The sequence below is a fragment of the Molothrus ater genome, chromosome 2 (genome assembly GCF_012460135.2).
Source record: "Molothrus ater isolate BHLD 08-10-18 breed brown headed cowbird chromosome 2, BPBGC_Mater_1.1, whole genome shotgun sequence".
Lineage (NCBI taxonomy): Eukaryota > Metazoa > Chordata > Aves > Passeriformes > Icteridae > Molothrus > Molothrus ater.
This window is the reverse complement of record NC_050479.2, coordinates 111,062,333-111,132,565: the sequence shown is the minus strand read 5'-3', so window position 1 is coordinate 111,132,565 and position 70,233 is coordinate 111,062,333. Positions and strand designations below refer to the sequence as shown.

The following is a 70,233-nucleotide window of genomic DNA, read 5'->3' as shown; positions in this document are numbered from 1 at the left end:
AGCCAGCTTGTTCTCTTTTGTGATGGTCTGAAAGAATCTCAAGGCATGACCTCCTGGGTAAAATTAAGAACTTGATTAATTGAAAAAATTCATGAATTGTGATTTTTCCCACCAATTTTGTGATGTGTGTTGGCTGGATTCTGAAGCCTTCTGCAAAGTAAATCACAGCAAATGGGGGGGAAGGGGGAAGGGGCAGGAGGACACTGCTGGCCCAAGCAGATTAGAAAGGTGCATTTTGTACTAGAATACCAAATATCTCTGTGTGTACAAGAGCTCACAAGCCCAGCAGTGATGTGGGGCAGGGAAAAATGCCTTTTAAGGGGCTTTCCTTTCCCAAGTGTGCCATGAGCCCTGTGAGAGAAGCAGGCAGCCCTGCTCCTTCATGCTGCACTTCTGTGTGGCTGCATAAAGGCAAATCCTCTCACAGGCATGCATCAGGCACGTGGTGTCCTGAGGATTTATCACAGGAAAGCTTGGAAAAGATTTGTACCCAGTTTTGCTTTCTGGAAGGGTGAAGGATTTGGTCAATTCAAATCTCCTGAATTGTTTTTCTGGACACCTGGGTTTCCTGGTGGAACCCTGTCTGTCTGTCTGCCAGCCCCCTGCCCAGAGAGGTGAGGGGCTGCAGAGGAAACAGGTGTGTGCATGAGTCACCTGCAGCACAAAGCCAGGGAAGTGGTGTCCTGCCTTCTCCCCACAGCCACACAGGGAGCCCTGCTGGCTCTCCAGGTGCCCACAAGCTCATGTTTAAAGCTACAAGGAGTGGGGAGCAGGCTAGGGAGTTCCCTGAGGACTGAAGTCCTGCCAGTGACCCAACACAGGGCTTTCCCCACTTAGCTTCCCATTTAATTTAATTTGAACTCCCTCTTGGTGCTCATACATAGTGTGATGCCTTGCTCCATATAAATCCAGGCACTGCATTTTCACTGGGCCCTTTGCATGCTGGAGCTTCTTATTTTTAATGCTAAATGGAGGCAAAGATGAAGTATGACCACAGGATACCTAAGAGAAAACTATCCCCAAAAATGCTACCTGTACAGAAATGTTTCATTTGTGGGTTAATGTCTTTTATCTCTCTGACTTAGTCATTGGCAGATGTTGTTCAAATGGGCTTGCACAGTGGAAAAACCCCTGTATGAGCTCATGCAGAAACCTGGGGATAAAATCTGACCAGTAAGTGATGCCAGAGAGGATTGTGTTTGCTTGCTGATGTTTATTGCTTTCCTTGAAATGGTGGAAAAGGAAGAAATATTTAAACTTGATTGAAACAAGCTGAAGTACCTATAAATTCATTTGTTTTGTTCTGAATCTTGCAGTTCTGTTTGGCTTCTTGGTGAGAAGTGTGAAATTTATTTTCCTTAAAAACTACCCCTCAGGTTCAATTGGGATGTGAAAAAAGAGCTATCAAAATAATAAGTAATTTTTTTTCCTGGTTGGGGGTGTTCAGTTTCATCTTTCTGTGTGTGAGAAACAGAGGTGCCTAAGCAGTGCACATTAGTAGGATATATGGGTTTTACATGTGATACCCATGTGATGTGGCATAGGGACTTCCTATAATTACCCTATGCCTGTTGAAGGAGAGGAGTAAATTGGTTCTTTCAGCCCAAGAGGAACCCAAGACTGATTTTTCTGACAATGCTCTCAGTATTTAGGAGTGCTGTCACCAAACCAGAGGCAGCACAGGATGTGGCCACTGAAAGAGCACTTCAGAAAATGAGTGGCAGTGGTTAAAGGCAAGAGTGCTCACAAGAAGCAAAGAACAGGGAAATGGGAATCCTTGATGTTGTCTGCTATTCCCACACTCTTCCCCCACTTTCCTCTCAGGCCAGATTTGTGAAGAGCCATGTTTCTCCCTCAGGGAAAGTAACAATTTAACACAGCAGGGAAGAAAGAGGTTTCATGATGTGCTGCATGAAATGATGCAGTATCGCTCAACCGGCATCTGGCAAAACGTTCCTAAATAGCCTCATCTTCCTGTATCAGCATTTCCAACATCAATAACTTTATTGGTAATAATCAGTAAGGTCTGGGATTTCATGGAGGAGGATGGATGGCTGCATTTGGGGAGAGAATCTAAAGGGCTTTGAAGAATCTTGATAGAAAAATGCTGAGGCAACACCACAATTACTGAGCTGAGAAATCTGCACCGATTCACAGTTCCCAAATTGTTTGGAAAACGTGAGAAATGCTGTCTTGAGAGTAGAGGCTGATGCCTTAATGCCATCAGATTCCTCAGAGCTGGAGAACTCTCAGAGTAGCACAGTCTAGGGCAAATCTAAACCTGACTTCAGTGTTTCTCCTGAAGCTCCTGTGGCTGTCCATGCTGGCCCCATGAGCTCCAGAACTCCCCACAACCCTCTCCCAAATACTTCTGAGAGAAGCTCTTCTTCCATTTCTGTCTGGTAGGTCTGGAGAAATCCAAGCCAGTCTTCCAGTCAAATTTCTTCTAATCCAGGTCACACAACTTTTCCTTCCACCTGAGCAATCCTTTCAGTTTCTCCTCCTCCTCCTCTCAGAACTCTGATCATTCTTGCATTAGAAAAGATGCTTTGATAAACTTCTTCATATACTTAAAAAGAACCATCCTCCACCCTGAAAAGTGGGCCCATGTGAAAACTCCAGCACAGGAGCAATGCAAAATTATCTTTCAGCTGCCCAAGTGATGTGAGCTAGGAGCCTGCAGCTGTGTAAGCAAATAGACCAGCCTGAGAGGAATCCATGCAGAGGTCAGTGGTGATCTGTGCACTGGTGTCTGGCCTGCTTTGTGCAGGCAATCTGCTCTGTGCTGGCCTGCATGGGAACTCACATTTGGTTTCCAAGCACAACAAAGCTGTGGGATGGTTCAGCTATGAGAAAAAAAATGATGGAGATGAAGAAACTTCATGTGATGCCAACATTAATATTATCTGGCCTTGGTAATGGTCAGAGTTCTCCAAAGATGGAAATTTCTGGGCCTTCTGCTTCCTTTAGTCTGCTGTTATCTCCTGTCCAAGTGTCTGAACCTAGCTGGTGATGGTCAGAAATGCCCTACAGCATATCCAGGTGCTGGAGCAGAACTGTGGTGACATGGTCAGTGTGGGTAACATGGAGAAATTCATTCTGGACTGGGTTGTGAGGTGCAGTGAAGGAGAATGGAGACACCGCAGAGAAGATCCATCATTTTTGTACCTTAAACCATCTTAAAGCCCTCAGAGTTCTGGACCTGTTTGAGGCTTCTTGTATTGCCCAGAGCAGCCTCCAAGCAGCTCTATCTGATAACAGTTTGTGCTCTGAGCTATACCCCTCCTGAGCTCTGCCACCATCAGGCTAGACTCCTAGGCTGTCTGGAAATAAAGGTGGGCTGCTGGAAGAACTGCTGTCAAAAAGGGAGGCTGGTCTCAGCTGATAAAATTAAAGAATGAGAAGTTCAAGTCTCTGGATGTGCCTTCCCACCTGAATGATGCCATGATTGTGAATTGTTGGGAGCAGATGGTCTGCAGCAGGTCAAGGTCAATGCAGCATCTTTTATACTGGTAAATCATATAAATGTACAGAATTTCTTCAGCTTTTCAAGAAAACTAGTAAAAGGAGAAATTATTTGTGTTATTTAAAAAAAAAAAAATCCTCAGATCAGGCTGTTAAGGGGGCCAAGTGGCCTTGGTTTGAGAAGGAAGCTTTGCTACAGATCATGAATAAGTAAAAAGAAGGAAACTAATGAAGTAGTTTGCCAGTGTAACAGAGAAAAAAAATAAGAAAGGGACATATCCCTAAGCACAGATACTGTTTAAAATATATGGTAGCAACCTGAAAAGGAACAAGAACATGACCAAAATTGTAACTAGTGCAAATGCATCTACCTACCCATGTACGTATCTGGTAAGTAGTGTTATACATAGGCACATATGTCCCATGGCATTAATAACATTTTTTATTTGAGGGGTTAAATTGCTCATTGAGGAGGTCTCTTCCACATTTTAACACATATTTATTTACTTTTCTAGGTGCATATCTGTCAGAGTGGCCTTTTTTGTTTTGGTTGCTTGGGTTTTCCTGGTTAGAAATGAATATATCCACTTTTATTCATGGCTGGCTTTTCTCAGTAAGAAGGAGTCCTGAAAAACGGATACAGACATTCTGGATTTGTTTGCTTTCCCTGGAGCATTGTTCTGTGGCTGAGACTCCTCTGGCAGAGGATGCTTTGTCCCCAGGTTCCACAGGGACTATTCCTGCCTCCGAGTTCCCATTCCATTTAGGGAACAATTGCTCAAGTGCCTCATAGATTGACATCTTTCTTTTCATGTGCCAGGGGGTTTCTGAGGCTGTCCCAAAGAGCCATCTCTCCTGCTCTGAGACACCGTGGCACGAGTCCTGTAGCCTGGACTCCTGTGATGGAGTAACCTGAAATGGCCAGGAGACAAAGCAGTGAGGCAGCAGTGGAAACCCCTGGCAGGAATATGAGCTGCTGCTCTGGCAGAGAAGTGTAGTGATCTTTAAGTATTCCAGGCTCCAGGATAACCTTAACTCCTCACAGAAAAGGTTGTAGGAAGCATTCTTGTGAGCAGTTCCATGACAAGAGAGGCACAATTGCCCAAACCTGATGGAGGTGAAAACACAATGTCTTAATACTGATGAGAGACTGCTCTGCTCATCTTGAGAGCAGATGATGTGGCACAGCTCATGTCCATTTGGCTTTCCTCTGCCTCCCTTCCTCCCTCAGACCCCACGCTGGGTGTTTCTGTCCAGGCTGTCTTGTGGGGGCTGTTTTCATCAAGCCAAGCTCCTAAATCATCCTGGGAGAGCATCACTGGCCTGAGAATAAATGGTCAGGGAACACACTGACTGTTCAACAGTACTGGTGACAGTGGGATCAGACTGCAACCTCTGCCTTGGTCCCTTCAGTGTGTGAGTTTTAGCTGGACCTTCACTGAGAGCACACTGGCTTTCGAAGAGGAGGAAGGTCACAAAGTAAACAATGAAAGTATGACCGTGCCACTGAGCTCAGGGAGAGAGGAGAAATTAAATCCCTTAAACTGTAACCTGCTGCATTTATTGGACTGCTTTTTGGTAGTGGATAAGGTGATGGATTCCTCAACTTCTGGCTGCCCAAATAAGTGGATAAGGACAAAATCAACACCTTTGCTAAACTGGTAAGCTGATGCAGTGGCTACTTTGTGTAGCTCTGGACTGATGTGCTGGTCAGTGCTGGAGCACGGTTGGCTTTCGCAGAGCCAAATGGTTCCAGCTTTTTGTGTCTGTGGTGTCTCCATGAGCAGAGTGAGCCAAGCTCTGGGCCCCAGAATTCCCAAGCTTGCTCTGTGCTGGGCACTGAGTACAAGCTGGCGGGGAGGCAGTCAGTCCTGAGACAAAACGTACACCAGCTTTGAAAAACAGAACTTGTGCACTAACTCTGCTTTTTGTAGAAGGGAAACCATCAGCTATTAAACATCTAAGTTTAGCTTGGTTGTCCACTTGTCACAGATTGGAGGAGGAGAATCTTGGCTGATTCCTGACTGCTTTTCAACTTTGGGAAGGTGAAAAATTCGTGGAAAGAATGAAACTGGAGCATGAAAGCCTGCAGAAAAAGTTGGTGCAGTCACACTATTACCAAACTGGGCATTCTTACACAGACAATGTTGCAGATCATTTCTAGATGCTGGAATAAATATCTTGTGTCTGCAGAGAGCACGTGCTGTGTCTGGAGATCCACTCCCTGGTGCACTGTGCTCTTTCAGCTGGGGTGTCTTTGAAGTGAATTTGTACATTGATGTTTGTCCAGGCAGCACCTGAAGGACTTCCATTTTTAAATTTTATCTTAAGGGTGAAAATAAGGACCACCATGTGTATATATAAGGTGGTTACAGATGAAATTTTTTTGCAAATGAAGAACAAACCTACAAAGAATATAAAATCAGGAGCCAGCTGTAGGGCTCTAAAGACAGCCAGAAATATTTTTTGCTGGCTGAAAACCTGGCTCTAGGTCACTGCTTGTCCTCTGCTCGGCCAAATCAGAAGGGTTCAAGTACTGAACTGTGTTGCTTTTTAATGCACTGAGAATTACCAAGAAACCAAAGATTTTCTTTTTTCCTGCCTGGAGCTCCCAGGAAGCTGTGTAAGTGTCTGTCAGCTCACTAGGTGAGGACTTGTGTTGGCTTGTTGGTTGGCTGCAGGCAGCTGGGAAATTGAAGTGGCAGTGCTGTGTAACACCCCACAGTTGTTTGGTCTGCTGAACAAGGAGGAGATGCCCTCACCTACTGACATCATTGTGGTAGCTACTGCAGGCTGGAGCCCATCCTGAAAAGAAATCCCTGCAAAAACTGGCAAGAAACCTGCTCAGGAGGAGGGATAAGGACATTGGTGGTGGGCCTGTTGTCTGTGCTGTGCCACACAAGTTACAGAACTCAACATGGCTTGGTTAAAAACAAGGTCTGGTAGGAACAGCCATCACAGCAGCTACTGCAGCTCAAGGAGAAATCCAAGAATTTTTAGCAGGCACAGGTGCTTTCTTCCTGCAGCTCTCTGAACTCACCAGAACCTGAGCACAGCTCAGTAGAAATGGGGAATGGGGGATATGCTGCACGGTGTTGGAGTGCCCCAGGACCTCAGAGATCCCAGAATAAGGTTCTCGGTGTGAATGCATTCCCTTGACTATCACACACAACCATCTCTGGTTCCCAGAGATCCCTGTCCTCAGCTCAGTGATAAAAGCACTTTTTAGCACCAAAGCTGCTGTGTTCCCACGCTTGTTGCTGTCATGGGGGAGGCTGGTCTGGAACAATAGCAGAGGAATAAAGAATGGCCTTGCTAATCAATATCCTGCCCAGACGCTGAGTCAGGTGGCAGCTCGGGCCTCTTTAAAATTCCTACATTGTTCCTGATTTCTCATTTGACTGGGGTAAAGTTTTATCTTTAAGGAAAGAAAACACACAGGACCAAGTGTCTCTGCCTGCTCCACCATTCCCTTCCCACACCACCCCCACTCAGTTTTGCTGCCTTTGTCCTGTGGAGCCTCCAGCAGCGAGGGATAGATATGGGTATGATTTGATCAGTTTGGACTTGGAGCTGAGTGTGATGTGCTGTGGTCAGGACAAGGTGACTGTGGTCTGAGCAGGGCACCCTGAGTCACACACACCTGCAAGGCTTTACATAATGCACTCTTTCACAGCCACATTTCCGTGTGGGCTCATATTTATGTGTTTGGTTTTTAAATGGTCGGAAGGCAAGACGGGATGCAGACACAGGTTTCCAGAAAATTTCTCCACAGATGAATGTTTAGAGCCCTGGCAGGATGCTAAGACAGTCTGTGTGTGAACAGACATTTGGAAAATTGACAGAAGTGATATTTGCTTAAACAAACTGCAAGATCCAGTAGCTCAAGCTCTTGAATCCACCTCAGATGCACTAAAAACATTTTCCAGAAGGAGAAGAGGGCAAGCAAGGCTTTTTGAAATCTCTGGATCTCACAGGACCTTGCAGGATCCTTTTTGGGGGTTTCACCCAGCTCCTGTCATCCCTGAGCATCACCCCAGAGTTCCTCTCACCAGCCTGGAATGGAGCAGGGGAAACTGTGGCTCTGCTCCTTCACCTGCACCAAAGGCTGCGGAGGAGGAAGCTCAGAGACCTTCAGGATTTTCCTCAGGGCTGGGGGGTCCCTAGGACATCTTTGTGGCTCTTTGGCCCTGCTTGCCTCCCACTGAAAGGCCTCAGCAGAGGGGGAGAGCGTGGTCCTGGCTGTGCTGCCGGGCAGGAACTGCTGGAGCTGCAAAGGGAACCGGCAAGGGTTACACTCGCGCGTGTAGATAGGAGATAAGAGCTGACCTACCCTTCACCCCAAACTGAACTCTCTGAAGCTCAGACAAGGTAAGCAAGTGCTTGTGAAAATGCTGGGGGGAAGCCTGCCAGACTGGCAAACTTGCTGCTCCTGTCTGGGGCTGGGAGCAGACCTCCAGCTGCTGTCCATGGAGTCCATGAGGAGCTTGCTGGGCTCTTGACTAGAACGCTCAAGGACTGACAGCACGGAGGGGTCAGGAGCTGAGGATGCCTGGCAAGAACCAGAGACAGGGGCAGAAGTGGAGAGAGAAACAGAAATTACAGACAATGGTGAAATTATTTCAAGTTAAGCTGAAACAGCATCTCCAAGATGTTTGAGCAGGGCCTTTCCTGCACGTAGTCTCTGTTGCTCAAAGATATCCCTACACCAATATTATAGACATTGCCACAGCCTCTTCCCCCTGTGCAAATATAAACAGGTCAGCTTCCACATCTCAGTGTGTGACAGAGTTCCCACATGGGAAATCTGTTTCTTCTGGGAAAGAAACATCTCCCTGCAGTGATATCCCTGCGTGTTTGAGTCTCCTGGGAGTCTAGGATGTGTTTCCCACAGCACGGGAAGGAGCCTGCCAACACAAGCATGGTATGGCACGGGGAGGGCTGGCCTGGCCCAACAGCAAGCTCTCACCCCAAACCCTATGTGCCTGCCTGTCAGGGGAGTGAGCAGGAGGATCTGCCTGTCCTGCTACTGCCTGTGAGGTGCATTGGTGAGATGTGTTTTGTTTTGGATCTCAGGGAGCAGGGAGAGACTCTTTTTGCCCACGGTGTCTTTTTGAAAACTAGGAAACAGAAGGCATGGATATCTCAGGAGGTGTTTTCCTAAAAGGACACACCTACCACCACCTTAACCTGAGAAAGTGACTCTCTCTTCTCTCTATGAATGTCAATTCAGGTGTCAGAGGATCTCACAGCTGGGCTGGTTAAGTGCTCAGTGCAGCTCAGCCTTGCACAGGTGGGGACTCCCTGGAGGTGAACTGAGCATTTCTTTTCAGACCTGGTTGTCTGTGCTGAGGCTGCTCATAAGGGCTTCATTGGCACCAGCTGGGAAAGGCAGCTGCTGAGCCAACCACACCCACCCTGTGGGAATAAAAAGGAGTCCCTGAGCCTCTTGCAGAGGTTGTGGGGGTTTGCTGTGTCTCTCTGCCTGGTAGTAGTGCTGTGGTGAGTTGTTTGCTCTCCAAAGTAGTGTTGCATGAGCCACTGTGGTTGCCTCAGGTAGAGGGGGCATGTTGGGTACATGTCTGGGTCCAGATTCCTGAGTTTTAGGCTGTTTTGAAACACTCCAGTCAGTCTGTGGCCGTTGGGCTGTCTCTGCTCTTGCCGTGTGGAGTTAATGGTCACTGTGGCAGGGATGGATCCAGGATGTTTTTGCTCTAACAGCATATATTGCCCTGTGAGCTGGTTAAGCCTCCTGCTCTTTTGTGGCACAGAGGCTAAGGGCCTCTGTGGGGGCAAGCACACAAATGATGGGTCCCCAAGCCCTGCTGCTCTCTCAATGAGAGTAGAATTTATCACCTATATAATGATCCTGAATTCACCTGGGGGGAGGTGCTGTGGCTCTAGCATGGTCTGGCTCCTCTGTATCAGATTTCTGAGTAAGCCTGTATTCCCCAAAGTAATGTGAAGGCTGATATGAGCAAGGGAATGCATTTGGTATTTTATTTTGTGGATCAGGGACTGTGGGTGCACAGCAGAAGCAAATTTCTCATGAGCTTGTTCATCTTCTCCTGAAAATCTGGTGGAAAAAGACTTAAGTTCTAATCAAGCTGCTAGTCACAGCAGGTTTGCCAGGCCTTGGGGCTTGCCTGAGCAGGGGACTAATCTCTGTGGGGTGTATGCCAGGGATGCTGCTGGGGCCTCTGCTCCAGGCATTCGGGAGTGCTTGCCTGGGAAAGAAGTCACTTCGGGCAGCAAATCTTTCCTCCCTGGGAGGGAATGGTGGGCAGGCACGAAGCAACCAGGAGACACATCCATCAGTGTGTTTGAGCAAGGAAAAATCTCTTAAATGCTCACTGAGGAACCCCTGGGCGTTTCATAAGAAAAAAATTTGTTCACTGCAGGGCTGGAGTTGTGATGGCTTCCAGTGGAGATGGGCTGGATGGACGGATGGACGAGAGGACAGGGTGAAAGGTGCCTCCTCCCAAGGCAGCAGCTGGTGAGAAGGAGCCTGGGCTGCTCAGTGTCAGCACACACGTGGGCCTGGGGAAGCGTGAGCCCAGCTCCAGGCCTTGTCAGTGGCACCTCGTTGACTTTTAGCGCTTCCTTATCGTGTCCGTGCTCACCTCGTGGTGCTGATAAAATGCCACGGCCGGGGGATCTGTGAGCAGAAAACCCTGCAGAGCATGGGAGAAAACCTCAGCGCACGGGAGCCTGAGCTGCCAGAGACCAGCCTGGGGCTCCAGGGCACAGCCAGGTAACCAAGGAACACTCCCAGGCCAGGGTGAGGGTGGGATGATCTCCAAGGTGAACACCACGGCACAGGCACGGCAGCAAGTGAATGTTGGGGCAGAATAGGGGTTTGCAAAAGTTGGGCTCGCTGGGACTTTCCCATACCTGGCAGAGCTGGAAGTGTGAGCCATGTGAAGTGATTGCAGGGTGTTAGTTCTGAGCTATAAACAATAGAGTTGAGAAGGAATGCCCAGGTTTTTTTTGGGTTTGATGTGTTTTTTTTTTTTTTTGGTATTTTCTTTTTTTCCCTTTCTTCTCCAGTAATAACATTTCTTTCTCTTGGGGTATTAAGCACCTAAGTAGTTCTGGCACTTTTTTAGTTATCACTAAAACAGGGTATAATTTTCCCACATGTTACTGCTCTCTTACCTCTAGGCCTATCTGTGGGCCCAGAGCAATTGAAAGGTAGCTTAAATTAATTAATTAATTATTTTTACAGGTGAGCAGCTTGCAGTGATACCCTTGGGAGAGTCCTCTTGATGGCTTGAACTGAGGCTCCCTGAATATAAACCCCTGAACATCTACTGAGCAGGTATGTAATTTTTGAAACCTGTAACTGCTGCCAAACTGGTGAATACTATCTTGCCACTACAGGAGAACAATGAAGTCTGACTGGCTGGAAAGAAGAATTTTCCTTCTGAGTGTGAAATTTAGATTTTCTTTTCCTTTATTTTAATTTTATTTTGTTAAAAAAAAAAAGGGTCTTAACTTAGTGTCCTTCTTCCTGAACTGGAGAGAAAAATCTATGATGCCAGAGTTCCTTGCTGAGTAAAAACTCTGAAGTTTTTACCACAGAACATGGAGTCGAAGTCTTTACTTTTTTCATGGTTAAAGTTTTGACTTCATCTTTACTGGTCCAAATATTCTAAGTGATTAAAGGTAAAACAAGGGACTACTTTAGAGAAAGGAATTATAGTTAACAACAGAAACTTGCAGTGTGATCAATGAAAGGTTTCAATTTGACTTGCTGTTCTTCTTTTATGTCTTATTCAGAAAATAGACTTATGTAGCTCTTGGCATATTTTTTTTCCTTTGGCTACAGCTCTACTCTACAATGTTATCCATTGAATGTTATTAACCCAGATCTCTTATATAGCATTGCTCTTGGAATCATCCCTGTAATCACTTCCACATGCTGCAAACTTGCAGAGTGGAGCAAACTCCTTCCATATTCCCTGTATTGACATGAGCTTTGTCAAGTTCTTATTCCCCAATACTTGCTGAGATACCTCAAAGTTTATTTTCAAAATCATAGTCCCAAAGCTCTTCTCACAGGAATATCTAGTGTTGCCCCAGTCACCTTTAGGAGTCTCTCACTTTTTCCCCACCAACTTTGATCTTCTCTGTACTTTTGAAGTGTTCTCCTCTTCTGCTTTCTTTTGTTTCTGCCCAACATCTTGTGCTAGCATCTCTTTATTTTGGAGCCTCACCATTTCTCCGGTCTTCTGTCATCCCCCACCAGCATCTGGAACTGTGTGTGGGAAACCTGGGCCTTTTCCCAAGAGCAGCAATCTTCATCACCCCCAGCCCTTCTCCCTGACAGTGACACTGAGATCCCCACACTGTTGCTGCATCTAAGCCCTGTGAAATCTCATTTTCTCCTCTGAAACCTGACTTTCTGTCTATACTGTCTGATTGAAAAGCTCCTCTCTGCCTCTTTTGCAAGCCTTCAAAATTTATTATACTGCATGTCAATATTGTTGGTCTTGTTTATATTTTGTTTTTTTGGACTCTGTTCTCACTAGGCAGGATTGAGACCACAACACCTTGAAAACAGTGAATAACTAATTCCCCTTGGCATGGATACTGATTGTCTGCTCAGCTAGGAGCTAGGCAAGGGAATACTGAGGTGCTTGTTGCCAGTGTGCCACCTGGCACCCACTGTTAGCCCTTTGAGAGCAATACTTGGGCTCCCAGTGCTGCTGATGCCACCTTCTCTCTGGTCTCTGTCAGTAATGCCCTCAAAGTCTGTAGTTTGTAACAGCCTGAGGATGGTATCTTGTTCTTGCTTCCCTCCACGGGGATCCCTCTGTCAGGGCTAGATCTCATGCAGGTTTTTCTTTGACATTTTATGGAGCTTCCACTTCAGATTTGAGTCAATTTCATTCTAGAATGTGCTTCAGCCTGAAGGGCAGAGCCTTTTGTCCAAGACACTCGAGGTCAAATGGAGAAAGTGTTGATCTTGACTTTTTTCTTCTTTTTTCCCACATTCCAGTGAAACATCCTAATTAGTGACCTATGGGGTCACATCACCACCAGCCTGACTTACTATAATTTTATCACTTTTTTTCCTTGAGTGCTTTATAACACCCATTTTCTACATAGACTAGGAAAGACAGCAAGGTGGTAAGTCCCATTTTCAGATGGATACACGTGCTACAGGTGGATGTGTGATAACCATGCCCTCAGCAACTGTTTTTCCATGGATATCTGATGTGGCATCCCCTAAGGATGCTGGTATTTGCTGGTGCTCCTCTGAGGCACCCAGTGCCAGCCACCTCCACTCTTTGTGCAGCAGGGAGTGGGAGTGAGCTACCAGCTGAGCTGCTCCTGTTTAATGCTGACCTGGTGAAAAAGTTCACAGTGCCAGCAAAAAAAGGTAGGAGGAGGAGAAGAAAAAGGGACTAGAGAAGATAAAAAGCAGAAAATGAAGTTAATGAAAGTGGGGGAGTGCTTCTGGTATTATAATGTTGCCAGAATTAGGTTTCTTTAGCTCCTGCTGTGCTTTGCTAAAAATGAGTCCAGTTAGCAGCAGCAGATGTAACAGCTGTACAGGAGAACAAGAGAAGCTATGAGAACTCTATGAATTAAGCAGATTCTCTTACTTTCTTTGTGTGGAGGTCTTAGAAGTGGAGGTTTTCAAAGTGTGTCCTGCTGGCTGCTCATGTGAAGTGATTGGGATGTTGTAGAAGGTGAGAGAAGGGTGCAGCAGGCAAGATGCATGGTATGTTTTCAGTCAGGAAGGGGAGAGCATTTGGGGAATGGGTTACTGGAGCTGCTGGGGGGATGATGAGGGAGCTGGGAGGAAAGATATGGCTTGGGAATAGACACTAATGTGGCAGAAGCGGGGATGGGAATTCACGCAGCTAAGAATAAATGCATTTGTGGAAAGGATACTGGTGGTTATTTGGTAACCAGAAACTTAAATGATCAAAGAGTTTAGTCAGATCTTCTGACTTTGCCTTGCCCTTCCCAAAAATATATCATGGCTGTGTGGAAGGTCACCTCCCATCCCTTCTTAGATGTTAATCACCCCCTTCAGTATAGGTGGCCTATCAGATGGCATAGGCTGGGTAAACACTGGGATATGTGATAGCATATTTGCTGGGCTGCAGGATCTAAAGGTAAGGCTGATCTCTGGAATGCCCAGATATTTGTGAGGGGAGGCAGGATTCCTGCTCTCTTCAGCTGCTTGCCCTCCAAGTGGAAGGAGAAGGCATTCAAATTCCTTGCAAGCTCCAGGCTATAAACAGGCTCTTCCTGTGTGAAACAATAAGGAGCTAACAGTACTCAGGAGCTGTCTGCTTTTCTGAACAGGTCTACTACTGCTGAGATATGCTTTTGTGGGGAGGATGAAGCTCATCACTTGTGGGGACAGAAGTACCCAGTGTAGATCATCCAAGAAGATGGTATTGAAGACAGAGGAAATCGAAGTCCCATGAAGCTGAGGCAGACAGACACAGAAAGGGGAAGGAGTCAAAACAAAAAGAAAGCAGGAAAGAGGAAGAAAATAATTAGGCCAAGGTGGGAGGACTATTAGCATTGTTTTGTACAATGGAGAAGGGGCTCAGCCATTCAATACACTCCATAAACACTGTATTTTTTCAGCTAGCTAGCCTAAGGGCCTCTGTGGGGGCAAGCACACAAATGATGGGTCCCCAAGCCCTGCTGCTCTCTCAATGAGAGTAGAATTTATCACCTATATAATGATCCTGAATTCACCTGGGGGGAGGTGCTGTGGCTCTAGCATGGTCTGGCTCCTCTGTATCAGATTTCTGAGTAAGCCTGTATTCCCCAAAGTAATGTGAAGGCTGATATGAGCAAGGGAATGCATTTGGTATTTTACTTTGTGGACCACAGGGTGAGTGCCACATGCAGTAGTCATGGATGCTGTGTTTATCCTTACTCCTCTTGCTAGCTTGAAGGCAGTGGTGCTGCAGCTTGAGTCTCTGAAGCTGTTCTTGGCATGGAGATTTTTTATGCCAAAAGTCTACATGGGTCTGTCACCACAGGCATTCCTTGGGGTGCAGAGTATGCAGGTTGTTGGTGCTTTGGAATTATTTGTAAGGCATTGCTCTGTTTTGTCTGGTCCTAGTCAGGGGACTGAAGTGAAGGTTACTAAAATATTAAAAAATCATCCACTTGGATGATGCAGGAACAGAAGTGTCCCTTATAGCTAAACTAAAATCTTCTAGGAGGTAGGTTGTTCTCACACTCATCAGCTGTGACAGTGGGGGAAAAAAGTGCCTGTCCAGGTAGGACCTGTTCACCTGGACCCTTTGTTTAGAGCAAAACCATGGGATTTCATACTTTCTTGTACAGTGATCCTACAGTGAAACGTGAAACTTCAGATATTCCTTTTTCCCAGATGGGAAATCTGCACAGTAAGATGGCCAGATCCATGAGCCCTTTGTCCTCCATGGGGTGAAATTCCTTTTTTTCCATTGTGAATCTTACCAGCCAAGGGTGTTGCCTCACCTTATTCATTAGCCAGCTAGTGTTGGTGTAATTAGGGGTTAAATAGTTAATCTCAAAAAATCCCTTGGAAGTCAAGGAATCCATATATTTGCTTATTTGTAATTTGTATACTGCCCCTGAGGCAACCAGGCATGGAAATGTAATCCCATATTTGTGTATTTAACAACTGAAAAGATGATGTGAGAAAGGTTTGGGTATACAACATTATAAAGAAAACTGTGAGTGTCTAACCTCCTGATTCACCTCCCCTGTGGCAGGTCATGCATCTCCCTGGTGCCCAGTCCTGTGGAAATCCTGTGTTTCAGCGTGCATTGGGGTTGTTTTTTCTGACACAGGATGGAGCTGAGAGTGTGCTTAAGCTTGTTTTTGTCCCAGCCAGAGAGGGGAAAGCTTTCTTCATTAGGGTCCTGTTTATGGTAGGCTCTACAGAAACACTCATCAAATGTTGACTTTACTTAAAGCTCTGAGAGTCAAGTTACACGAGGTGGGCTGAGGCAGGAATAGGTGGTGCTGCTGCAGTGCTTCTGGAGAACTTTGTTGTTGCTGTGTTTTTGTTTTTTTTTTTTTTTTTTTTTTGCAGTGCAGATGTTAGGACTTTACAGGAAACCCATCAGTGCTCCAAATGGGTGGAGATGTCTGGTTGTAAGGAGGAGTAAACATTGGAAAGTTGGTCATTTGTGGCTCAGTGCTGTTGAGCAAGACAGCAAGATAGTAACTGATCAGTAGGAATGACTCAAAAATCAGTGATCTGCAAAAAAAAAAAAAAATCTCAACCACAAACCAAAACAAACATACTGCAATAGTCTGGATGACTCAGAAGGATGGGGCCAAGCATAACATTAGCTGCTGTAAGTCACATGTCAAAGAATAAGGAATACAGGCTGCATATATCAGTTGGCAACTTTGTCTTGGGAAGGAGTGGGGGCTGGTGCAGCTCATTGGCTGGCTACAGAATTCCAGGAGGATGCTGTAGCTGGGGGAACTCACGCAGATTTCAGTAAATAACCTCAAACTGAATGGTTCTAGGAAGGGCTGAGTGTGTGTATGTGATTTAGCACTAACATGTCACTTCCCATGTACTCTGTTTAGTACTTTTGTTGGTAATTCCTGGATGGAAGAGGTTTCAGGGACAATGCTTGAGGGTGTTAAAGAATTGGAAGTGTGCCTTCCAGTAAAAGAGGTTGAAGAGGTGGGGTGAAAAGGGAAAGCTGAAGGCTAACTTTTTTCAGTGTCTAGGTATAGCAAAAAGGAGGAAAAACTTCCTGTGGTCTAGCAGGCTGAGGGGCACTAAGACCCAAAACCAGAAATATGAAACCAGATTTAAAAAACCCAAAAAATTATGTGAGAAAAAACCACTATTTTTAAACATCATCTGTAACTAAGCACTAGAAAAGCTCAGTGAGGCTTTTGGAGGATCCTTCCCACGAGGCTTTAAAGTTGTGGCTGGATTCTTGTCAGAAAGGGGACCCTTGTAGAGATGGGAAGGATTTCTGCCAAGTTTTCTGATGCAAGTTTGTGAGGATGTGGGTCTGGATGATCGTGCCACTTCTTTCTGGCGTTGCAGTCAGGTGTTGGCAGCTCTGGGGTTGAGAGCTGGGACCTCAGGGCAGGAGGCAAAGGCATTCCCCCTGTCAGCCCAGGCATTGCTCCTTTTCACCCTGCCCCGTGCAAACACTCACCAGTGTTTGCTTCACCTTTTTACTGGATCAAAGTAAATGAAGCTTCATTAGTGTCCAGTGATGACTAATTGTTATCTATCAATGGTGCTTTAATTCTCTTTAGCCAAATCAAGGCATTCCTTTTACATCCCATCATCTATGGCTCTGTCATCCATTTCAAACTTTAAACCTTGTTACTCTCTAGTATTTCTTAGCCAAACTAGAATGAGTTTTTCCTTCTGCTACCTCAGTGAACATCTTAATTTGTTTTTTTTTTTTTTGGTGTAAAAGCTATATTCCCATGATGCCTGGTTTTGCTTTATTTCTTACCTTATTCCCTGTGGTGGTGTTTGCAGGGGTACCAGGATGAGGGAAGAGATGAGAATCTTGAGTCCATGTTTCAGAAGGCTGATTTATTATTTTATTATATATATTCTATTAAAAGAAAATTATATATTAAAACTATACTAAAGAAAGAGAAAGGATTTCATCAGAAGGCTAGTAAGGAAAGGAATGGAATGATAATAAAATCTTGTGACTGACCAGAGTCCCAACACAGCTGGACCTGTGATTGATCATCAAGTAGAAACAACTCACATGGACCAATCAAAGATGCATCTGTTGCATTCCACAGCAGCAGATAATTATTGTTTTTCTTTTCCTCTGAGGCTTCTCAGGAGAAATAATCCTAACAAAAGGGTTTTTCAGAAAATATGTCTGTAACAATTCCCCTCAGACTTAAACTTTGTCAGAGGCCAAGCCTGTGCCTGTGGAACAATCAGAGGCGCAATGTGCCATTAGAAATGAGGTCTGAGAGCAGTGGAAGGATGGGTGTTGATGCAGGTGGTGGCTGGGACAGCAGCAAGAGGTGCCAGCAGAGGCTGTAAGAGTGACAGAACTTCCTGGGAAACACAATGGCCACTCGAGAGCCAGCCCCGGCCCAGGGCAGCGGAGCAGGGGCAGGCAGGGCAGCAGGGCGGGCTGGGTGGGGCGTGTGAGGATCTGTGGATGTGACTGCTGGGGCTGTGAGGGGTGGGAAGCCTTTTCCTCCTGTGACTTCACCTGGACTGTGTGCCAACCCCGGCACACAATGTTATCACTGCACGCCAGCACACGGCCGGCCTGGCTGTGCTCGCACACAGGGCCCCAGGAGACTTTCTCCAGGCCCTGCAGCTCTGCCTTGATGGCTCTTGCCAGAATTATGCCACAGCCCCACTCCCTGGTTTTGTTCCCAGTGGTACCAGAGCTGGCTGTGCTCGCGGTGCCACCGAGGTGGAGATCTGGTGGTGAGGAGTAAAGGTGAAAGGTTTTGTCAGGACCTGGAGCAGGGACCTCTGCTCTACCCCACCCCTCTCTGGTAATCAGGGCTGCTCTTGGCTCTTTCCTTATCCAGGGCTTATTGCTGTGCTGAACAGCCGAGTTAATGAGTCATTAAGAGCACTCTCTCCCTGCATGGGCACTTTGCTGCCCCAAGAAGCCCATTCCCCTCTCTGTAGCAAAGACAGCTGTTGAAACCTCTTGGATAAGTAAATGCAGTCCTTCAGGGCTCAGGCCCAGCCTATGGCAGTGGTTTCCATGGGCCAGGGATGAGTGGTCTGCCTCCAGCCATCTTTACTCTTGTCACTGTTAAATACCTTGCCTAAAAGGGAGCGTTGGGCCTGGATCATCAGAATCTCTTGGCAGTTTCACAGATCTCCTTTCATGGCAGTCTACAGAAACTCTAGCTTCTCTCAAAGAGCACATTGTCGATTAAATGCTCCCTCTAGAAGTCCCAGCCTCAGCCAGCCCTCTTCCCTGCACTAGGAGAAACCCTATATTGTTTGTTTTGTTCTGTTCCATGAATGAGACCTTTCTGCCCAGGCAAACTCAGGCATCCTTTCCTTAAACAAGGAACCTTTCCTTAAATTCTTTGGCAGACTTTGGTTTTCCCAGGAGTGATGTTTTGAAGACATCCATGTTTTCCATGCTTTGACATTCAAAGAATGCAACAACACTGCAGTAGTTTGCAGAACAATGTGGTGGTTCCAGCCTTTGACATCTGAGATTCATCACTGACTGGTCTTTGGCATCAGGGAGATGCAAGACAATTGTTCATGCAGGTGCCTATCTCCAGGTTGTTCAGAGGTTTTTGCAGGCTCATCAACAGCTCTCCAGGATTGGTGTTTGTGCTCCAATGGAGTTTAAATGGTGCAGTACCAAACAGGAGGCTGCTGGCACCCTCATGCTGTGGAAGAATCCCAGGATGATGCAGCACTTCACCACTTGTGACTCTACTTTCTGGGCTACCTCACAAATCATAAATTATTTCTGGGAGGTGGACTGGAGATGAGCAGATTTGAGCCCTTAAAATTACATACCAGCAGCCCATGTGTAGATCTGCAATCTCATGTGATCAGTACAAGGTGAGAAAACACTTCTTGGGGGTACCTTGACACATTCTTCATTCAAGCTGGCAGGTAGTCATTAAAATAAGCTGGCTTTTGAACCAGAAAATAAGCACTATTTTTCTAATTTGATGAATTAGGGGTCATGGAGAACATGTAACAGGAGCTTTAGACAGCAGAAGGCTTCCAAATTGGAGGATAAGCCAGGCAGGACTGAGGTGTGTCCACCTTGCCTCTAAGATGTGCAGTGGGAACTCATGCAGCTCCTCAGCTGCCTCAGAGCCCTCCAGGAAGTCACTGCTTCCTGGGACAAAGTTCTCCTCAGCAGAGCTCCAGCTGGTCTCCCTGCACAAGGGCAGGAGCTGCCCTTCCCTTCCCTGAGCTAGAGCAAACCCAGTCTGTGTTTGTCCAGCCCTCTGAGCCATCAGGTGTGCCCTAGATCTGCAGTCCCCTTTTTCATGATCCCTCTCCAGGACTTGGTGACTTTTGTAAAATGTTTGATGTTTCTTCCAGATTACTGATTACTAAAAATATCCTGATGCCAAACACCCTCCAGGATCTTGGTACAAACATACTACAAAAAAAAACCCCAGTCACTTCTAGTTCTCAATTGTGTTTTGGAATCAGTCTGATAGGTCATTTATAGTCTGTTTCATGACTGCTGTCTTATTTTTATGCCAAGCAAGTTCTTTAATCATTGTGCCACATGATAGAAGGGAAACTGCCTTCCAGGATCTCAAGTATTTTGTACCAGCTTTGTTATATTTAACAACTGTACATGCAATTTCCTCAGAGAAAAGTAGGAACGGAGTTCAGTGGGGGTGAATTTTCTATAAACCCATGTTGGTTGACCCCAGTTATATTTCCCTCTTTTTATTCCCTGTGTTCTTTGTTAGCCACTTCATTATTTAATTCAGGTCTAAGATCCTATCACAGGTCTGTAGTTACCTGTGAGTAATTATGAGATAATTATAAAATATTTATGCCCTTCTACATAGTCTGTACAAAATGCCAGACTATGGGATTTCTTCTTCTCCTCCAGGACTTACCCATTGCACCAAGAAGTACAGAAGATCAACAAAATAATGGAATTATGTATGCAGCTTATGAAAAAAAAACCCCAAAACTAAAGAAAGTTAGAAATTTTCAGAGCTAGGCACCTAGTCCTGGTGATTTATAATGCCTGATTTAGTAGGTGGTATTTAACTCCTCTGAGCTACTACAGGAATAGACATGTCATTACCAAGATCTTCATCAACTACTTTCCTCTCAGCCATAGGATAGGAGTATTTATTGATTTCTTTTGTTGTTCTCTGCATTGTTATTGAATAATCTAAGATTTCCATCTGATAACAGATCAATACTGAGTCAGACTCATTCTGGTCTTAATTTACTTTTTAAAAAAAGACCTTTGTCCATCTTTTTCCCCCCTTTCACCTCCATAATATTTTTTATAATTCTTCTAATTTATATTCAGCTTCTCTCATACTGCTTGTTACATGTGTTATACCCTACTTACTTTAAGCTGCCTCATTTAAATTTTACATCAGGTTGTGTTTCTTCAGTTGCACTATTCTTTCTTAACTGGGGAATTGTGTATTTTTGGTGCCTTGTAAATGATTTTTAAATAGTTGCTAGTGATTATTCATATTTTGTATTTAGGTACTTTCTTTGTGTTTATTTAGCCCAGAATTCTCTTTAGGGCTGGGAAACAGGACCTTTTAAAACAATATATCTTTTAAATAGGATATAATCTTTGAACTGGTATATTGCATTACCAGTTTGGACCTCCTTCTGCTTTCACATAAGAGTGCAGTGAGCTGGGGATCAGTGAACTTGCTACCAGCTCTCATTTCTGCTATCATTTTACCCATCCTGATAAGGGAAATACAGGTTTTGTTCAACTTGGTTTTAAAGTTTGCCAAATGAGGAAGCTGTTAAGAACATTTAAAAATCCCTAAGGCTGTTTATTGAGTCAGCAATATCATCATGTGTTAAGCTAAACAAAACTTAAGTTTTTTGTTTGGTGGGTGCTTGAGTTACCTGTGCTATGTTCCAGTATTTCTTGGTTATCCATCCAAATAATCAATCCTGTTACTGAAGCACCAACTCACAAATATTGAATGCTCATAACTAGGAAATTGTGATTCAAAGTCACAAACAAGCTAACAAGTACTTTTATTCTTGCCCCACTCAGTCTGTCTTAGGGCTATACCTATTGATTTTAATATTGTCTTACAAACCATGCCAGCATTTATTGCAGTGTCTTACAGCTGTAGTCCCCTGGGCAGGCAAGGCCTTGATGAATATAAACTGGAGAGGAATGCCACAATTGTGTGCAGCTAAAGAGGATGTACTGGAATGGACTTGACTTCTGTATTGTGTTCCTGTAAAGGAGGGCATGCTCCTGAAAGGCAGAGTCAGGGCTGCAGCTGCATCAACTCAGCACTGCTCAGGGGAGTAGAAACCCACCAAACCTGCTGCACCCTGGGCCAAAGCAGGGGGGAAAACAACTATCAGAGCTCCTGCCCTTGCTTCAGAGCTTTGGGGACTGGAGAGACACAGGCCCATTAGAAAACATATCTACATTTTGCTGAGGAAATACCTGTAATAGCTGCAGTCACTGGGATGGTGTTTATCAATCAGACAAGAATGGGCCTCATAATTCAGGGCATGTGGAAGAGCATTCTACAGTTGCTGTGCCAAGGTGGGGTTTAGAAGTTTTTCATAGAAGTAGCTCCTTAAAATTCTGCCAGGTTTCACACAGGACAGGGGATCCCCAGAGAGTCTTAATGCTTCTTTTAAAAGGATCCCAACATGCTTTAACCATATTCCTCCTAAGAATATCATGTTCACTGAGCAGTAAAGGGCTGCAAGGGATTGAAGCTTGCTGGAAATGATGAAGAAAAAAACTCCAGGCCTCTCCAAACTGGAGAAGCCCTTTGGCTCTCCCACCTATGCTTTCTGGCAGCTCTGTACGTAGATAATCCTTGACTCCCTCCATCTGGCTGTTTATCAGTTTGAAGCCAAATTGTCTCAGTGAATGCTGAACACCTCTGGATGAATGATGTATCTATGGGCAGGTTGTCTTCTTGATCAGGAAATGAGAATGAGTGGCTCAACAGCTTCCAAGTTCAATAACCTCCTTTACTTCTTAATGAATTGCTGAGGCATGAGAGGCTTCCGTTCCTTGCTGGCATCTCTCACACTGTGCCCAAAGAAACAATCATATCAGGCTCAGGAAGACTGAAAGGGCAGGGAAACAGGAACCATCCCCACGGATGTGCTCTCCAGAGAGGCTGGGAACGCGCTCTGCTCTGGGAAATGGGAAGCTGAGGTCAGCCAGAGTGCACAGCAGGTATGCACATCTCTGGGGATGGGAAGAAGAGATAATGGCCTGCTTTGCCATCCCCATCCCTGCCTGGCCTGCTGGTGAGCTCTGCTGGGCCACCTTCACACCCTATGTGCACAGCACACCTCCACTGTGTGGTTCTGTGGTGTGGAAATGAAGGCAGGGAGATAAAGGTGGAGAGAGGGTGGTGACAACGCTCCTGAGAGCCCTGAGCCTGCCACTCAGCAAGGCAGGCCTTGGTGGTGTGAGAAGAGCCCAGAAGAAGTGAGAAAGGAGCAGGGAATGAGCCCACATCAAAAACTGGGAGGCAAAAAAAGCCCATGGTCAGTGAGGAGGTAACAGGGGATGCTTCCACACACACACACTTGTTCTCATCTTTCAGAAGCTTTGTCCCTTCTAGCTCCTCCTGCCCGGGAATGTTAAGAGATTGCACAAAAAGTCTTGATAAAACAAACATATGGAGATCCCCTCAAGAGGCTGGGAAATATTATTAGCTCCTTTTTTACTGGCAGGCCTGGAGCAATTAATTACCAGAAGTATTATCAGGTACTTGTCACTGCTTTCCCTGGATCCACTTCACATAGCCCACACTGGCTGTAAGCAACATGTTCCCTGGCTGGCCTGATAGCTCACAGCTCCTGATAGCAGCTCCTCTGCTCCTCTCCTGAGGGTCTCAGCACTGGTGGAAGGGCCACAACCTGGAATATATGCTGAGAGAAATTTGAGTCCATGGACCACTTAACTAGGCAGCATGCCTGTGTTTTAGTGTCTTCTCAGTGATGTGCTCCACCTCTGTGACCAGAGGGAAAGTTTTGGGCAGGAGGCAAACAAAGGGACAGGTAAGAGGAGGTTATATGGGGACCTAGGGAAAGGCATTTTGTTTATGATGGCTGCTGCATGATGCATGTTTAACAATTTACCTATGAGTTCTGAGCCCTGTCCCAGTGCTGCTCTTCAGAAATGCCACTGCAGGTGCTCTAAGAACTTAGAATTTCTAACCAACACACTCTTGTGAAGGTCTGTGCTTCCAGAAATAGCCTGGTTGGGTTTTAAGTGAAATTATGCTGATCCATGAAATGTGTCTAAAGGAGTACTCTTCTCTTCCTGGTGCTGCTGCAGTAGCACAGCACCTACTTTGACACATGAGAATTCATCTTTTTCGCCTTACTTGTTCTTTGTACTTGTAATGAATTTTACTAGTGAGGTACTTTTAGTGAAGTTTCTATTATTAACCATGTTATTGTTAAAGGGAAGATCATGCAGGTCAGCTGGTGCACCTATGAAACATTTGCTGGGAAGGAGATGCGGGTGCAGGTGAAAATACAGATTTTACTAGTACTAAAGGTGCTTTGACAACAAAGGTAAAAATAGGTAAAATTGGGGCATCAAAATGATCTTCATGTCAGTTTAACTCCATCTGTTTAACCATTGTAAAAATAATAAAAAAAAATGGTATTCAGTATAGTCAGTACAGCATCACCTCTCATGCAACCTCTTATCACAGAGCTCTCCTGCGTTTGCCGTGCTTACTTTTGTACCTGCAGACGAAGTTTAGGAAGGGAACGAAGAGGAGGAAGGTGGGGTGCAGCCGGGAGGAGGCTCAGCGTGCCCGTGGCGCTGTCGGTGCCGCCGAGCATCCCTCGGTGAGAAGACACCGCCCGCTAGCGGCCCGGGATGCGGGAGCTGCTCCGCTCCGCTGCTCCTGCACCGGCACAAGCGCGGGGCCCTCGGTCAAACCAGCACCGCTGGGGAGGGCTGGGCTGGGCCGCAAAACAGCGAATTGGTGGAAATGGGCTTATGGTGAAAAACCACCGCCTCTAAAGCTGCAGCGCGTTCAGAGCCGTCACTGGAGGCAAAGAACGCGTTTGTCACCGTGGGTGACTGCCCCGAAGGTGCCCTGGGGACAGCCCCGCTCGCAGGGATGGCTGGGCTGAGAGGGACAGCAGCACCGTGCTTCTCGCTGCCCCAGCTCATCAGCCCCACTCCAGAGGAGACAATGAACTCCGGGGGAATTCCTTGCTCGTGGCAACATACTTTTTTTTTTTTTTTTTTTTGTTTTTTTTCAACTGAAAATAATTCTCTGAGGTTTCTTCAGGTCTTTGGTCCTACCCAAAGCCATAGAGCCTCAGAAAGCCTCCCTCTCCCCCTGCTTGTTTTTCTGCTTATGAGGTAAGCTCATCCTTAACAGATGTTTGTTTACCTCTTCATAAAAACCTCCTGTGATTCTACAGCCTCCCCAAGCAGTGTGCTGCTGTGCTTTGCTATTCTTGCCATTGCAAAGTGTTTTTCTAATGTTTAGCTATATCATTTTTATTGCAAATTAAACTGATTATTTCCTCTTCTACTTTTGGTGAATGTAAGGGACAACTGTTTAGTCTCTCCACCCATTATAACAAATGTTTATGTGCTGGAAGACTGTTATCATGCCTCTCCTCCCTGTTGTTATTTTCCTAGAGAAAACAAACTCAATTATTTTATCCATTCCTTATAAGTCATGGGGGTTTTTTTCCACCTCTCTTATTTTGCTGTTCTGTTTTGGACTTTCTCCAACTTGTCTGCATCTCCTGTAAAATGTAGTGCCTGGGAGTGGACACACTGTTCCTGCTGGGAGCTCAGCAGTATCAAGTAAATGCACAAAATAATTGCTTCCGTTGCCTTATTCACAAAACCTGCATTAAAGCACCTCAGACTGAGATTTGTCTTCTTCTGTGGGGCTCTCACTCAACAGACACACACTGGGTCCCACCCCAGCTCTCTGCTGGACTGGTCACAGCTGGGTTTGGAGCAGCACACCTGGTGTCTGTGCAGCCACCTTTCCCGAGCTGCATCTTGGTGCAGTCACCTCTGCAGAGGCAACCCAGCTCCCCAGTGTCTCACATTCCTCTCAAATTCCAATCACTTCAGCCTCCTGCCTTCAGGAGGGACTGCTGACCCCCAGCCCAGCTGTCATCCTCTTCCTTTTGTCCTCTAGTCTGTTGTCCAAGACACTCAAGGAAATACTGAACAGCCCTGGAGGCAGAACTTCAGGGACACAATTCTCCCAGCTGGAAAAGTGAAGCCCTGATAATTACCCTTGATTATGGCACTTCAACCCGTGTAACTTCTGCATGGTGACTCTGCTTGCTGCCCTGGGAGCCTGTAATCTAGATATTTTTTAAGTGTTCACTGAAATCAAAGTATTTTACACCTACCCTTTCCTCCTCATCTACCAGGCCTGTTAGTCAAAGAAGGAAATTAGCTTGGTTTGACATGATTTGTTCTTCAAAATTCCCTGCTGGTTGTTTCTTATCAGCTTATTGTTCTTTAGCTGCTTATAAATTGATTGTTTCATAATTGGTTCCATATCTCTCTAGGTATCACAGTTAGGCTGACTGGCCTGTAATTCCCCAGGTCCTCCTAGAACAGTAATTTTCAGAGAAGAACTGCATTTAACAGATATTGAAAGGCATTCCACTTTTGCCCTGCTTATCTTTATTAATTGTCTAGCTTGGTTCCATCCCTTAAATTAAAAACCTGTTTCCCATAAGTATTCATCCTCCACTAGGGGCTCAGCACAACCCAGCCCTATCTTCACCTCTCCTGTGTTTCTGCCCCTCTGTTACATACTTCCCCAATTTTCTTCCTCCTTGATGCTTTATATCTTCCTCCCTCTCTTTTCTTTATGCTTTTCTTGCACCTCCCTTGCAAAATACATTCCCCAGCAATTCATATCTACCTGGTGCTTGGAGAGTCCTGGAAAAATCTGGGAGCCTGGCCCCAAAAATGCAGTCAGTGACATTTGCCAGGCTTGCAGGGACATGGTTAGATTTGCTTAAAGATTTGTCCAGGGCTGGCTACACTTTACATGATTTCTGAGACCAGTAGGTGGCAGAGAGATGATGAAATCTGGGAGACTGCTCCTGGTGCTGACAGGATAGATCACTCTGGCTCTGGCATGGACAAGGACATGTTACTGGAGAGCTGGGTGAGTGTCTGGCAGAGAAGAGCACTGGGTGAAGGTCCCAGTTTCTTGTAGGGAGGCTGAATGTGCCCAGTGCTCAGCCTCAGCCACGAGTGAGAGGTTTGTGTGCTCAGCAGAAGAACAGGAAGCGTGTGCCACTTCCTAGCTAAGCAGATCCCCAGAAGATAACTTTGTTTGAGGGAGGGGTATCGTTATCCAGGGTTGTGCTCTATATAATTGTCCAATCTGCTATCATGCATGAACAGAGCTGTTCAATAGCATGGCCCTGCCTTGTCCTGACATCATGTCTGTGTTGGAAATCCGTTTGGAATGAAAAATCCCACATTCCCCAAGTGACCTCGTAGTCTCTGAGCAAAAGGCTGAGTTGCAGTGGAGACTTCACAGACTCAGTGGTGCCAGAGACAGAAGCTCAGTCACCAGCCTCAAAGCAGATACAGGTTGAGAAGTCAGCAATGAAGCAAACTTCTTTCCTTAAGAAAATAGTATTTGAAAAGTGCAGGAGATGCCCATAATTCTTTGAAGGCAAGAAAAGTCCCAAAGGCAAGGAAAAATCACTGTGAGTGAGTTAACAGTGTTACTTTCACTAGCTGGTACTATTTTTAGCACTGGATTTTGGGGATGAAAGTACTCAGCACATCGACAGGTTGCTTAATGAGAACATAAATACCAAGGTACACAGGTTGAAAGTGTTTGCCCCTCAGTCTGGCACTGTCAGTGCTGCAGTCCTTTTGTAGACTCAGTGATTGTCACATGCTGCCTGTGAGGTCCAGTCTTCTCAACCTTTGCTTTTATGGTCTCTACTCTTTTCTTCCACAGCAACTGCTTTCATGCTACAAAGGTAGCCCTGACTTCCAGCATCACCCTGGTGCCTAAGAGAATCAAGTCTTATTCTTCTCGTGCTCTGCCTTCTCTTCTTCATGCCCATCTCAAACAACCACGTCTCTGCAAAGCCCCAGTACAACAGAAATTCCTCACTGCCAAGCTTCATTTTCATTTAGACCCTTTTCTTCAGAGGAATGAGGCCCTAGTGAGCTGGAGAACCTGACCCAGAGCTCAGTGGTGCTTTCATAAAAAGCCTCCAGATGAAGGGACTCTGGTTGTCCACGAACCAGAAATGTCCTGTAAAACTGTGTGTGCCCCATACTAAAGGCTCTGCACTCTGTGATACCAAAGAAAGTCAGCCCTGATCATTTGGATGAAGGTAACACAGACCAAATAATCACAAACTTGAATATAATTTCTGCATCAGTTGCATACTGCAAGCTGTTCTGCAACTTGTCAGACAGTGTTTGATATTTGGATAGTGTTAGCAAAAGGCGGAGAGAAGGTTAATGGGAAAGGTCTCTGACAGTAGCTGGATATAATTTAGAGATGGACTACAGCCATGTAGTTACATACCAGATTTGGGGTTTGGCTCATTATATTAGAGAGAAAAGGCCTAGAAAGGGATGTGCACATTCAGCTAGAGCTGAGTTTTCCAAAAAGAGAGTTTTGGTTTGAGAAGGAATGGTCAGTTTACAATCTGAACCACCTGCCCTCTGTGATGCACCAGCCTGCAGACACTCTCTAAAAATTGCTGGATGCTGGTGGTACTGCTTACTCCTCCCTCTCTACCGCTTCCCAGAGAGGGGTTGAGGGTGGTAGTGATGACCACTCACTCATGCATTGATACTAGTTTATCTCAGTAGTATATAGCAAAACAAAACAACAAAGGTGTTCTTTCCTCTTCCTTACTCTCCTTGCTCCTCTCATTTATCCAACCACGCCTTTCCTTGTTCATGTTGTGTTCTTGGGACTTGTGAATTCTCCACCGTGTGTCCTCTCTCCAGGAAGGCTGTTCCCATGCTTTATGTAGCACTGGGCTAAAAAATGTTCTGCTACTGCTTTCCTGTTTAGGAGAGTGATTTTTTTAAGGTGTTCAGAGTATGAATTTCAGTCCAACTACGTACATTGAGGGTGATTTTTCTTTTGTCTCCAGACTGGTTCCTCTTGCAAAATATGACTCTTTTCCATCTCTCACTTATGCCTTAGCTCTTTTGAAATCCACTTTGAAAATCATCATCTCTGCTTCCAGTTGTGCTTTGGATCCTGGGGCTCTGCAAATCAGCCTAAAAGCTGTTTGGGAAGACAACTCCTGAGATGAAGCTCTGAACTTACATGGACACAAATGCCCAGAAACACAGAAGAGTGGCCTGAAACTGTTGGTTTGAAGGTACAAAATTTTGTGTCCCTCATGTTTTAATATCTCATTCAAATGACAGCATTTCTGGAGACAGAGTGTCTCCCAATGTCATTCTGGGAAATTAAATTCAGTGTTGAGTTTGCATAAAGAGAGAGGAGAGGTACTTGCTGCTTCATCACTTTATGAGCTTGGCATCTGTATCACTGCTTAACAAATCTTGCTTCCAGTAATCCTCTTTTTCTTCAGGGCTGAGCACCAAGAGCACATTCTGATCAATGCTTCCAGAAAGACTACAAAAACCATACCTCAGAGTAAGGTTATAGCCTTTGACTTGTAATTAAAACTCTCAGGGCATTTAGTTGTACTTGTGGATGCGTTACTGAGCCTGTGGTTCCTCTCTTCTCCGGCCTCTCCAGCATTTATGCAGGTGGCTGGTGGCAGGCAAGTGTGCCTGGGGAAACATTCCTGTGTGCTGGGCTGCTGGAATTCAGCTACGGTCCTTAACAAAACAGTTTGGTTTAGACATTCTTTATGCATGTGCACATGCAAGATGCATTTGGAGGAAAAACTAAGCAGAGCTGAGACACTGAGAGGTGAGGCTATAAAATTGGTCTTTCTCAGCTTTGATTAATATTGACTGGTAATCTTGTTTTTCCATTCTGCTGCTTTTTTCAGGTAAAAGATGTTAAAGAGCAAACCAAAGTATCTGATAATGCCAAATACAAATCCAGTACTTCAGAATCTGCCTGAAAATCAGTAATGAAACTTGTCTGTCAGATTTGGGCATAGTGTAGCAAATTAATTCAATTAATGCTGTCACTATCAGAGATTTTGGTGTTCCCTTTTCACCTGCCACACCACAGCACCTAAAGACCAGTGAGTGTGGACACACACAGAGCTGTGCTGAACCACAGTGGAACTGCAGAGATGCTTTGGTCCCTGCTTAACTGAGCAAGCTCCCATTTATGCATGTATTAGGTTTTCACTGCCTGCTGCCTGTTCCTCTCCCCCCTCTGCTTTTTCATGTTCAGTGGACTCTCCTCTCTGTGTCTCTGCCTCTCTCTCTCTATTTTTTTTCTCCCTATTGTTCCCCACGTCACTGACTGTCATTCACTTCATAAAGCCGTCTGGCTCGGAGCTTAAATATTGCAGGGCAACTAAAACCCACCATCAGAGCCAATTCAGTCATATCTGCTCAGTCGTGCGACAAGATTGGGGCTTTTAGGGTAGGGAAGAAGAGAGACAAAAGTTCACTCTTCCCTGCAGAGTGCCAAGAGAGGAGGGGGACACGTTTCTTCGGTGGAGCCTCTGACAGCGGCAAGTTGCTTGCTCAACACCCTTAACCTGTTGGGCCCCTTTGGCCGGTGCTGTGCGCAGGTGGTGATGGCTGGGAGCAGGGTGGGGGTCTGCAGCCAGCCTGGGAGAGCCCACAACACCCCTCTGCTGGCTCTGAGAGGGCTCAGGCAGAGTCCTGCTCTTTCCTCGTGACAGGCAATTTCAGGGGAGAGTGGCTACTACCTAAATGCCCTGCTTACCCACTTTGTTTTTGAGGCTGGAGGGGCTGAGTGCTTGCAGGTGGAACCCAGACGTTCAAACTGGTTGTGCTGCTCCTCATCCCTCCACCCAATATTGTTGCTCCCAGTTGAACTGAGTGAGCAACCTCAAACCACTTCACTTGCAGAAACCAGAGGGGATGGGCATGGCAGAGTTGTGAAGAACATGCCCAGTTGGAAGGGATCTCAGGGAGGGCTCGGCCAAATGTAGCAAGCTGCGAGCAAGATGTGTGATGGAGTTAGACAGGAAGCATTTTCTCTATTTTCTCTTCTCTTGCACAGTGAGTTTTCTGTGTGATGAGGTTTATGACACCTAGAATGTTGCTCTTGAGGGCTGCAGTGGTAATGCTCAAATGGTAGCGTAGATATCAGTGTGACTCACAGGGAGAGAAGGAGATGAAGGTAACCGAGGTGCCTGGGGGACAATGAAGCTTGTACTGTGTGTAGTCATGTTTTTTACACAGCTGCACGTGATTGGTAACTGTAGGGTGTACTTTGCTCTGTGAATTTGCAGAAAGAGGATGTTTAAATCAGTTTAGATAATGTATGTAAACAGCATAATCTTCTGCTAGACTTGTTAATGTAAGCGCTGACATTAACACACTTCTTTACACAACTTTAATGACTGAGAAAGTAGCAATTTTCCTTGGTGATTAAATTATATGTTTGCCACTTATGTATGCGAGGTGTTTGTGCAAGCTGAAGGAACTGTGTTCTGTTCTTCATTTTCTAACGTGGCTGTCCAAGGTAAAAATATTGTGAGGTTTGTAGGCAAGGAATATGAGTCCATCTTGCTTTAGAAAAATGCCATCATAAGTATGTGGGGGGGGGGGTTTGTGGTTTTTTTTTTTTGATTGAAAATTTGTGAAATTCCCCCGAGCCATAGAATTCTCAATATTTTGTGTGTGACTACGTACACAGAGTAGTTGAAACAGGCTGGTATGCGTTGGTGTGCCACAACATATGGCATCACAATTATATCCCAGTGGTATCTGAAGGAGGAGGGAAGTTTAGATACTCAGATTTTCATGCTGTTGACTGTACCTTCCTTTTCCAAGTGCTTGTGTATGTGTCTGCATTTAGGGAACTACAGATGGAGGTAGTATCTAAGAGATGAAATTCTAGATCCCTGTGAACAGCTATTTTATGAATAATGCTCCCTGTTTCACTTGTCATGCTCTACAAGTTGGTCTTTCTGGGCCACTGTAATATTCCACATTCCTCAGAGACTTTAGACTGCTGTGATGTGTTAAATCAACCCATACAAAACAACTTTCATCTCTATTTTCCTCATTCATAAATCTTCCCTTGCCTGAAATTATATAGTGGGAAGTTCAGGACATGCAGAATGAAACCCTGACCTAGAAATAATTTCTTATCATGCAAAAGTAATGACAGATGTATTATTTGACTTGCATTACTTGAAAATGGATGACTGCCTTAGCTTTCCAATAGTGTATCTGCAGCTGGCTTCCAGCTCTGTGTTAGCCTGAGATAGTGGCACTGACATTTTAGAGACAGCAAATAGCATTTTAGGTCCCAGTTAGAGACCTTGGTGTTTTCCCAAGTTGGTTCCACTGTCAGTGCGGTAACTGGCTTCAGAAGGAGATGCAAAGAATAGCCCCAATAGCACTAAATAATTATATTGCATATAACATATTCTATACAGCAAAACTAATCCATATAGTAGTTGTTAAGCTTATACAGCATTACTACCACAGTAATGGTGTTGTAATTGCTGTTCTTACCTAACAGTGATTGCTGAAGTAGAATTGACGTTTGCAACCTGGAGAGAATTCAGGTTTGTTTAGGTGCAATATGGGTTCAGATTTGAGATCTGTTCGACCCAAGAGGGGTTCTGGTGCAGAAGCATTTGTGTGCTTGAAAGCTTCACACTCTCTTCTAACCACTGCAGCTGCCTGCTGATAAATCTGTTCCACTGTATTGCTGGTGAATGTTTGTACGTGTACAAAATCTAAGCAGACTCACAGAACTGAGCCTACAGAAGACTCTCACCTGCAAAAGGAGATAAATATACTCCCTGGCTGAAAAGTAATTGCCCATTTAGAGCCATAGAAGGAAGAATTTAGCAGGCAGCTTGCTCTGGCTTCCCAGCCCTTCTTCTGCTAATAAATCATTGTGAACAGGCAAATCAGCGAGCAAGCAACCGCCTGCCTTTCTGTTCTCAAAGCAACAAAAGACATCAGCGGGAGAACCTGAAATCTTTAAAATTTAGCATAATTTGTGGTCTTTCTCTTTGTTTTTTCTTCCTTTAGACCGTAAGAAATGGGTGACTGGAGTTTCTTGGGGAACATTTTAGAGCAGGTGAACGAGCAATCCACTGTCATCGGGAGAGTTTGGCTGACAGTGCTCTTCATTTTCCGCATCCTGATCCTGGGCACGGCTGCCGAGCTCGTGTGGGGGGACGAGCAGTCAGACTTTGTGTGCAACACCCAGCAACCTGGTTGTGAGAACGTCTGCTACGATGAGGCCTTCCCCATCTCCCACATCCGGCTCTGGGTCCTGCAGATCATCTTTGTATCCACCCCTTCGCTAATGTACTTCGGGCATGCTGTGCACCACGTCCGCATGGAGGAGAAGAGGAAAGAGAGGGAGGAAGCTGAGAGGCGCCAGCAAGCTGAGGTGGATGAAGAGAAGCTGCCCCTGGCTCCAAACCAAAACAAAGGCAACAACCCTGATGGAACCAAGAAGTTTCGCCTGGAAGGTACTCTCCTGAGAACCTACATCTTCCACATCATTTTCAAAACCCTCTTTGAGGTGGGATTCATAGTAGGTCAGTACTTCCTGTATGGCTTCCGAATTCTCCCCCTTTACCGCTGCGGGCGGTGGCCCTGTCCCAATCTTGTGGACTGTTTTGTCTCCAGGCCCACGGAGAAGACCATCTTCATTATGTTCATGCTGGTGGTGGCTTCCGTGTCCCTCTTCCTCAACCTGGTGGAGATCAGTCATTTGATCTTGAAAAGAATCCGGAGGGCTCTGAGGAGGCCGGCAGAGGAGCAGCTTGGAGAGGTCCCCGAGAAGCCCCTCCACGCCATCGCAGTCCCCTCCATCCCAAAGGCCAAAGGCTACAAGCTGCTGGAAGAAGAGAAGCCAGTGTCCCACTATTTCCCTCTCACGGAAGTAGGGGTTGAGCCCAGCCCCCTTCCATCAGCCTACAATGAGTTTGAGGAGAAGATTGGGATGGGACCACTGGAAGATCTCTCCAGGGCATTCGATGAGAGGTTACCGTCGTACGCGCAAGCGAAGGAACCAGAAGAGGAGAAGGTACGAGCAGAGGAGGAGGAACGAGAGGTGGAGCAGCCAGGGCCTCAGGAAGAGCCAGGGGTGAAGAAAGCAGAAGAGGAGGCGGTGAGAGATGAAGTGGAAGGGCCTTCAGCACCTGCTGAACTTGCCGCTGATATGAGACCCCTGAGCAGGCTAAGTAAAGCCAGCAGCCGGGCCAGGTCAGATGATTTGACTGTATGAAGGTGCAGGATGCGGGGAGCACATGACAAGGAAAAGGTTGAAGAGAAAAGGAGAGATAGAGAAAGAATCAAAAGATATTTTTAAGCAAAGAGCTAAAATGGCCACTTGAATATTATTTCCTTTTATGATTCTCAACTGGAAAGGTACTACCATGGTATCAGTGCCTTATTTGCCCCATATGTCCCTGTATTTCCCTGTTTCCACATGCCAGCTCACTCCTTACAGTAAGTAAGATCTACACTGTACACATAACTGATGTATTTTAAAGCCTAACATGGCAGTGATACCCAAATGTTGCCACTGTGATCATATTTACTGAAAGCCTTGTGTTCCACATTTCTCTAGGAATGTGGGGCGGATCTGTCTTTCAGCCAGTGAGGGGAAAGACTGATCAACAACTGTATCTAGTCTTTCTCTTTCTGTTTCCTCTTATGGCTTACTGAGCAGATCTCCCCTTTGCTGTTGGCATGGAATTGCAGTTATTTAATTCACAAAGTGAATTCTATGCTTGGCATCAACACACTAAAATACTAAGCCCAACTTCCCTTCTTTATTCAGAAAATAAAGGCAAAAATGTTCCAAATTTCTCTGTGAATGCATATCTGAGTTAGGTAAATATATTTTCCCTGGTCAAAAATATTTCTGCTGTTCAAGCGATATTGACAGTGGGCAAGGTTAACAGTAGCTCTTTACTAGGACTTAGCAGATGCCCAGAGATGGAGTATTTGTTCCCAAGAGGGTCATCCAGCCCTGAGACTAGTTCAGAACACTGGAAAGAATAAATTCAAGTAATATTTTTTACTTGTAGCCTTGTGACTTAAAAATTTGAAACTAGATTTAGCCAAGCAAGAGGGAAAAAAAATCTTCTGAGAAAGGAGGGGACAGCTATAGCCCCCAGAGCATGAAACCAAATACAAGCCTTCATGGTATGATCCTGACAAGTGTTCAGTTCCTGAAGCTTCCAGGCTCCCAGGCACTCAGCAAATCTCAGGTACAGAGTCCTGAAGGCACCTGTGAACCTAAACCAGGGGTCTGGGTAGCTATGTGACTTTTTAAACTTCTAAATACAAAACTGGTTGGTCAAGTTTGAAAAGACTGATATGCTAAAAGTCTTTTGACAGCCTTTGTTTTTAATTTGACAGACAGGAGCCATTCAGTGGGGTACTCCTCCATTAAATGCCAAAGTCTTGGTCAAGTAAGACAACGCCTTTCAAAAGATGACTTAGACCTTTTGTGCCAACAGGTCTGTACAGAACTCTCAGAGACTCAGAAAAATCTTTTTTTTACAGAAGGCAGAAAATGATGTGCTTGCAAATGTTTAGATGTCTAATATAGATTTCTAATTTTAGGACTACAGCAGCAACTCTTGGCTGGGACACTGCAGCAATGCGTTCAAAAGCTTCAGGTTAACAGCTACGTCCCCCCCAAAACTGAGCCCCATGCCAAAAAAGTGCAGGTATGCACTCTGCTCTGCTCTGCAAACCTCAGACCCTGCCATCTCAGCAAATTCTTTCTGCTGGGCTGCAGCCCATCCCATTGTTCCCAGGGCAGGCTCTAATCCAGGTCAGGGAAAAAAGGTCTTTGGCACAATGCATCAAACTCATCCCGCCATCAGCTAGAAAAGCCCCACTGCGGCCTCCCATTGTGGCAGGTCTGACTCAAAGCCCAGGAAAGGCAAATGGGAGTCTGTGAGAGCCCTGGGCAGGCTTGGGCCCTGTCCCAGCCCCAGAACAGTCAGTCCTGATCCCACCACCCCTTTGGTGGAGTTCCCTGCCTGGCCGGACTTCACTGCTGAGTGACAATAAGCTGTACATATGTAGAAAGTTTGTAGGGTGCATTGGGATTCTTCATCCGCCACAGAGGTGTCACGTATTGTTTTTGTTTTTTCCTTTGTTTTTTTTTTATTTTTTTATTAACACTATTCATCCTTTTGCTCCTCTTGGGCCTGTGTATCTTCCCAAGGTTTGCAGGCTGAGGTCAAAACCTTTTTTTTCCTTAGACAAAGGCTGTTGGGTGTCCTTCCTTGTGAAGGAAGACTGGAAGGTCCCTCCTCAGTTTTGGGAAGGAATATGACAAAGCAACACGTGCAGAGAGAGAGCCTGGAGGCTGCCATTTATCCACTCTCTTAATACAGAAACAGAGAACTGTTATCACAATGAGGGAAGAGAATGTTTTTCAGCAGAAAGAGTCCACTGTGCCCAGTTCAAGATATTAGAACTAAAGAAAGGGCTAAGATTTAGATGAACAACACAATCACCACACTTACACTAGATGGGATTTATTTTATTTTCTCCATAGAAAGAGATAAGAGTTTGAATTATTCTAAGCATCAACCAGCCCACTTATTGAAGGGGGTTGGAAACACTTTACTGCAGGTAAAAACCACAACCTTGTTACAGTTTATGTGAGGTATCTGCATCAGAGCATCTGACCCTTTCAGATACCAGGGTACTGGACTGCTTGAATCACACCCACCCCTGCTGACTTGTAGTTACTTAACAATTCCACTGCTGATCTCTGACATTCATACATTCATTACACTACAGGACTACTTAAAGATGAGTGCTTGTTCATCAGGAGTACATGGTTCATAACAAGGCTGTCAGGCAGGGCAGTCTTTAATCACCACATGTTAATTATGTCCTTTTCCACTGGAGAGCCTCAGTAAAATGCACCATGTGCAGCGTGCTCCATGGACACAGTAGTTCTCTCCCAGCTGCCACAGGAATGCTCCTTTTTTCCTCTGGGTCCCAACAGCACAAGAAGAAGCTGGCATTTTCCTCCTGCATCCACTCAACTGCTTCTTGATTTTTTATTTTTTATTTTAAAGTCAGTTTTCAAGTACATTGCCTGGCTGGCAGTGAATCTGTAGCCACCAAGCACGGGCCATGGCATCAGGACAGTGCTGCTCAGCAAAGGGGGCAGGAACAGTCCAGTCTTTGGCACTCAGCCTCATCTCTGCAAGGAAATCTCTGTGGGACTGGCAGCAAGTCATTCTTCCTTCTTGTGCAATTGGGAATAATTTCCTACCTGACAATCATGATGTGAGGCCTGACATGTCGTGCTACTTATGGAAAGGGAGGTCCTTGGATGGAAAGCCCTACAGATGAGCAAAGGATTGTTGCTATTTCTGAATGTGATAGCACATAAATGTGCTTTATTCCCTCTCAATGAGACAAACTTAATAGTTTATTCAAGAAATTCCTAGTGAAGTTGCATAACAGCCTCAGAGCTGTGGATGCAGTGTATGATTCTACTCAAAAAATAACTTAGCAAAACATTAAGATATATATGATGAATAGGGAATATTATTTCCTTGGGAAGGGGGAAACCACTGGACAATTAGAGCCATGCCTGAATAATTTAAAGGTGTGTTTACCCCTTTGGCTCCCTGTGCAAATAAATTCCTAACTGATCACATGGCTCTCTGCAAGGAGCATAAGATGCAAGTGTCAAAATCACCAAAGGAAGTGAAAGTAGAAGAGCAAGGTAGTCTCTTAGCTTACAATAGCATGTGGGGGTTGGTGTTCTCTAGTGTCTAGAGCAGTGGACCTAGGATAATAATCTTAGATTTATTTCCAGCTCTGCTTCTGACTTGCTGTGATAATCACTTTACCTCTCGGTGCCTTTTTCTCCACCTGTAAAATGGGTGTAAGAATTTCCACCTACCTCACAGGGATGTTGTGAGGCTTCCTTAATTCTGTTTGTAAAGTAAGTAGGAATGATCTGATGAAAAGCACTGCTGAAATGCATGGTATCCTTGTTATTTATTGGCAGAACTGCTAACTTGGGTAATATATGACTCCTCAACCAGAAGGGCAGTAGTTTGGAAATGTGAACACTGCACTGCACTGACAACATTAACATGGATGTGGATTTGCCATGGGTAAAAAAGACTTTACTGATTCCCTCACCCATGTGTCCCACCTTAGCCAAGGCCATGTATGAAGCTGTGGTGACAGTGTGGTGATGTGGACCCCTCTTCTCCATCCCCAGCATCCACTCTGGGGCAGCATTTGTGCTTAAATAAGGCAGTTCCTGGAGCACTTGGTTCAGGTTGGTGGAGCTCTGACAGTTTTGAGGTGCTTGCAAGGCATGTGGCAGAGGGTTGTATCATACAGAATATCGCTGGGCTTCTGTTTTAAACCACTCAGAGCCACAGAGACCGACATCCACAGCCTCTCAGTGCTGAAACACAGTGCGGTGCAGATTCCTTCTCCTGCAGGAGAGGAGAGATTTGGGGGATCTCTGCTCTCTAGGTCTGTGTGGGCATCAAATCTACTTAATGGTGGGGGAAGCCCTATCTCTCCTGCTGCTCAGTAACTCACTGACTGTGCAGTTTTACATTTAAAGAGCAGCTGTGTCACACAATGCTGAAAAAAAAAAGTGGCAGTTTGCTGTTTTGTATAGAAAATGGCTTTTCAGGCTGACAACTGAAAGTAATCCTAGCCTAGGCTTAGTTTTGTTTAGTAAAGGCAGGAACATCCATGAGTACTACACTAAAGCCTTCCTGTAAGCCCAAGGCAGCTGTGATAAAACAGTATATGGTGCCAGATTTCCTGAGGGCCAGGGCTGGATAAATGTACCAAAATCAGGGGACTTGTCCAAGTATTGGAATGATTTTTCGCCCCAACAGAATGACATTGCCATTCCTTGGGCTCTGTGTGTGCTGTACCTTTTAACATGGCTCAGGAAAGGCTTTTTGCCAACACCAAATGTGCTCACACAGCTGAGCAGTAACCATGGCAAGTGAGTATGTGTCAGCTTTGCCAAGACATAGCCTGGCACACAATCCTTTCCTTGCCACTAGCTTGGCACCAGCCTATTTCACTAGAAGAGGCAAGACTTATGTATCTGTCAACAATTTGAGCTTTCCTCTCAGCAGCCTGCTGCACAAAGAGACACAGGAGGTTTGTTCAGCCTGGAGAGGAGGGGGCTGAGGGCATTGGGAGCCCTAAGTGCTTTCTTCAGGTTCCTAAGGGAGAGGAATTCCAGGGAAGATGGAGGCAGACTCTTGATAGATGTGCACAGCAAAAAATCAGAGGCAACAATCACAATGAGCAGCAAAGGAAAATTTTGCCTAAAAAAACTCTGACAAGGAAAAAAAAATGTTCAGATGGAGAGTGGTTCAGCACTAAAGCAGGTGTCCAGAGACATGGTGGGATCTTCATCCTTGGGGGATGAAGCTTGGCTGGAGAAAGCACTGAGCATCCAAATCTGACTGTACTGAACTGGAGGTTGGGCCAGGTGATGCCTTCCAGCCTGAACTATCTATCCCACGGGATATCCCATGCTGAAAGCTCAGTGCAGCCACTGCATGGTGGAGTGACACATGTAGGGCACTCCCTGCCTCTCTTGGGGTGCTCTGGTGGAGCTGGTTTAGGCTGTCCCAAAGGCCACAGCACCTCCCCAGGCACCAGCAGAGGCTGATGCACACACAGAATCAGCTGGTGAAGTGCTCAAGGCCTGGCTGGATGGAGCTCTGAGCAGCCTGGTCTGATGGAAAGTGTCTCTGCCCATGGGAGGGGTTTGGAACTGGATGATCTTCAAGGTCCCTTCCAACCCAAACTATTCTTATGATTCTGTGATTCTATGAAATGGTGTTTGGTAGCTACAAAAGCTGCTTGAGGCCAGAATCGTGTTGTGTAACTGGTTTGGAAAAAGCATTATAAATAAAATAAAAAAAAAAAAAAGAAAAAGAAAAAAGAGAGTATGGCTTAGGTCTTTCCATATTTTAACTTCAGTGTCAAGTGTGCCTTTAAATCCATCTGAAAGTGCAGAGGACTGCATTTTAACATTCTGTCAACAAAAACCTGTGTGTTTTAAAGCTTGCTGATCTGGGATGAAGCAGCACTGAATAGAAATGGTGATTACAGAGCTACTGACAGAACATTTTGAAAAAAAAACAAAGAGTGTTGGCCTCTGCCTTGCTAGATCCAGCTTGGTACAGTGAAAGCAAACCAGGCATTTATTGGCTTCCAAGGTGGAAAAGCTATATAGAAAAATGCTCAGGTAAGTTTTTCAATACACACATGTTAGTTCACAAAAGAGTCACAGACAACCCTGTAAAGGAATCCATGAATTGCCAGTGAACATCATCACCTGAATTCATCAAATATAAACTCAAAGGAAATGCAGAAATCAGAATGATGTGGGAATGCTTCCAGCTTCAGAGTTCTTGTTTATGAAAACCTCAGGAGAGAATTAAAAAGAAAATGGGTGGCTGGCTGCCAGCTAAGGCTATTTGTCATAAATATGCCCCGTAGCACCTTCTGGAAACCTGAGTGATTTCTAAATATACTCTTGGCCAAACCCCATGATTTAATTTGATATTCTGCACCTTCCTGCATTACTTAAAAGGCTTGATTTCGGTTCTCTCTACAAAGTGAACACAAAATAGCTTCATTCACTATAATATGTGGAAGAACAACTGCAACTGAGAAGCTGCCTTTGTACCTGTGGAGGGCCACGGACCCTTCTCCCCACGCATGCGCATCAGTGACTGCGTGAGGAGGAACAGCACAAAATAAATTCCCCATTTTCTTTTCACACTTTTTGTCGTCCCTGAAGGAGAAGCCCAGGGGCTGAGAGGTGGGTGTAGGGCTGGGTTTTCCCTGCAGGAATTATCTTGTTCCCTGTGTGTTTCTCCCAAGGCCCAGGGATCAGTAATTCACAGCTAAGCAGAGGCATGTTTCAAGCCTATTTCCAAACACATGCAAAGAAGAAAGTTTAAGACCTATGGCCAAACTCTGCCTTGTTTTTTACCCTTGTGTGGAAGTTAAGTTGCCAAGGCATAAACAAGATCAGAATTTGGCTCTGTAGAACTTCTTTTTAAAGGATTTCCTCTTAACCTTGGTCTCTAAAAGGCAACCAACAGCTAACCTTGCCCCACAACCTACCAACACAGAACAAAACAACCACAAATCCCTCCAAACTCAGGAATCTCATCACTTTAGGAAACAACAGTTTTAAAGTAGCAGATACAGAAAGAAAGAACAGGCAAGGTCTGATCTCAGCTCTGCATTAACTGGCAGTGGTACCAGGAGGTGTAAAACAAAAGGTCTCAGATCAGATACAATAACCTGCTCCTTCAGGTAATTTCTCCATGAAGACTGAATGTTTTCTTCTCTTTGCAATACTGCAGATAAGGGGACAAATTTCAAACCAAGAGGTCTGAGAGCAAGACAGAAAGCCAAACAGTCAGAGACTGTGGGACTAATCTGGTGTCTCGGCACAACCAAACATAGATTTGTTTTCTTAGTGAAATGAGTTGTAACAAATAAAGTTTTCTGATTTTCAGTCAGCAGGGGCTCTGTGCTTTGTTAAACTCACAATTTGATTCTCCTCTTCCTGTTTATTATTCTGAATACAGAGAGTTTTGAGTGGCAATGGTTAGAATCATAGAATCAGAATCATTAGGGTTGGAAAAGGCCTCCAAGATCATCAAGTCCAATTGCCAATCCAGCACCACCCTCAAACCATGTTGTCAAGCTCCATATCCATGTTTTTCAAACATTTCCAGCGATGGTGACTCCACCATTTCCCTGTGCAGTCGGTTCCAATGATTTACAATCTTTTCTGTGATTTTTTCTCCCCCTAATGTCAAATCTGAATGTCCCCTGGTGCCACTTGAGGCCATTTCCTCAAGGTGTGTACTTAAGAGGAAAAAAGTAAAGATTCAGACGCCATGAGGGTCAAGTGGGAACATGACTGTGACATGAAGGATTGGATCTCACACCGATAGCCATCAGGAAATTCCCTGTCTGCACTTTTGCTTCCCTTCTGGCCCCATTCCTTGGTATATTGTAATTGCAAGTCCTGAAAGGCACCGGCAGCCCAGTTCTCAGCGTGGAGGGAGGATGGAGAGGGCTCCAGATCAATCTCCCCTTGGGGGGAAGATGGGCCAGGAGCAATTGTGGTATCCCTGCTGCCCTGCAGAGGAGTCATAGCAAGGGTAAAATGGCAGAATCACAGAATTGCTTGGGTCTTTAAGAGACCTTAAAGATCATCCAGTGTCATGGATAGGGACATCACCCACTAGACCAGGTTGTTCAGAGCTTCACCCAACCTGGCCTTAAACACTTCCAGGGATGGGGCATCCACGTCTCTGGGAAACCTGTTCAAGTGCTTCACCACCCTCACAGTAAAGAATTTCTTTATATAATGTTTAATCGAAACCTGTCCTCTCTCAGTTTGAATCCACTCCCCCTTGTCCTGGCACTCCACGCTCCTGTACAAAACCCCTTTCCGTCTTTCTTGCAGGCTCCCTTCAAGGCTGCAATTAGGTCACCCCTAAGCCGTCTCTGTGCAGGCTGAACAATCCCAATTTCCTCAGCCTTTTGAGGAAAGCCTGAGGAGGGATGAGCGGTGCTCCATCCCTCCAAGTAACTCGGTGGCTCCCTCTGGACTCGCTCCAACAGGTCCCTGTCCCCCTCAGAGCTCGGTGTTCACTCTGCCCTTCTATCTGTGCCTCGCACACCTCCTTCTGCCCCCAGGCCTGGCAGCGGGTGCCCTTCCCGCGGCTTTTAGGGCAGCTGAGTTCCGCAGGGGCAGCCGAAGGGCTCCGGTGCCCCCTCCACCCCCTCACGGCGGCACCGCCATGTTCCCCACCCGTGGCCGGGCCCGCCAGGGGGCGGAGCCTTCCCGCCGTGGCCCCGCCCCCGCCGCGAGGAGGGCGGGGCACCTGCGCAGCGCCGCCACCGGAGCCGGAAGCGCGGCGGGCGGAGCGGGCGGAGCGGGCAGCGTTGGGCGCCGCCATGAGCTTCCTCATCGACTCCAGCATCATGTTCACCTCGCAGGTAGCCACCCCTTGCCCGCCGCTGCGGCGCGGCGCCTCCGGCCGGCAGAAGGGCGAGGGAGCGGGGAGGTGCCGCCGTCACCGAGCTTCCCTCTCCCTGCGCCCGGTCCGTGCCCGGAGAGGCGCGGGGGCGGCGCCTGGGGGCGCGCGGGGGCGGTGCCTGGGGGCGCGCGTGCGCAGCGCCCCGCGCGGGGGGCGCGCGGACCCTCGGGGGCGGCCGGGCCGGACCGAGCCCAGCCCAGTTAAATTTAAATTCAAATTTAAACTTTAGCAGGAGAACCGAGGTCCGCTTTCGTTTAAATTTAAATGTCTCTAGTTGGAACGGACAAGGAAATTCACCTTGCTGGTGTCCACCGAGTGCTCGGTTTGTTTCTGGTGTTTGTCAACAAGGCTGATCCTGGGCAGTTGGACCGGATGAAAATGCGTTTAAGTGGATCGCAGAGGGGTCTGGTTTAAGCTGCTGAGCTGGTGTGAAAGTTTGGTTCTGTAGTGATGAGGGATGAGCTGAGGAAAAGGAGCCTTTGCCCTCTCAGCAGCAGATGGTTGTCTTAGATAGGCTTCGGTGCACAACCCTCATTCCTGACAATTTTCGGGACAGCTTTTGGCTGTTTCTTAGAAGAACAATGCCCTCCCATTTGATAATGCTTTGATTTTTGCTTACGACGTGCTTTTCCACTCTTGGTGGATTGAAGGTTAGGGTTTGGGTTAGGGTTAGAGCATACCTTTGGTACTGTTAACAGTTCACCCAGAACAAAACCTCCCACTTTTTTTGGCTTTGAGTTCTGAGCTCTAACTTATCGAATAGCTTTTCTTTCATTTCTGATGGCAGCTTTAAAGCCTCTCATTACCTTCAACAGTACCAAGTTAGATGTGTCGCTACATGTAATTGTCAAATGCTCAAGATTTTGCTGAGTTTGCATGTCACATTCACCTGCAATGTCTTAGAGTGTGAAGTTCTACCAAAATGTCTTTCTTTGCTTTTGTACAGTCCATAACACAAGGGGAGTCTGATCTTGTTTGGTTTTTGGTTATTCTACCTACTTAGCTCTTCATCTTTTACTTCTTTTTAAAAGTTTGTCTCTACCTTTTTCTCCTTTCCATTGTTAAATGTGGAATTACTTGATGCAGATCTCATTTGCTTATCATCCTTATTTAGCTTATGACCCCTAGATAGGAGGCTTGTGAAATAGCTTTCCTTTTTGCTAGCAGCTGCTTTAAAGTCTGACGTCCTCCTCAAACAAGTTTTGCCAGCTGTTTCAAATCACTCATTCGACCTCATTCCTATTTCAGTTGTTCTTTCAAGGCAGCTGTGTTTGATCTTCTTGCCCAGCATTCCAGGTACTCCTTGCCTGTAAATCATATTGGTGTGTTACCTTTGCCACTGTGGCTACTCCTGATGTGGAGGGAAGTAATCCACAACAATTCCTTTGGTTTTGCCTTTGAATGTTTCTCATCTCCAGGGCAGGGTGGGCAGCAAGCTCTGGCCTTTTCCATGTGCTCTGAGGAGATACGCTGACTTTATTCCATGGTGTCTGACATACACTGAATTTTGTCTTTGCCTTGGACAAAGCTACTTCTGTAAAAAACACTGAGTGTTTCCTGAATTCTCTTTTTGCTTGGGTTCTTTTAAATCATTACACTCCCTTGCAGTCTGATGAGGAATAGATGGGACTACCCACGGGAGGCCTGACACCACAGTCCCCTCTTACTCTCTGAAGACAGGTAATTGCAATTTTGGCCACCTCGTTCAGTTTGTATTTACTTCATTTAAGTCATCTGCAAAATAGTTGATATTAAGTTGATCCCTTCTGGAGTTAAAGAAACTTTAACAAATTTTGTAATGTGCTTTCATGACCACTGAAGTGCAAAGTGTTATTGGCTTTTTCTTGTCCATGTAGCTTCCTGCAGCTCCAGGTTGTGGTTTGAGGCATTCAGCACTGCCTGTCCCCCACCTTAGAGATCCTTGTGGCATCTTTCATCCCTGTTAGACACTGACAATGTGTCAGTGTCTAATCAGATGTACTGTAAAGACCTCTACAAAAATTCACAGGCACTTGTAGTCTACAAGAAAGAGCAGATGTTTTTATAAAATTTACTCATCCCTAGAAGATGTGTATTCAAGTGTTTGCTTTGCCTCCCTTTCTGTATTTCCTGTAAAAAAAACCCATAGCCTTTAATTCTGTAGATAACAAGAATCAAGAGTGCAAAGGATTCTGGCAGGCCAGGAACTGAGGAATTCTGAGAATTTGGGAAAACCAAAATCTGTTGTCTTGATTCGATCTTCCTTAAGGCCGTAGTATTTTGTATCTGCTACACTTAGATATGTAAAACATTATTTTTTCCATAGGACCGTGCCAAGTTTTAATCTTTTGTGGATCTTGGGTGCTTTGGGTTAGCTCTTTTCCTTCCATTTGTTTAATTTGCAGTCAGCAGTGTGGTGGGTTTGAGTTTGGCAAGTGGGATGCAAATGTTGATGCCTCGTCTCTTCTGCAGGTGCTGTTCTTTGGATTTGGGTGGCTCTTCTTCATGAGAAAGCTCTTCAAGGATTATGAGGTGAGAAGGAGCCTTTCAGTACAAGTCTGTATCTTAAAAAATACTCCCAATATAGAAATATTTTTAAAACTGCATTTAGACTTACTCCTCTCTTTAATCCCTTTTTTCTTATCTGCAGTTAGTTTCTTTTTAATTTCCTCCTGTGCTTCTGTTTGAAAGACTGGATATCTGAGAAAATGGGTTCTTCTGTGGCCACTGAAAGTTTCCATAATGGCCACTGTTAAATAAAAAGAAATCTGCAGGAGATGCAGGGGTAAAAGGAAACTGAGGGAACTGTTTTGCCTTTTACAGGTGGGTAAGCTCACCTTATATAAGGTGAAATTTCTGAGAGGAAATCAAATCCAGTGGTTAACTTTAAACTCAGTGAGATGTGTCAGTTGCAGCTGAATTGGTTGTGAGGACTGGATGGGATAAAAATGCCATTCTCTTATCCATAGTGGAGTATGAGATTGTAGTCTGGGTCAGACATAGTTTAAATGCAAGCCAAATTTAGATCCCAACAGTTTTTCTGATGTGGATTTTGTTTTTTAATCTAAGGTTAGTATCAAAGAGCTCTCTCAGTGTACGAGTTTGCCCTCTGTTTTCCAAGAGGCTTTTGGCAGATAAAGGGCTTGGTGCCTTTAAGCAAGAGACCCAGTTGTGGGCCATCATACCTTGTGATTTGTTTTGTTATCTGAGGGGTATCAGGATGCTGTTCCAGAAGTGTAGGTGCCTGATGTCTCTGGATTGTTCTCTGCATTGCAGGTGCGACAGTATGTGGTCCAGGTGATCTTCTCTGTGACTTTTGCCTTCTCTTGTACCATGTTTGAGCTCATCATCTTTGAGATTTTGGGAGTGCTGAACAGCAGGTGAGTCCGGGAGCCCACTGGGGACTGGCCTGCCTCGTGCTCTGCAGCATCTTCAGTCTAACTTCTAAATTAATGGATTAGTCTTGGTGGGGGGAAATCGAGGGAGAAAACTGTCAGCAGCTCAGTGAAGGTGTTTGTGCAGCAACATTTGTTTATTCGACAGAGCATGGGGCTAGTAGCCATAAGTTTCCAATTTTCCATGCAATTGCTATTAACAATTGGTCTAGGTCCTTAGGGCAAGGTCTCCATTTGTGAAGTTAAAAGAAATGATTTCTTTTATGGAAGTATTGTAACTCTTCAGATCATGCTAAGAGCACTTTTCAGATGCTAAAGACTACAGAATGTTTAAGCACTGGTTTTTCTTTGGTGGTCAGAGGAGTGAATAAGATGTGAAGCTAATTGTGGAGTGAAAGCTAGGTCTGTAACAATACAGGATTTGTGAATCAAAGGTGAATCCCCCCTTGATAATAGGATGAGGACTTTTACATAAAGGGGATGTTAAAAACTGTCATCTTTGGAAGTCAGTAGGAAAGAGAAGATAGAACAATAGCATGTAGAGGCTAAGTTGGATTTCTTCTTACTCTGTCTCATCATACAAGTATAAGAGAGCAGTCAAAGGGGTTGAAAGGCAAGAAGTACAGAACTGATGAAAGATAATGGTAGTTCTGTATGTTATTAATACGTGGGGCTGGTAGCCAAAGACATCACTGAGGAGAAGGCTTTTATAAGCTTCAATAAAGGGCTAGACTTCAGTATAGATGAAAATGTTTGCTTCTGAATTAGTTAGGAAAAAGTGACAAGGATCCTTGTCATTTCTGCTTCCCTGAGGATAAGAGTTAATGTTGGGAATGGGGACATGTATTTTTCTGTTCAAGTAAAGTGAAAGGTCAGTTCAGCCAAGATGAATCTGACCTGCATTTGACTACTCTAATTTGGTAAGAGGAGTATTCATCATGTTGATCTGTAATATGTATTTATAAAACCTTGCTTTGCAAAGTCTTGCAGATGAGACAATTCACTCTGAAATGAAACATGCTGACTTATCAACATTAAATATTTTTAGTCTTTTCAGTATGAATTAGCTCTTTTTCTTACTCAGCTGTTCATTAGAAAATTAATTACTGCTTATACTTAGTTTTGATTTACTGTTCAACTAGATGAGCAGTCAGTCACATGAATCATGCTGCAACTGGCATTAGTCACCATAGAAAATACAGTATTTGATAAAAGACCCAGTGTGGTTTTCTGGATAGTTATTTAGTTTTAAGTAGACATTCCTGACCTCTGTATTTAAAAATAAAACCATACCAAGCCCCAAACCAAAAAACTCCCTCTCATCTACCCTAATAAAAAAAAATCAAGATTATTCTATATGCTAAGCCAATATTGTTCATTGCTTGATGTAGTTGGAAAGATTTTACTGACATGCAGTTTTCTTTGAGAAATTTGTTGTATTATGATTTTGTGCTAATCAGTATTTTGGCTTTATTTCAGCTCTCGATATTTTCATTGGAAGCTGAACCTGTGTGTTATTTTGCTCATCCTAATCTTCATGGTGCCCTTCTACATTGGTTACTTTGTTGTGAGCAATATCAGATTATGTGAGTACTTGGTTTGTGGCAGGGGAGCTGCTAATTTGAGACTAGGAATACAAATGAGAAATAATTTTGGTTACTGTCCTTGTACGTCCCTCCTTGCCCTGGTTTTGTTCTGGCTAAATACCTTCTCTTTGGAACTTTATGCTTTATCATGAACCATTCATTGAACAGTCAGGGAATGCTTCACATGACCCCAGCAAATGCTGCTTTTCTTCATGGGTTTCAACAGAAAGCTGAGCACTGTGGAGTAGTATTACTGGGATTCGTTCCTCTGCAGTCCTTTTAAGCTTGCAGCCAAACTCTGCAACCCTTGGCAGGGCTGTGTTTTTCTGCTAGGGGGCAAAAGAAATGAGGCAGAGAAGCTCAATAAATCACTTCTGAAGCAGAAAGGCTCGGTAAATTACTTTTTCTGGTTTTGTTTCTGCTGTCTGGATGAGGCCTCTTCCATGGGCTAATGGACACTTAACCCTTGAGCTGTTGATACACATCACTCTTTTGTGTGAAGCTTAGGCACGTAGGTTGGGAATATTAAATGTGTGGTTTTGCCATGAAGATGGCAAAGAGTGAAGTGGTCCCATGTGACAGCAGAGCCTCGTGTGAGGGGAGGGGGTGCACATTGCAAGCTGTAGCTCTGTCAGGTGACACCTGCTTTGGCCACCTGTTCTCAAAGTAGCATTCAGATCAATGTAGAAATGTTGCAAGCTATAAAATGCCCTAAAGGAAGAGCCTGTTTTAAACACTCCCTTTCTCCTCTCCATTAGTGCACAGACAGAAACTGCTTTTTGCGTGTGTCGTGTGGTTGACGTTCATGTATTTCTTCTGGAAGCTGGGGGATCCGTTTCCTATCCTCAGCCCAAAACATGGTGAGTTTCATTTTCTTGCTGATTTCTTCCTTCCTGCAAATAGGCTTTGTTATTTCACTTTTATTTTGGAGCTGTTATTATCTCAGCTCTGCAGTTGTGACTAGAAAGAAAGTAGTAGAAAGTAGTTCCTGGAACTGAGGGTCTGCTCTGCTTTGAAATCTGCAATGTGAAGGTTGTCAGACTGGCAGAAATGGGTGGATACATCTGGATTATTTTCATTAGTTTTCTTTCAGTACCTCAGGAGAACTTGAAGGAAGTAAGTTCTAACTGAATCTAGACTATGGAAGGACATGGTGTACTTTTGAGGACACAGAAACTTTATCTCCACAAAAAGTTGATCACAGTTTTTATTCACTTCTTTCTATTGTGGAGACTAGACCTAGTTTATTTAACGAGCAGATCATCAACCAATCCTTAATCTGACATTTTTTCAGTCAGGTTTTTCTTTCTTGTGACTGAAATCAGATGAGTTTAGCACAAGTGGCTGTCTAGTTGTGTCCCAAACACAGCCGTGTGCCTAAACTCCAGACTGTGGCCAGCAAGGGGCCTGGCAGTTGTGCTGGCTTTGGTACAGATTGCTGCTGTGCCTGAGCCCAGAGGCTGTGCAGTTGCACAGGACTGGAGTGTGGGTTGGTAAGTCCTGCTGGATGCCAGAGCTGTTTGTGTACAGAATTAGCTTGGGTGTCTCTGTTGTGGCCATGAGTGTGGTCTGTGCACTTGGGCTAGTTTGGGTCCAACAGAGCTGGCATGTGCCTGACTGTGCTGAAGGATTGTAACACTGTTAGAACCAGACCTTTTGTCACCTCTGTTACCTGTTTGGATATTGTTCCCAACAGGTCAGTTTCACGAAAATTGGTGAATGTGTCTGTCTGCATACAAAATGCTCAGCTTAGTCCTTCTCTTCTGTAGGAAGCTGCTTGACTCTGTACTCACATGAGAAGTTGAGGGATAGCAACTGGTGTAGGGTCTGTTCACCCTTTCATCTGTGATCCTGGAAGTTTCCTAAGAGAAGATGTGTGTCTGTGTTTTGCAATTGTCATTTGCCTCCGAAATCGAGCTGCTGATCTATAGGGCAGATCCCTTTACCCAGTGTTCCGTTGCCAAGAGAAACTTGGATCCATTGTGAGCTGCAGAAGGTGCTTGAGTTGGCAGAATGTAACAATCCAGTGGACACTTAGCCACGGGGTTTGGGTAATCCTCTTCAGGTCACCAAAAGGTTCTGGGAGGCTGTGTAACACCTGCAGATTCTAGAATGGGTAGTGGGCTGTTTTCTGTTTTTAATTGTACTTTACGGGGTGTGATGCCTCCACGTAAGAGTTCTACAGTGCCTTATCCTAGCAGATGCAGACATGAGGTTAGAGCAAAGGATTCCACATGTTTGTTCCCTGCTGTATTGTTGGGGTGCTGCTGTCCTGCATGTACAGACACGGCTGCTGTGGGTTTCATCAGGGAGTGGTGACCCAGTTCAGGCAGGTGGGGATGAGGATGAGGATGGCAGTGTCCTGCAGCTGAGAGGTGCAGCATTGAGCAAGGGCTCCCTTCCACTGTAACTTATCTAACAAACCTGAGTTTGGGAGCTTGTAGTAGAAGGAAGGTTATGCCTAATGACACACCAATATTCTAATAAAGTTCCTACCTCTGTCTGAGTTGATGGAACATTGATTCACTTTATGTGTGAGTTTCATGGGGAAGCATTGCTCCAACCAGTGGAATGTCATGTCATTTTGAAGGCACCTCTGTTTTAAGTGCTGCAGTCTGACAGTGTGTGGGGCAAAAGGCCAGTGTATTGTAGCACATTCTGTAGCTGCTGTAAATCTCTGTGCAGCTGCACATGACTGGGTGTCTCAGTTTCCCTTTGTGAAGTCTTTTTGCCTTGTTTTCATCATTCATTCCACTTCTCTGAAGCATGAAATGTGGTTTGGCGCTCAGCCATCTCAGCTTTGCAATCGTGTAAGCTCTAAATGTGCTGTGTGTGGCAGCTGCTCTATAACCAGCTCCCTAAAAAGTGAGTGGTGTTTACTACACATGGCACTGTGTCCTGGAAAGGCAGGTTGAGGTCTGTAGTTAAGATTAAATGCATCCCTTGGTGATGGTTACAGCACAGGCTTGATGTTCATGCTGAATTACATGTTTTAGAGTCCACTTGGTGCTCAGGTAGGAGACCTTGTTGGTGGTCACCTCAGCAATGTGTTTGTGTCAGCCAGATGAACACTGAACAGCCAGGAGCAGCTTAAGCTCCCCAGCCCCGTTGTCCTACCAGCACAGCTTGTACCTGGTCTGGAGGGGTCACTTCTAATGGGATGGGGGTTCAGATGCTTTTAGGCCAGTTTGCCAGGACCAACAGGTTTGGTGATAATTGTTGATAATTGCAGAAGTGTTTTTCTGGAAGACACTTCTTTATCTGGGTCCCCATCTCGACAAATGGCAAATTTTATTAGTTTGGGGCCAAAATATTGATATTTAGTCCTCTCCACATATCTGTATATCTGTCTTAGGTTTCTTCATAGCTGGAGTTCCCCATCCCTGTTTCTAAGCAGGGTAATGTGATTTCTGAGGGAGACTTCCTACCCCTTTCTTCTCCTAGTCCCTGTCTGTCCTTCCTGTTACCTGGGGTCATTGCAGTGGGAAGGCAGTCAGATTAATTAAGCAGCTCTCTGTTATGTTAGGAAGGCACCAAGTGTGGAGCAGAGTGAAAAGAGCAAGGTTGCTGATGCCATGTTTTTCCCTCCCTCAGGAATCCTGTCTATAGAACAGCTCATCAGCCGTGTCGGTGTGATTGGGGTGACACTCATGGCTTTGCTGTCAGGATTTGGGGCTGTCAACTGTCCATACACTTACATGTCCTACTTTCTCAGGTAACTTTAGCCCTGTGAAATACTTGTCCAGCTTTTTGAGATTATTTTTTTTGCTTTTCCTGTGGCATTGTTTCAAGTTTTTTTGTTACTTTTTTTCTGAATCTAGCTGTTGTCATGTCTGCATGCTAGAACCATTTCCACTGCTGCTGCACATTCCCCTTATGCAGGCTTTTCTTTGCCTCATAGGCATGTGCACATCTCTGAACTGGGGTAGCAGGCCTAACTGGGGTCTTTATTTTGCAGGAATGTGACAGATGCAGATATTCTGGCTCTGGAGCGACGACTCCTTCAGACTATGGACATGATTGTTAGCAAGAAAAAAAGGTGAGAGGACAACAGTAGCACGAAATTATTTATCTCAAGGATTTGCAGTCAGTGTGGTGTAAGATGCTTCTTGAAATCTGAATTGGGTTGAGCTGTGTGGTGTTTTGTTCTGGCCTGATACATGACTGTTTTAAACACTAAGTAGTAAACACTAGTAGTGCCCTTTGTGGCTGCAGTGGCACAGATTAGGCTTCCAAGACCATTTGTAACTCTCTGTTGGCAGCATAGCTGATCTGTAGGATGGGCACCTTTCTCTCGTGCTGAGTCAGGGACCCTTAGGCCACTACAGCTGGCTCTTAGTCGTGGTTTCAGGGCAGAAAGGCGTTTGTACATATGGTGGATCCTGGCCAAAGCTGAGGCAGGGTAGTGAGCTGGTGGGGACACAGCTATATTCTTGCAAACAGCAAGGTTAAGTTTTGCAGAATTGCAAAAACACTGCTAATGTGGATATACTGTAGTACACCAGTGTGCCATCAGAACTCTGCTGGCATTGGTTTAGCTTATTCCATGTCCCCCAAGCTAAAAAAAAAAAAAAACTACTTTCAGAAATAATGTAATTTCATTTACATTGGAAATACTTTTGTCTGCATATTTCATATCAGTATTACATATTTCATGTCTTGCTAGTAGTGCAGAATAAATCCAGTTACTGGAGTTACTTCAAAGGTGTGACTGTCTGACACAGCAGTCTCCCAAACTTTACTTTTGGTGCCTTAATGTTTCAATGGAACCTTTTAACGTGTGCAGGCTTTTAGATAGCCTAACATTGCCAAATTTATCACCATGTATATATCTGCTGATGAGTATTAGCTCATGGAAGTGTAGCTAAAGCATAACCTCCTTCCCTTTTGAAAATGTAAAGTGGGGAACAACTGTTAACTCTGTATTTGTGGTCATGTGTGAGATGGTAAGTAGTGAGAGAATTTAATTACTGAGGTTTCATTGATTTAATTGACTGGAAGCACTCTAAAAGAGCACCACAGTTAAAAGATCCTGTGCAGTGCTGTTTCTGACTCTGCTCTTTTGTTTTGTGCAATGTTTTTGGATCTCTGTCCAGGGAGAGTGGTGTTGGGGTAAAAGTCAGGATGCCAGAGGCTTGTAACTAACTAGCACATTCATGCCTCTGTGACCAGGAAATCTTCTGAATATGGCAACTTCCCAACTATTATGAAGAGCCATGTATTAATCACTTGGGAATTATAATGAAACTCATGTATTTGTTAAAAAAAAAAAAAACCCAACAAAAACCACAAAACAATGTGCAAAACAAACTAGTCTCAGAACTGTGCAAGAAGTAGTAGAAGCTTGAGTTCTGTAGATTCTTGTTCTCTTTTTTGATTTGACAGGGAGCAGTGGGCTTGCATGATTGGACTATTTGCTCATGTAAAGCCAAATTCAAAAGGTTAGATATGTATCAGTCCAAATGCAACCAAGTAATTGGCAGGACAAGTGGGAATAGCAATATTTTCCAGCTCAGGGTAAATGCTGCAGTTCCATAAATTGTCAGTGATGTGCTGGCCACCTTCTCAGTACTACTGATAGTTCAGAACTTATCAGTGAGCACAAGAGTTCTAAGGCAATAGAACATAAAGCTTTTTGTTTTCTTTGCTGATCCTGACATTTCTTCTCATGCCAACCCTTATTCATGCTGGCTTTCTAGTCAGTAGGAGATAGCTGTGAAAGTTGTTTGCCCTGATGGTTTTTGCACAGGAATCACTTTTATCTCCTTCCTGAGTACCATCAAGTAAAGCCTTTTGGAAACTCACCTCTAAGGCTGTCAGATTCTTTATACTTGTTCCTGCAGGTGTGACATAACTAATCCTCAGGTTTGAAATGCCAGCATTCTGATGGCATTGCTTCATTTGTGTCATGTTAGAGTCAGATCAGCTGATGTGACACACAAATACCAGACACTGTCATTACCAATCTACACGCACAGAGTGTGTGGGGTTTGCCTGTGGATCCTTTCTGTCAGGTCTCCAGAACTCCTGGCTGCTGTGTGGATGCAGAGATCCCTGCCACCTCTAAAAAGAGAAGATTTGCCTTTGTGTATTTATAGCCTTGTGTTTCACCTGGGCATAGCTGCATTTTTGCTACAATGCTGTGGATCATTTGGGATGGACCATGGGAATCTGTGTACTGTGAAGAAAGCAAGGATTAAAAATGCATTTCTTACATTTGGCATCTCTCAGGATTCTAAGATCTCTGTTATTTGTAGTCTGGGGCCATATGTGCTTTTATCTGTATGTAGGTTGCCCTAAGGGTGTTTCTTTTGCTGATGTCAAAGGAATGATGGAATGATTTTTAATTTTTTTTTATTACACTGCTTATCAACATCCTTGAAGAGGGCTCAGTGCCGAATGTAGCGATGCTGGCTGCAGCTAGAAGAAAGGAGCTAAACACCACAGAATCATGGATCATCCTGTGAATAGTTGTCAGCTTAGGAATGGATAACTTGCTCACAAATTTCAGTGAGGAGAAATGTGAGGGAAGGAGAGCAGAAGCCAAGAGTGCTCGTGGGGATTATGCTGTGGTGCACGTGGAAGTGTGAGGGACGATACGCAGCTGCTGCTGGAGTGTTGGAATTAACCTGGGGAGTCACGTTCAGATGGCCTGGAGCATCCAGTGGTTCAGTCCAAGAATGGATTTGTGTGTTTGTGCTTCACAGCAGCTTGTCATGCAGCCAGCAGTGAGTGGCAGCATACCAGAGAGTGCTCTGCACACCATCCAGAGCTCATAGCTCCATGGAAAAGGCGGATGTGCCCTGATAAAGAGGAGGTGTCCAAGGGGAGGCAGGAGCATGAGAAGTCTTCTAATTCCTGAGCTTGAGATAACACAGTCATGTGTTTGAGGAAAGGAAAGCAGCTAATCATATGACTCAGAAATCCATTTGAATTCTGAATGTTTAACTGGGTTTAAATCCTTTAGAGCTGAAACAGGATCCTGAATGGAAGACTTGGGAAATGGCTCATTGAATCTCACTTGATTAGATCTGGGCTCTACTCCAGACCAAATCAGGATAATTTTATGTAGCAGGATTGGTGTTTAGGGGAAGAAAAAAGGGTCATCTATTTTTGGTGAATTTAGTTTAACAGCATCTTCTAAGAAACTGGTGGATTTTTTTCCTTTTTTCTTGTTTTGATTTTTCATGAAAATATTACATTCCTAAGGACTTGTGTTTTCTGTTCTTTCAGGATAGCAGTGGCTCACAGGACAATGTTCCAGAGAGGAGAAGTGCATAACAGACCCACTGGCTTCTGGGGAATGATAAAAAGTGTTACAACATCTGTTCCTGGCAGTGAAAGTATCCTTCATCTGCCTGCTGGCACCTGCCTTGGGAGGTGGATCCAGCTTTCTTTGTTTTGAGAGGTAGGGTGTTAGTTGGGACAGTCACAAAGCATTTGTGTTTCAGCACATTTCAAGCCTAGTGTCTCCTGGGAAGTTTGTTCTTTAGCACTGTCTGACCTTTTGCCCAGGCCTGGGGCACAGTTTTACTGTGACACAGGCAGAAGTTTTATGTTTCTGCCCTGCTCTGTAAATGTTCTGTTGCATCACCGTGGGTGAGGTGTACAGCAGATTAGGGGACACTTGCTGCGCACACTTAACAAGATTCATAGAATGGTTTGGGTTAGAAGGGACCTTAAGATCATCCAGTTCCCTGTAGAAGGAATCTCTTGGGAATGACAAGGGTCTGTACTTCTCTAACAGAGTTGCTTACCAATGATTTCTGTCAGACCACTTGAAGTGCATTTTGCATATTTGAGGCTGAGGACTCTTCTTCCTCTCCTTTCACACTAGCTGCTAAAATCAGAATTTGGCTTTTTGACAGACTATTCATAGTAATCACTAATCTCTTGCAGCAGTTACTCAGCAGTTTTGTTTATGAAGATGATGTGAGATGACATCTTGTGAGATGCACTTCAGTGGCAAGGGACACTGATCGAAGTGGAGCAGCAGTTTTTGAGCGCTCTGGTTCTATTCTGTGATGTGTTTCCCAGGCAAAGAAATAAAGAGTTTGTTGCATGACAGCCTAAATACTGTGTCCTGCCTACCTCCTTAAACTGGAGTAGTGTGCATCAGGTTCATCCTTGAGGTTTCTTTCTTGCTGTTTTAATAAGGACCATGAAGTCTGAATTACAAAGCTGATCTGGGTGTAAGAAGACACCAGACCATTAGATGTGGCCCTTGAGCTGAAGGTGGGGAATGTTTTCTTAATTAAGAATTCATGATGTGTTCTAGCCTTGACTATGTTGGTTTGCCAGATCTGTCCCTTATCCAGCAAGAAGTGGATGCCCTGGAAGAATTGAGTCGGCAGCTTTTCCTGGAAACTGCTGACTTGCATGCAACAAAGGTACACAGCAAATAACTGCCCAGATGGGTGTTGGGAGGTCAGAGTAGTTTGAAAGAGTACATTGTTATGAGAAATTGAAACCTGTTCCATAGGTAAATGGTGAAATGTTGTAATGCAGTGGAGTGAGGATCTGTTGCTTTAATTTTGGAGCTAGATGACAGTTCAGATCTATCCTTGAGTCTGCCCCATGTCCCTGTAACTATTTACAAGCTTATGAATTAACACTTAGGAGTTCAGAAACATTTGAATTGAAATATGTAGAAGGATAGGGCTGTGTTTGCTACTGTTGGTGCTACATTACAATTTTATGTTGTGGGTGATTGTGAAAATGACATATTTTTTAATGTTCTGCTCCCTCTCCCTTATTTTGTATTTCCAGGAGAGAATAGAGTATTCCAAAACTTTCCAGGGAAAATACTTTAACTTTTTGGGTTATTTTTTCTCCATCTATTGTGTCTGGAAAATCTTCATGGTATGTAAATGTTTTATTTCATTTTTTTCATGGATGTATGCAAATACACCCTGCATAGATTATGCTATGCATGCAGTTCATTAAGTAATGCTATAGTTTCTTTAAAATCCAGAAATTCTGGAGGAAACTGGCCCTTGATTGAAATAAAGCTCTGGATCTGGCTTTTTCTATACAGCATTGCACCACTAATTCTTACATGGATGTGTTTTGTGCTGCCTTTGGCAATCTGACCACCCCCTGCCTTTTCTTGGTGGTACGATGAGCCTCACTTGTGAGAATGAGAAATGCTTTTGCCTTTTTGCTTGAATGTAACTCCATCTCTCTTGCAGGCAACCATCAATATTGTATTTGACCGTGTGGGGAAGACTGATCCAGTCACAAGAGGAATTGAGATCACTGTAAATTACCTGGGAATCCAGTTTGATGTGAGCCTTTATTAATTCTTGCAGCCTTTTCAGCAATTCATATCTTATCTAAATAAAATCATCCTGCTGCTAGGGAGAAAGTGACAGACCCTGAGAATGTGGCTTTGGCTTTTGACTTATTGAGGAAAGGAAAATGCACCATGATAGTTGCTTTCACACTGATTTTATGCTGAGATGGGGTTGTGGTCTTGCCAGAGAGGCAGTGATTTGTTTTTTTTTTTTTTTTTTTTTTTTTTTGTTTTGGAGAAATAGAAGCACTTTAGACAATCTGCTTAGATTAATACATTCAGCTCCAGAGTAATTTTGATTTCTTTATGCAAATAGTTCTGTCATTTACATAATCTATGAAAATGGGGTTCTTTGTGATTAGTATAAACTAAATCTCCTCTTGTGTTTGGAGTAAACAGTTGCTAATACATTTGTGAAAATGTCTGTTATATAAACCTTGTCTACAATAGATATCTGTACATTTAGGAGAGACAAAGACCCTGAAGAATTGGCAGCTATACAAGGTGGTGTAAATGAAGTTTAAAATGTTAAAGTTTTAACTGTGTTCTTCTTGTTGATACAGGTCAAATTCTGGTCTCAGCACATTTCCTTTATTCTTGTTGGAATAATCATTGTTACCTCTATTAGAGGGTTGTTAATCACACTTACAAAGGTAAGAACCAGGACTCTTAAGTGGTTTTACACAGAGAAATTCATTATCAGATCTTTACCTTTTGGTGGAGCAAGTACTGTATAAACTTTCAATATGTATTTATATTTAAATATCTGAATATAAATTCTTGCAGAGGGAGGAAGGTAGGAAGGTAGGAGGAAGGTAGGAAGAATACCTTTTGCAGGATACTTCCCCAGTCTCTGTCAGGAAGGGATCTAGATGTTAAATAAGATGCTAAATGTAAGCAAGGGTTCAAAATGCTGCTGTAGCCAAGGCTTATTAGTAAGGTTGATGAGATGGTGATTAAAAGCATTTACATTACTTAATTTAAGCTGCTGGTGGGACAGAAAGGCATTAACTCAACAGACATGTGACTCATTGACTTCACCTGGCCTTTGGTACCTATGCTTAGACTTCTCTGTATTGTTTTGTGATTTTTAACACAAGGTGCAGCTGGTTGGGGAAGATTGATGCAGACTAGGGTTTATGAAAGGTTTATGAAAATTTGAGGTTTATGAAAGTAGTCTATAGGTAGCCCTCTAGAATGCATGGTTTTGAGGGGGTATTTTGAGATGAAAAGGTATTGAACAATGTGTACCTTTCACTCTGTCCTAAGGCACATCAGACTTACCTAACTGCTTATTTCCAATGTTTTTGGGTTTTTTTTCCCTAGTTCTTCTATGCCATTTCCAGCAGCAAGTCTTCCAACGTTATTGTTCTGCTGTTAGCACAGATAATGGTGAGTATGGAGAATGGTGGGCACACCCACGTGCAATTCTGCACGCACACCTCGTGTGTGTTTGAACACATGGCAGCATCTTTGTGTGCTGCCCTGTTAGCCCCAGAGGCTGAGGTGAGGCAGTGACTGCTGTCCCTGGTTTGGCTTGCAGGGAATGTACTTTGTGTCGTCAGTGCTGCTGATCCGCATGAGCATGCCTCCGGAATACCGCACCATCATCACTGAGGTCCTGGGAGAGCTCCAGTTCAACTTCTATCACCGTTGGTTTGATGTGATATTCCTAGTTAGTGCCCTCTCCAGTATCCTCTTTCTCTATCTAGCACACAAACAAGCCCCAGAAAAGCATATGGCCCTCTGAGGCAGAGCTGCAGCACTGCACTGCTCTGTGTCCTGTCAGCCGCGCTGCTGCAGCTCCTGTGGATTGCAGGGCTTGGTGAGACGGGACTGCTCTGTGTGTTCTGGCCCCTTGAACCTCCACACGTGTCATCATCAAGCTCTGTGGCTCATTTTGTTCAGTGCCACAGCTGGGAGGGATGGGGATGTGTGTGTTAAACTTGAAACAGTTAATTGCCAGGCAATAAAAGCAATGCTGGATACACCACTATCCAGTGGCATCAGAGCTTGTGTGGTAGGCTGGCTGAGGGAGCACCTCCTGCTGTTGGAACATCATCTTCACAGAAGGCACCGAGAAATGTGATTTTTCTTCCGAAAATCAACTTATAATTGGGATTTGGAGGACTGCAATTCTGGAACTGAATGTTTGAGTCTGTGGAATTAAATAAGCTTTTGTAATATGTGAGTATCACGGCTGTTTTTTGTCAGTCCCAAAGACTTGGCTGGATTTGAGCCAGAAGATGGTTGGGATTTGCAGTTCCAGCAGGAGTGGAGTGGAGAGAACTCCATTTCTGTATAGTGTGTATCACTAGTACCTACTGTCCTTAGGAACTGGAGATTTGCTTTCTCTTGCTGAGTGTCAACTTTTTTTTCTCTCTCTGCAAAAGTGGAACTGAGGTTTTGGGTTCCTCTTTGGTAGAGTTCAGTGTTAAGTTGAAGACCACTGCCATGCCTTGTTTACATTGTATGTTAGGAATTTTATTATTGTGATTTAAACTTTTAGGTTCTCATGGCCACTTTCTCAGACTTTGTTTTATAATTGTTCTGGAACATAAATTGTAGGTGGTAAGAGTAAGATTTGGAGGGGGGAAAATAACCACTCTAAACAATTTATTTCTGTATTGTCTTTGGTGTACAGCAAGGAAGCAAAGTGCACAGCAGCAGTATTACAGAACCATTTGTGTCCCATTCAGGACAACATGGTGGTGACTTGGGGTTAGACAAACATGCATGACTGAATTACATCCACACCTGTATGCAGAGGAGACAAAATAGTGATTAAACATCTTGAGTTGTGAGTTACAAAGTTAGCTTAATGTTCAAAGGAAGCTTCTGCAATGTTAGCAGGACAAAGGATCATAATGTACAGGGTAGCTGGGCTTATGCCATTTCAGAGCAGCTGTACTGCTGTAAGCAAAGATGCCACAGAGATTGAGGTGATGGCCTTGGAGAGCTCCTTTTCCTGGGAAATGGGCAGAAATCAATTGCTCTTTATTAAGAGCTCATCCATAACAGCTTAAGATGCTTACAAATCTATAAAACATTTCCAGCTTCTGCTGCAGGACATTTAATTATAAGTTGCATTTCTTTAGGCCTTTTCAGAAGTGACTGAGTGCCCATTCCACAAGGCAGAAATTGTGCCAGTGGAGCACAGTTGCAGGGTGTTAAATGGATGCAAGTTACACTGAAGTGTTTATTGCAGCAAGGCTTTGCAGTCCTTTATGGTTCTGGTACTCCTTGGAACAGCCAAGTTCTGAGAGGTGGAATAGCAAAGAAGAACTGAAGAAAAGATTTGGCCGATTTCTTTTTTGTTGTTCTTGGCATAGTTTTGTCTCTTCACAGCTTTGTGTCATCACTGTTGTCACTGTCAGCTCTTGTGGAGGCTGCTGACTGGGAGGAGGAGGAGGATGAGTCTGCCTGCAGAGGAGTAACAAAGATGTTGTGATTATTTTCAGTTTGTAAACATGTTTGATAGTCTGCACTGTTGCAGACTCATGTTTTCATCTGCACTAATCACATACTTGTTTAGATGACAGAATGAACCAACAAATACCATTTTTGTTGTTGAAGGTTTTTTTTGGTTAAGTACATTTTCAGAGAATTTTGTTCACTAGAGGGTTTATTGTTGAATTCCCATATCTGCACAATTTGAACACAAAAGTAGTGCTGACTTCTGCAAAATGCAGCTTGGTGCTAAGAAGACATTCTTGAAAAAACTTGCAGGCAAGGCTCATGAAAAATAAATGGGAAACACAATTGGTCTTACCTTGTCTGTCTCTTTTGCATGATCAGAAAATAAGCATTTTAATATTTAAGGCTGACCACTGAGGGTTTAAACTCTTTCAAGAACAGTTTTTCTGGCTTCTTGTTTTTCTGACTTTAGTCATGCTTTGGATTCTTTCTAGTGTAAAATAATTTCAAAGCAGCACATTGCCTAGAAAATGTCATAACCTATCACTTGCTGTTCCTCCTCCAAAGGGATCCATTTTGAAATATTTCATGTGGCTTTCACAAACATTGGTTATGTTTTCTGTTTAAGCACTGTTTGTTTTATTTAAGCACTTTCCCCTCCACTTCCACAATTGTATTGCCTGTTTCCCATCATTGGGATTACTGTATTTGGATTATCTTGTTCCATAAAATCTCTTGTATGTGCATTCTTTGTGTGATTTAATATTGCATTAAAGATACTCACCTGTATTACTTGTGGGGAAAAGAAGAATTGTTGTGATAATTAACAGCTTTCCTTTTAATAACTTGCAAAATTTCAGGCTCAAGTTAACAATTCTAGGTCTGAAAAACTTACTACCTGAAAAAAAAGTGTTTTTTCTATCCCCTGTGTGATCCCTCAGCATCTTCCTAATGCAGGATTACTCACCCTTTCCCTTGGCCCAGGTGAGTTCCTCTCTGGCTCTGCTGGATGGTTTTCTGTGTGAGCAGGAGGCTCAGGAGTGTCTGACTCTGCCATGGCAGCTGTGATGGGAATGTTTTGGCCTTGGAAGTACCTGTAAGCATCTTTGCTGCACACCAGCAGTGTCAGCGTGTCCCCAGTGCTCTGGATCCTTGCCACCACCTTGTCATAGGACTCGTTGGCCACATTCACTCCATTCACTTCCACCAAGAAGTCGTCGTTTTCCACACCTGCTCTGCCAGCTGCTCCCTGGCTTTGTACCTGCAGAGGGGGGTTCAAAGCAGGGTCTTGGCAGGAAGCTTGGAAAGATGCATGAACAGCTGAGTTGCTGCTTTCCCTAGAGGATGCTGAAATAAGCATGGGGAAGGAGAGAGTTGGGATGGGCAATGGGCCCAGACATAATAAACATGGAGCCCATCAGTTTGAGATTTTAAGATGTTTCTTGATCTTGACAGACTTACATTATAGGAATGTGGCATGGTAGAGCCATGAAAACAGGTAGAGAAAGTTTTCTAACTATTTGGAGGTCTCTGTTCAATAACTTCAAAGTTTAGTACAATTCACAGGTCCCTTAGTAATGAGTGGAACTCCTCCTCTCCAGAAAGCTGGAGTTACAGATGTAATTTGGGCAGAAAGAGTTTGGCTTTTACCAGCTGTGGAATTCAGAGAAGGTGGGTAGAATTAGGGCAAAGGCATCTCCTCTGAAATGAAGCTGTTCTACAGTAAAAACCAATTCTGACCAAAATACTAATTTTAGTGTGCCAGGCTCATGAATAAAAGCAGAAATTATGCAAAAGCTGAATTCTCCTTCCCTCTAGATGTCTAACAGAAGAAGGAATGTTTTCTGGTGCTCATTTTTTATCTTGGGCCAACAATGTTAGTCTGACTTAAACAATTCTAACTCTGATCAGAGAACATTGGAGAAGAGACTTTTGTGGCTTTTCTTGCATTTGTTTGCAGGATGGAGGGGAGGAAGCTGCCCAACAGACTGCTTGAGCTTCTCCTTGCTCCCCGTTCTTCATTAGTACCTCAGTGATGAAAAATCCAGGTTTGTTCTTGATCATGTTTAAACTGAAGCCAAATCCATTAGGTCCTTTCACCATGTTGCAGATCCTTGGCTTGTGGTTCACTTTCTGCTCAGTGTGCAACTCCACTCTTTCCTCCATTTTAGCTGGCGTTGAAGCCTGTGCTTTGTAGTAGTATGAGAAAGGGGAAATTTGGGCCTGAAAAAAGTGAGAAAATTACATTAAAATAAAAATTTCTGCTGTGAAATCTGTTTCAGGCTCTCATGCTCAACATATTTTGTTTGAAATTTTGTTAATGACTCAGACTTTAGCTGCAGTGAAGAATTCCCTATTCTGATTGGAAAACTATAGTGTTGATCTATGTGAGAAGGGAAATTTGTTATCTATAAATGGTTACACAGTCATGTTGCTCTGAATTTGATGTCTTAACAGCAAACCTTAACTTTTATTGTGATGTGTTTGAATTTAGAATTGTTGCAATAGTGTCTATAAAAATCAGGAAGAGGCCAAAGATTTGGGTGTTAAGTGACTTCCTGCACCGGTGTAAGTGGAGTTGCTGGCATACAGGTGTCTCTTAGGCATTTCCTGCCAGTTGAAAAAGTGTCAGAGCAGATTGGCTGTTTCATTGTGATAAATTACCAACTCCTGGCAGTGGTTTGTGTTTTCTTACCAGTTTGTACATGCTGTCAGTTTCCTTATCCACCACCAGCAGGGAGGTTCTTTCCTCAGACTGCTTAATTTTTCCCACTACGCTTTCGTGATCCAGCCCGTCCACTCGCTCGCCATTGACAGCCACTAAGATGTCATTGTCCTTTAGACCTGCCATGGCTGCTGGGCTTCCAGAGTTAACATCTTTGATTACGTGGTCTGAGATAAGAAGGGGAGAAAGATTGCTGTGAAGGCAGAGCTGGGTGAGTTTTAAAGACATAAAAAAGCATGGCAAATGTAAATGAATTGCACCTTGGGTTGAGGCTGTTTTCCCTGAGGAGTTCTCCTAGATGGCCAGCAAGAAGCCAAAGAGAATGAGGGCTGCAAACATCATATAGGAAGCAATGGTACAGCAAATATCATGGCCTGGGTGTTAACTTGGATCTTACCACCAGTATTTTGTTCCAGCCTTAGATAAAATCCATAACCACTTTTTCCCTTCTGGATCTCAATAAGTCGTGGCTTGAGGGGAAGCAACCTTAGGCTGGCGCTCTCTTTGCTCAGTGCCATCCTCTGGCTTGTGAAATAGCAGTCTGTTTCTTCATTTGAAAGTAGAAACATAACATGATTTTCAGACTTCTTTACCTGTGACAGCACATGTACAGTCTCAGATGTCACCCCTTCAACAGCACTTGGGAATTGGGGATATTTGGTGACTGGTGCACTGATACATAGTGGAGTCTGGGTGCTGCTAGTCCGGGCCATGCTACTGTAAAATGATTTTTCTTTTCCCCCCCTCCAGCCAGAAATCTGGACTACAAGAAAATCAAAGGCATGTAATGAATGAGGAAATTTTCCATATTTCATACTGTGTTCCTGATGCGTAGGGATTTACCTGTAGGGCCATGGGAGTGGCATGCAGTGCTGTAGAATCCAGGGAGCCTGAGTAGAGAGTGTTTGGCTATTCTATGTGTGGAACTCTCTAATATAGACCTACTGTGCTATCTATACTACTATTGTAGATTACAGTGACACAAGTCAAGTTTCTGTCACTCTTGGTCCTCCTCTGTCTCCCTGTATTACTGATTCTGAGGTGAGGTTTTTTTTTTCTGTCTGTTCAACCTCTCCAAGCCTGTCTTTCTCTTATAGTCCTCTCCATTCTAATGGCTGCTCTTTTTACTCATCCTAACCAGTGTCACTGTGCTGCTGGTGTTGCAGTAGCTCAGAGAAACCCGGTGTTGCACAGTTCCATAGTTAGCCCTGAATGCTGCTGGAATGCTGCTGGAATGCTGGAGTCTCACGGCTCTCTGAAATCTCTTCAGCCCCAGCTGCGTTTTAGCAGTGCCAGCAGCGGAAAGCTGGAAGCCTCATTAGCATTGTTCTTTGCAGCCAATTAGTGAAATTACTTGCACAGTAAATTTCATGAGCTTTGGACTTCTTCACAGGAGAAAGGGGACTACTGTCTAAAATTATGGAATCTTCCCTGCTCCATGCTGACTGTATCATCAGAGGCTTCCTTCCTCCTGCCTTGGAAACCACATTTGATGACTTGCTCTCCTGCCATTAGCAGCATTTCCAGGACTTCTAGGGAATGGATTTATTGAATAGGGTTCCTGGCAGCAGTACACATGTGTTATTGAAAATCCTTTGGCCTGTCTTGATGGCAGTGTTCATTGAGAGGCAGCTCAAGAAGCTGCTTGATAACAGAGCCGGCGCAGAGGGCTGCGCTGATGTGCTGGTGCTACATGAACAGCAGCTCCCAAGATTTACTGTGAAGTGCTCAAATCAGCCAGCCTGGCCTCCTCAGTAACCCTGATAGGTTGCTGTGAAAGTAGGCCAGAACAGAAGATAAATCAATACCTTTTCCACCACTTCCTCGTGGGTGTCATTTTCCACATTTTTCCCATTGATTTCAATCAGGCGATCGTTATTTTGGACACCAGCCTTTGCAGCTGCTCCTTGTGATGAAAGCTCTACTATGAACAACCCCTTCTGTCCTAAAATAAATGAAAACTCATTACACAGGGTAAGCCACTGCAACAGGCCTGAATATAGCAGTTAAGGAAACTCAGCACTGATGTCCTCAGAGATTCTTGGCCCCTGCTTGTGTGCAGACTACAGGAGCACCACAGACCCTCCACACAGACCCTCCTCTGTCTCTTACTCTGGCCTGGAAGAATCCCTTCAGTGGTGGAGGGAGATATTTGTTCACTATCTGCAGCTCAAAATGGTGTTTATTTCTCTACCAGGAGTGCAAAGTGGCTGATTAACATAGCTGAAAGGGATTTGATTTCTATTCCCCCCCACCCTCCTATCCCCCCATCATTTTGAAGAGAGAAGCTGCTTTTATGTGATTTTATACATTTAATAATTTCCTGTGTTTGGAAGCCTTCTATGTTTGGTCCTTCAATTATATTTCATTCCAAAATACCCTTTAGAGGGCTCTTTAGAGGTGGTGCTTTCCAAAAGACCTCCCTCTTCCGTTGACTGGCCTTGGAAAAAAGGCATATATGGAAAAGGTTCAAAATCCTTTTCTTTTTAAATGAATTAACTTAAAAATCAGGGAAAGCGTTTATTACAGCTGTCTAGAACCTCATGTGCTGATTCCTGAGGTGATTTTAGGAATGGAACAGGACTTAACATAGCACGTTGAGTGTGTATCTAGTGTTTGAGCAGGGACTGTAAATTTGGTTTTGTTAAGTGGGCTTAAATAAGCAGAAAATAGCTTATTATTTTTCTCTCTCTCTCTTTTTTTTTTTTTCATCTGTTTTCCACTCCATGAGAAGCATGGTCCTCAGAAAACCTTGCACTGCACATGCTGTACAGAAATGTTCTGGAGATGGATCTGAACTCATCCTGCTACTTCTCACTTCCTTTCTGTTAGCAAGAGCAGTTTGTGTCTCCCTGCTAACTCCCACGTGTTAACTGAGGTAGCCTCTGTCCCTGCAGCCAAATTTATATTTATATTTATATATTTTAGTTATAGTTATATGAATCTCCAGTTTCTTCTCTGCAGGCTCCCACCTTCTGTGCTTTTCAGGGAGAAGCCGTAGCCTGTCTCCTCCTTCACCAGGTAGCAGAGCCGGGGCTGTGGAGCTGCAGTGGCCGTGGATGGTGGGCACTGCTGCTCCTGCTCTTGGCCTGTGGATGCCTTTTGACCCAGCCCTTCCAAGTTCACTCCCTCCTTTTGTGCCTTTTCATAGGAGGCATCATCCAGAACGAGGAGCACAACGGAATTCCCGCTGTTTCTGACCATCTCCACCACCTGTAATAGACAAAGGGGAATGGAAGCAGGCACTGGAGTGATGGAGCTAAAAGCTTTCCCCAGGAAAAGCTGCACTGTCCACTGCCTTTGTTGTCTCACCCCCTGTTCATGCACTAGGGACATGTCACCATGATATTTTCTGAAAAATCCTCTTTGCCCAGGATTTTCTCCTGGGAAGTTGAGAAGCTTCAGAGAGGAATGAAAATCATAATTCTCTGATTGCTGCTCCTGTGTTTGCTGCTTTGGAATGTGGCTTGGACATTGTTTACCAACAGGTGAATGTTTGATTGGTTCCATGGGAATTGTTTTTTCTTCATGGCCAATCACAGTCCAGCTGTGTGGGTCTCTGAGCAGTCAGTCATGAGCTTTCATTATTATCTTGTTAAGCCTCCTGATGTATCCTTTCTCTTTCTTTAGTACAGTTTTAGTATAGCATTCTATAATATGATATGATATGATAATTCAATATATCAGCCTTCTGAGAACTTGGAGTCAGATTCTCATCTCTCACCTCATCCTGGGGACCCTCACAAACACCACAGGGAGGCATCCCAAAGACATTCCATGCCCGTGCTGGGTAATGAATGATGCAGGGGGATAAAAACCGGAAGAAAAACTTCCCAGAGCAGCTGTGGGCCTGGGGCACGGTGAGGATCCCAGAGTGAGCAGATTTGTACCTGTGCATGCTCCTCCTTGTCCACGAAGACACCGTTAACCCTGAGCACTCTGTCTCCATCCTGCAGGCCAGCCCTGTCGGCCGGGCTGTCGCGCTCCACGTTCCGGATGATGTGTCCTGCCGTGTCCTGCTCAACCCGCAGGAAGAAGCCGTACTTCTTCTGGGGCTTCTTGGTCACTGTGCACTCCCTGGGCTGCAGAGCAGAAGTCATCTCTGCCAGACAGGATGGAGAAAACACCTGTGAGTAAGAACAGGAAGCTTACCTGGGGTATATTCCTTCTAATTACAGGTCGAGAGGGTTCGCTTCAGAATTCTTGGGTGGTTTTTTGGGTGTCGAGTTTTTTTGTTTGTTTGTTTGTTTGTTTGGGCTTTTTGGCCCTTGGAAATCCAGCTGTGCAAAGCTGAATTTGGTTAACAAGGCTATCAAGAAGAAAGCAAACCCGTTTCCCAGACCCTCCTTACTTTTTTTTTTTTTGTTGTTGCTGTATCTCAAGTGAAGTTAAGCAAAATGCAGAATTGAAATAAGAAAAGTCTGCCTGTGAAAACATAGTAAGGATTGTGGAAGGGGTGTAATACCAGGATTAAGTCTTACAGAGGAAATGAAGTTTTGGAAAAAGGGATTTTAAGTGGAGTGAAGGGATTGTTCCCTCCCTTTGACACTTGATGGACCACATATGGGTACTGTCCCCAGTTTTGATCTCCCAAGTAATTGCCATATTTGAGCTAGTTTGCAGAGGGAATTTTGGTTCTAAACCACTTACTTAAGCAGGCTGAGAGAGCTGGGTTTTTTCAGTCTTGGGAAGAGAAAGTGAAGGGAAGATCTTATTGATATTTTCCCACTGCCTAACTGGATTGTGTGGAGAGCACAGCCAGACTCTTGGAAATTAACAGTGGGAGGATGAGAGACAGCAGACACAGGCTGCAGCACAGCAAGGGAAATTCCAACCAGACATCCATAAGGACAGCTTTTCCTCTTGGGGGAAGTCAGACATGCCTAGAAGTGCCCAGAGAGGCTGTGAAATTTCTGTCCTTGGAGATACCTGGATTGGGCCCTGAGCAACCCAATCTAAGCTGGCCCTGTTTTCTATGGGGCATTGCACCAGGCAACTTCTAAAAGCCCCTTCCTGCCTAAACTGCTCTGGGATGTAAAGAAACTGTGGTTTGTGTGAAGCTTGTCATGCAGGAATAGCACATATGGATGGTAAATAACAGGTGGGACCAGGGAACATCTCCCAAGACATTGTCCTGCCAGAGATCCATGAACACAGAGGAACGAGACAAATGAAGACAAATTCCTCCAGTTGGAAAATCCAGGTAATTAGCAACCTTGGTTATTATTTTACTGGAAAGACTTTTTTTTTCTGTCTCTTTACTGACAGAACTGAGTTCTTTATCTCTGCTGGCAGTCAAATCCTTCTGAGAGAGCAGCTTAGTGCAGCGCCAGTGCTGTGGCTACCCATGGAGCAGACTCTTTGCTAGGGGAGCTGCAGCTGCACTGTTGATGCTACTTGGGCAGCACCCAGAGCAGCATGGATGGGTGGGGTGACTCTGGCACAGGTGTCACCAGAGCTGGAGAATGCAGGAATTTCAGCTTGCAAGGATGTGCAGCCTGCAGATCATGGTTCACTTGTGCTCCTTGGTCAGGTGCCTTGAGCATTTTTGGGGTCTCTGTGTACTGCACTGACATTAACTAATAAAGGGATGAACTTTGCTGTTATTTGAATGTGGTTTAGAACACATCAGACTGTATCAATTGAAAGTACAATCCAAAGCACCTTTTCCTGACAAACACTGGGAATCAGTGGATGCAAAACCAGTACTACACAGGGCTGGATAAACAGTAGACTTCTATGGGAAAAATAATTTCTTCATATTCAGAAGTGGAGAGAAGGTTACAATGCCCTGCATACGACACCTTTTGATCTGTGCAAAATTATTTGCTTTGCAAAAAGGAGTTTTCAAAGGGAAAATGAATTAGGAAAACCAGAATTTCTTACCTGTATATCAATGTAGAGCAGCCTTCACTGGAGTTGTCTTTTGCTGCTCCTCCTGTGGCTGTACGTATAAGTAAGACTGGACTTTGATTGGGCAAAGGTTGATTTAAAAGATGATTTATTTAACCAAGTTTCACTGAATGTGTGATACCTTGATAGGCTGTCTTGTCCTTGTGGGCAGAAGTGCTAATCACATGCAATTCTCATTAGCTTTGCATTTTGTCCTACTGATATTATACTCAAAAACTCACTCAAGAAGTTCATCTGAGGCAAGCCTGACCTTTGCTCTGGGCTAGAGCCTTCTTCTGATCTGAGAAATGTCTCAAAGGGGGCAGGTTTGGGTGCTGCTGGATTGACCTGGGCCAGCAGCATTTGCTTGCAGGTTAGGAAGTTACTGGTTAAAATCTGTATACCCATTGTTGGATGGAAAAAAAGAAGGACTGTGTCAAGTTAACCTTGACCAGCAGCCAGATGCCCATTGAGCCACTTTCAGCCCCTTCCTCTATAGGGCATGAGGAGAAAATAGGATGAAAAAGCTTGAAGAGTTCAAGATAAGGACCATAACTGTGAGAGATGCATTGAAAAAAATGGGTTTGTGATTGAGGGGTGGGCCCTGACTGTTGAGGCCATAACACATGTGAAACATGCACTGCAATCAAGTGACCCTTGTGGGTAAAATCTCCCTGGAGCAGGTGGAGGGAGGTGTCTGTGATATCAATATGGTGAGGCATGGCAAACTGGACACACTGTAGGTGCACTGGGAAAGGCACTGTGGGCTGCTCTGCCTTGGGTAAAGGAAAATGCATTTGTGGGATTGTCTTTGCTCAGGGACCCAGCTGCACTTGGTGCAGGAGGAAGTGGAAATCTGTACCTCAAGGAGGTTTATCCCTGGCAGAAAAGAATCCATTATTTGACTTGTATGATATAGGAGGGAGTACAGCAGGAATCATCTGAACCAACAGAGAATGAGCCTCACCAGGAGCCATGTGAGTGCAGTGCTGACCCACCCCAAGTGGTCTTGCTGTTTAACAATCCAACGTGGTGCTGTCCTGAGTGATCCCCTTGACAGGCAGGACCAAAGTAATTGACTGTTCTTATGGAAGTTTGGGGGAGGGAGGGCACGGAATGGGGGAATAATATCTGTATATATGTCAAGGGACAAGGTATAGTGGTCATAGAGGATGTCTAAACCTGACTGCTGGATGTAAAGATGGTTTGGGTACACAGTATAAGTTGTAAGTGTTGGTAAAAAGCAATTTCAGGAAAGATAAATAGATGGAATGAAAAGGTTTGAGTAGGGTATGGAAATGAAGCAATGCATGAGTGGCACAGAGGATGCGTGATTAATACAATATCTCAGATCACACATGATGTGAATGGTGTGGAATGAGGGGTTGGGATTGTACTGTGCCTGGCTGAGGTGGAGTTAACTCTCCCCTGGCAGCCTTTGTGGTGCTGTGCTTTACATCTGTGGCTAGGACAGTGTTGATGCTACACCCCTTTTTAGGCTGCTGAGGAGCACTGTTTGCTTCCTCTCACGGCTTTTCTCCCCTTCACTCCTCCCAGCCTACAGGGAGGGGACAGAG

The 70,233-nt window shown here is 44.6% G+C and overlaps 3 protein-coding genes across 3 annotated transcripts; 2 read left to right on the top strand and 1 right to left on the bottom strand.

Moving 5' to 3' along the window:
* Positions 1–32,328: 32,328 nt before the first annotated feature.
* Positions 32,329–33,528, top strand: GJA8 (gap junction protein alpha 8). The gene has a single exon (XM_036385430.1). The coding sequence runs from the start codon at positions 32,329–32,331 to the stop codon at positions 33,526–33,528; it is 1,200 nt and encodes a 399-aa protein (XP_036241323.1).
* Positions 33,529–42,254: 8,726 nt separating this feature from the next.
* Positions 42,255–58,808, top strand: GPR89B (G protein-coupled receptor 89B). Its single transcript, XM_036389471.2, has 14 exons — positions 42,255–42,326; positions 44,819–44,878; positions 45,623–45,726; positions 47,221–47,327; positions 48,086–48,187; positions 50,922–51,042; positions 51,286–51,366; positions 54,561–54,670; positions 55,629–55,717; positions 56,097–56,189; positions 56,519–56,614; positions 57,186–57,275; positions 57,949–58,014; positions 58,166–58,808. The coding sequence occupies exons 1-14, from the start codon at positions 42,285–42,287 to the stop codon at positions 58,370–58,372; spliced, it is 1,368 nt and encodes a 455-aa protein (XP_036245364.1). The 5' UTR covers positions 42,255–42,284; the 3' UTR covers positions 58,373–58,808.
* A 1,156-nt stretch (positions 58,809–59,964) lies between these two features.
* On the bottom strand, positions 59,965–66,864 carry PDZK1 (PDZ domain containing 1). The gene is made up of 8 exons (XM_036389459.2): positions 66,655–66,864; positions 65,737–65,977; positions 64,573–64,709; positions 63,162–63,357; positions 62,735–62,931; positions 62,068–62,262; positions 61,007–61,300; positions 59,965–60,045 (listed from the first exon to the last, which is right to left on the bottom strand). Exons 1-8 carry the CDS (start codon positions 66,862–66,864, stop codon positions 59,965–59,967), a joined length of 1,551 nt encoding a protein of 516 aa, XP_036245352.1.
* Between the last annotated feature and the right edge of the window lie 3,369 nt (positions 66,865–70,233).

Coding starts and splice junctions, on each gene's coding strand:
- GJA8 (XM_036385430.1), top strand. CDS start 32,329: ATGGGTGACTGGAGTTTCTTGGGGAACATTTTAGAGCAGGTGAACGAG.
- GPR89B (XM_036389471.2), top strand. CDS start 42,285: ATGAGCTTCCTCATCGACTCCAGCATCATGTTCACCTCGCAG. Junction 42,327..44,818: donor GCATCATGTTCACCTCGCAG/GTAGCCACCCCT, acceptor TCTCTTCTGCAG/GTGCTGTTCTTTGGATTTGG. Junction 51,367..54,560: donor ATTGTTAGCAAGAAAAAAAG/GTGAGAGGACAA, acceptor CTGTTCTTTCAG/GATAGCAGTGGCTCACAGGA.
- PDZK1 (XM_036389459.2), bottom strand. CDS start 66,864: ATGACTTCTGCTCTGCAGCCCAGGGAGTGCACAGTGACCAAGAAGCCC. Junction 63,358..64,572: donor ACGAGGAAGTGGTGGAAAAG/GTATTGATTTAT, acceptor GTGCTGTCACAG/GTAAAGAAGTCTGAAAATCA. Junction 62,932..63,161: donor GCTGGAACAAAATACTGGTG/GTAAGATCCAAG, acceptor TTCTTATCTCAG/ACCACGTAATCAAAGATGTT.